We start from the raw sequence: 71784 nt of genomic DNA, 5'->3' as shown, positions 1-71784 counted from the left end.
ACCACACCATCCATCAATTTTCACCACATGCTACCCATAGTTCATTGTCACAATTATAGTTGAGGTCGTTCACATCTTTACTTGATCCAATCTGCATCTTATCTAGTTTGTCTTTGAAAGAGGGAGAGAAAAAAAAGACAGAGAGAAAAAAAAGAGAGGAAAAAAAGAGAGAAAAAAAGTCAGAGAAAAAAAGGAGAGAAAGAAAAAGAAAAGAAAAGGTCAAAAAAAAGAGAAAAAAAAAAGAAATTTCGGATCTATCTAGAATCAATCTCCTACTTGAATTCGGATTGAAATCTGTTTTACGCACTGTTCAGTAAAAAAGGCATAACTTCCTCATACGAAGTCCGTTTTGGCTCCACAAGTACTCAAATTAGAGCTAGCGACTAGACGCATCTGAATAGTTGCAAAAGCTAGTTCAATGTTTGGTGTCTCAAAATCAGCTTCTAAATAGGTCTTTTTGTCCTCCGTAGTTCGCGCATACAGTTTGTTCCAGTTTTTCAGGCCAGTTTTAGAATTCTTTGACTCCTTATATCAATTCGGAATTGAGTGATTCTTTTTGCATTGAAAGGCTTGAGTTAGTAGCAAACTTTTCAAGAGGAAAGTTGGAGAGAGAGTTGTTATATATCCTGCTTGGCAGTTGTTATTCATCATTATCTTTACTGTCGTTGTGATCTTCACTTATATCTTGCTGTCCAGAGCTACTTATCCTTCATTGATGCTAGTTGTGCTATGTCGTGACCTTATTAGTGTTCTAGGCTCGCGTCTCTAGTCCGGTCTAGCCTAGGACCAGCACAGTACCCTCGTTGAGCGTTTATTCAATATTGCATCTTTAAATTGATTATTGCTAATCTTTTGCTACCATATATAACCAACCCAGCTCCACATATTTCTATACCGTGTATACGTACGTTCCCCTGGCAATCGCTTTACACAATCTTCGGAGTTATTTGACACCGCTGGTTGCGTGTCACCACCTGTCGCATGGTAAGAACTTGTAAGATATTGATATTTTCTTTACTGTGAGCACGTTACAACCACATCCTAGTAGTTCATAGGAACATTATTCTCAAATTTTGTTTCTTGTTTCTACTAATCATGACAGGTTCCGGAGAAAGAAGTTCTTGGACGACGAACACATCTTCACCATCACGAGAGTTGGGACAACACACACAAGCACATGGTCAGATTATCTCTTTACCATCATTTGAGGGTAGATTTAATCCTGCTATTTATCTAGCTTGGGAGCTTGAAGTAGAACATGTTTTTAGTTACCATGACTTTTTTGAACTTGAGCGAGTACGAGCTGCCACTAGAGCATTTACTGGTTTTGCTTCTGTTTGGTGGAGTGTGCATTGTAAGAAAAGCATTGATAACCAACCCACAACTTGGAAAGATTTGAAACATGTAATAAGACAACAATTTTTCCCTCCTTACTATCATCGTGAATTGCTTCGCAAATTTGAACAATTTAAACAAGGCAATAACACTGTTCATGCTTACTACCAAGAGTTCAAATCTTATATGCATCATTGTGACATAGAAGAATCTGAGGATGATACAATGAATAGATTTTTTGGTGGTTTAAACCATGATATTCAGGCAAGATTTAGGTATATTCCTCATTGCATTACTGGTATGTATGTTCGTGCTTGTACCTTTGAGAGACAGTTACAGAAGGATGCATTGGGTGACTACAACAACTACTATTTCAATTCATGCTCACTACCATCGGTTGATTCCTCCACTGTTGCACCTACTAGAGCAGCCACACCTCAGATTATGAGTGCGACATCATCTCAAGTGTATGGTACATTGTTATTGTCCATACCGACATCAGCTACGTCTTTGCGACAAGGTAACAGTAAAGGTATTGATGATATAACTTCACATGAGAATGATGCATCTCTAATTAACTTAAATACATCATCTGTTGAGTTACCTATTGATTTGAGCACGCCACCTATTTTAGAGAATCATGTTACTATCATGAATGCATCATGTGATCAAACAACTGAAATACCAACAATTTTGAGTGCGCCCATTGAATTAACTATTGATGTCAAAGAACCATGTGAATTAGGAAATAAATCAGATTTGGATCAAATACATTTTAAAATAATTGTGCCAATGTTTAATCATTTTGATATGACCTCTAAACTTGGTGATCATTCTATCGACGACGTAGTTTCCTGGCGGCCGCTCATGCCTATGCCCTAGGCCGCCGCCACTCGCCAAAAAGGAGAACGAGTTAACAATACATGTGTGTGGATCGATCGATCGTAGCCATCCTCTGAAACTTATGGCTTCTCGTAGCGTGCTATGGGTTATCTTCTTCACTTCTTGGGCTTGGCTAATTAATCATCCCATTAGGTCGTTGGCCACTTAATCATCCCATGAGTTTTATTTGTGCTAACAGCCTATTATATGGTGGCAACTTAATCTACGTTGTTCCCCTAAAAAAACTTAATCTACGTTGTCCTGAAAGAAACGTAACGCGGTAAGAGTACTACTAGTCCCCGCTGGATCTCATTGGGGGTGGCCGATCGATCGGGGGGGTCTGGCCCCCGCTCCCCCTGGCTCCGGCCCTGGTTATTGGCCAGTAATTATTTCCTTTCTACCTCTTTTTGCAAATAGGGCTATCCATTTCACCTCGTTGTTATTGCGACCTTTTGCTGAACTACACAAATCACTTTTTTCTTAAGAGTGTTTTGTGCAGTTCCGCCAAAATGTCACACGGGCAACATTTTTACATTTTTGTGGGACTGCAGAAAGGGAGATTGGTTTTGCTATCCTCCTCATCCAACTCGGTGCCTAATCTTCTCCAACAAGTAGTTAGTCCTAAAGAGATATCACAGAGGTGATCGGCTTCTATTTGTGTGTGTTATGTTCCATCATCTAGTTCCACTATTATTGTAATCACACTGACTGAATATCTTTGCAAACAGGGATGATCAGCTCGATTTTAGTGGAACTGCACAAAATGATCGGATTTTGATGTCCTCCATACACCTCTTTCTTGGCTACAGACCCGCGTGAAACTAGCTGCCAACCAATGAACGTTATGCCTAGGAAATGGAGTCATGCCTACGAACAACATTGATCAATTATATATTTTCTTTATTTGTACATCTTCTCACAACTTTGTCTTCAGTTGTGATGTGAATATTGGCGTTGATCTGCGAACCATTGAGATGCATTAGCAGCCATGGTAGTTTCATTTGTATTTGATGGAATGTTGTAACAAGACAGTCTTGAGGCAAGAGGACACATGAATCCTATGTTGAAACCTTTTTTTCTATGGGAACCAAAGTTGAAACCTTCATAGCATCACAGTACAATTTCATTATGCTGGAAAATTATGCAAACATATAAACAAATCCTGAAAGATTGATAGCAATGCCAGAAACAATTCAACTTTGTTTCGCTGACATGTGGGACATCCTTCATCCGGCTCCACCTGCGACGCGGCAATATTGAGTGCAGAACTGCAGGGGAGATTCACGTCGGTCGTTACGCCACAGTAATAATGACTAGTGAGCAGTCAAATCACAGAGCCCCACCTTCGCCACAGTAAGTTACTCGGACAAAGAAACCATCATTTCTCTCTTCATTGAATCCGTTGGTATTCCAATATTCCCAGAGTAATAAGTTACTCAGGCAAACCATCACTTCACCTTTCCCACAGTAAGTACTACTCCCTCCGTCTAGGTGAATAATTCATCTTAGGTTGTGCACCATGACCAAGAAGGAGGGGAAAACGAGAGAACTTAATGTTTATTTGACTAAGAAGGAGGGGAAAATGAAGGAGTAATTAATATCACTTCATGCAATGAACTAACCACCGCATGGTGTTTGGTAGTCTCGAGTCATTGAAAACATGCACGCCCCACATCTCTTATTGGTTGATATGTCAAGAAACAAGAAACAAGGTGGGAGTTAATGCACCGCGCCTAAGTGTTTTGGGATCATTTGGTTTTCGTAAGGTGACTTATACACCCTCCTTTTTTATTCTAGAAACAATACACACGAATATTGGACGGTAGCAACACATCAACTGAATCAAAAATCGAAACCAACCAATGAACTACTACTAATGGTGAGTGTTTGCTAGTATCATGTACTCCGTCTGTCCATGTATATAGGGCTTAATGCACATGCAAGTTACTCAAAGCATACCGTCAAATTCGTACATGGAAGGATCTTCGAATGATATAATTTTCAAATTATATAAAATCTTATTAATAGTCAAAGGCGACCTCGAAGAATATATTAGGCCCTATATATACGTATGGATGAAGAGAGTAGTACTAATCGCAACACATGCATGCGTGTGGAGTACTACTACAGTACTAAAGAAGAATGTTTTACATGCATTGGTAAATTATATCTTAGTTATGGCACTTAACAATTTAATGCACAAAACAAGAACGGCTGACGGGATTAGCAGAAAGCAAAGCGCCTTTTTAGCAGGGATTTTCATCATTCTATGAAGGTGCAAAACCAAGTGTTACTACTGCACCAAACAAGTTCAAAACGAGAAACTAGACCCACTCACTGCATGGCACTCCTGTCTCGTTTGGTCCATCAGTCAAAGCGCTTCCTCTTCTTGGCATAACAAGAGAGTACAATAATGTTTTTAGAATGCTCTTGGCATGTCGCTAACATGTGGGAGCGAGTGATGAGTTAACCGACCTAATAGACGGCAAAATCGCCAGCCTGCCGCACTTTGAGAGAGACAAGGAGCGAGAAGCGATACCGGCTGGTGGATTACTAGAGCTAGGTGTCACACGGAGGCCAAGAAATATGGTGATAGTGTGGGTTGGCCATGTATATGATGTAACTACACTGGGTTGCCGTGTTTTGAACTCTTTCGGTCTACTGTGGAGAAGATTGGGTAGATTTTATATCGTTGAATAAAAATATTAAAGAGTCCAGACACTCCACTGCAAGGTTTCTTGCTCCTTCTCAGTCATTGGAAAGCGTTCTTCTAAGTTTGCCGACACGTGGGACATCCAGCATCCAGGTTCACGTGTCATGCAAGAAAATGGAGTTAAGTATAGTAGGAGAGACTCACCAACGGTCATGAACGTAGGTGGAGTACGTGCATGAATCGCCCGAAAAAAAGGAATATGAGCACGAAGAGAAGAGGTGTAGTCACTGACGCAGGTACTCTTTGCCTCTTTCCCTAATACTCACGCGCGGGTACACGGTGAGTTTATTTCTGTACGAAGAGGCAGCTGACCTGATAATTTGGCGAGTGTAGTAGTTGTTCATGGGAACCACGCATGGACAAATCAAAGTTCGATCATGATGCGGTGGCGCGTTTTTTATAAATTAAGTTATTCTATTCGATGGAACTTATGCAACATTAGTTTCTCAATGGAACATGAATCATGCACGCACTGAATGACGGAGCATGGGATGGTAGCCATGGACATGGCCAGCCCTTTTTGGAGACTACTACACTACTTTTGATGTGTCCCGTCAACTCACAAACAAGGAGAAGCTTTTCTTACTACTAGTACGAGCTCTCCCTTTCTCACGAGCACGCGCGGTGGCTCGTAGGACGAGGAGAAGTTTTTGCTTTACGATAGTGCGCATAATACAGGTGGTGGACGTGCATCAGTTCATTCGGTGTCAGATTGCCAGAAGTATCTATATTGTAGTACCATCATCATTGTTCGACTTCCAGAAGTGCCGAAGAGCCAAGCACATGGTCACCTACTCACAGTATAACCGGCCATGTTTGCACGAATTTTTTAACATAGTACAATCTGAGTGGATTGCTCCAATGGTCATCACACGTGAGCCAATCGATTCGCACCCTTCTGCGCTCCATTTTATCTTGCGTTCCTTCCTTGGTCCAGCACGCAGACAAGTTTACCCCATGCTCATGTACGCCAACATGGTAGTTAATTATTTTGCCAGAGTCAACTATCACACCCTTCCGATGCCACATCAATGTACCCACTAGAACAAGTTAGACTTGTTCGGTTCAACCGCCTTCCTAGGTGTTTGGAGAGGGTTTGGCCGGCGCGAGGCGGTTCTATAGGTGGGCAGGCGGCCAAAAATAGGGAAAACACGCGAACCAGCTAGACAAGAAAGGGAAGCTTCTACATTTGCGGGGGGGGGGGGGGGGCGTGGTATTAGACATTGGGCGGCAACATGCGGTCATCCGGTTACGCAATAAAGGATGCGAATAGGCTTCCTATATTATCAAGGACTAGCTTCCCTACCGATTGCTCATCCAATAGAACTCCCAAGTTAACTGTGCTGAGGCTGGAGTAGTCATCAGATGGGTGACCGAATGGGAAGTGTATTCGATGTTAAAACTAATGGGATGGGTTACTATAGAGATTTAATTGGCTTAAATGTCTATAGTGCTCCATCCTATTAGTTTAACCTCCAGGTCTTTGTTTTGTAATTTTTGACATTTTTTGTTTTTTGCACACATGTTAATCGAAGGTCTATTGCGTTACTTTTTGATATTTTTTGTTTTTTTGAACACATGTTAATTGGCTTGAAAGAAGGTCTATCGTGTTACTCCACGACATCCATCCTATTAGTTTAACCTCCAGGTCTTTGTTTTGTAATTTTTGACATTTTTTGTTTTTTGCACACATGTTAATCGAAGGTCTATTGCGTTACTTTTTGATAATTTTTGTTTTTTGAACACATGTTAATTGGCTTGAAAGAAGGTCTATCATGTTACTCCACGACATCTTTCCAACAAAAGTGATATGACTTTTGTCAACCTATAAGGTGTGTTTGTCAACTTAACCTCAAGGTACATGTTCTCAAATTAACCTCTGGATCTTGCAGGAGTACTTGTTTTTTGAACACATGTTAATCGAAGGTCTATCACGTTACTTTTTGATAATTTTTGTTTTTTGAACACATGTTAATTGTCTTGAAAGAAGGTCTATTGTGTTACATCACGACATCTTTCCAAACAAAGTGATATGTGATCAGTCGGCCCGACTTTGTGGCGTATAGGCCATGGCATCCTCCGCCCCAAAGAAGCCAGTGGCAAGGCCTACAACTACTGAAGACGCACCACCAGTTTAGATGCCGGCCGCTGAAGTAGTGGGGGAGACCCAACTGCAACACATGCTTAACAGACCAACCTGGTGGAATGACTGCTAGGCAGTCTAATGCTTCGGAACCGCCTGCTAAGCAGTCTGTAGGTCCAGAACTGACTGCTCATCAGTTCGTCGTTCCGCAGTCGCGTGATCAGCATACCAATGCGTCAGCACTTCCTGCTCGGCAAACCAATGCGTTGGCATGTCCTCCTCAGCACACCGACAAGTTGGCACCACCTGCGCAGAAACCCGACATAGCTTCAACGCATGGTCAGCAGTCTGATGCCTCTGCTCCTACAACCCAGCAGTCCGTCACAATAGCACCGCCAGCTCAGCGGTCCGGCATAGATAAATCGTCTGCTAAGCAGTCCATCGAAGCTTCACCGTCTGCTCGGCAGTCTACATTGCAGCCAACTAGATGTCCTGCCAGAAATGCTTCAAGTACCAAGAAGGAAGTGGCCAAAAAGGCTACAGCCGCGAGGAAGCGCGGCGAGAGAGTGAAGAGGAAAGAGAACGATTGTCTCTTGCTTAAAGCAATCATCGCCCATAACCAAATTAACAGCAGGTTGTTCGAATCGGGGAGTAATATTATTTCTGACGGCATGGATGATGAAGAAGTAGATTTGTTGCTTGCTAAAAGCAAAGCAAACATACTTGAAGCACGCAATTACGTCCATGGCCAGCCATTTCTTGTTGGCGAATACTTTGATGAGTGCAGCTCCAGTTGGCGCGAGTTACATGAATATTGCATGGATCTAATGCCAGCAGGTCATCATGAGTTGCTAGTCCACTACAACAGAGATCATTTCCGACACGATGCTGGTTCCATCAATGTGAGTTCTGAGGACTTACATCTCTTCTCCAACTTCAATGAGCTCGATGCCACTCTTGTTAGATGCCTGATTTTGTAAGTACTTAACAAACTCTGATCAACTTCTCCATACAAGGCTGTAAATGATAAACAGCTAACTGCATTTACATGATAAGGACATACGGGACTAGGCCGTTAACATGGCCATCCGTCTCTTCGAAAACACGTCCCATGCATCTCTGGCCATATCATGAACGGTAAGTCAAGTAAACAACCACGCATACACTGATTGTCTTTTAGATTTTGACATGACTCGTAAGTTCATGGCTTTCTTAATATGTAACCATCACTGGATGTTGGTATTCATTGTTGCAAACAAGAACACAGTTTACTACATCGATTCTCTCAGAGAGTCAACAAACGCTCAGGATCTGACGCGTCTTCAACAATTCATGGATAGGTATTGAATTGTATTATGTTGAAATTAATTTGCATTCATATCTAGTTCAATAAATGATGTTGTCAAAATTCATCTTCATTTGCAGTGTGCTCTCATTGTGGAAAACTAAACCAGGGAACCTGTTCAAGAGGGAACTACCTCTGCAGCACGAGATCGTTTCTCCGGTAACACACTGAAATTCGTTATTTTTAGAAAATTTATCCAACAGTCTGCAAATACCTTTTTTATGCTAGTCAAATGTTCAAGCTTCTAAATAAACCTCTTTCTATTTTGTCCAAAGAAAAAATAATACATCTAACACCGGTTAGGTTGTTCCTAACAGGACAAATACATGACTAATTATGTACAAAAAATTTCAGTGTCCTCAGCAAGAAGCAGGGACCAACCTTTGTGGATACTATGTTTGCAGACACATGATCTCCATTTGCAAATCTACTGATAGTTGTGACGATCCTCATGAATTAGTACCAGTAAGTCTATGTTAATTAATATCTTCTACTCCACTCATATGGCACATTTTGATCTTAAAAATACTGCAACTCATCTTAGAACCAAGGACCCCTGAACCGCTCCCGGCTGGTGAATTGCTGATGGCTCGGAGATTTATCTGCGACTTCTTCCTGAATCACTACATCAATCCCACTGGTGATAATGAAGATTTCAGCACACCTTCTCCTGAAACATTGAGTAAGAGTTAGCTGCTAAACATATACGCATGGATCCATTGTTTTCCGTCTGATGAGGTCTTCGTATTTCGTACACTATGATTAATTATGTAATGCATATATGTGTGGACAAATCATTGGGATTTAGCTACCATATGTTCAATAGCAATTGTTGCGAAATTTGATAAATGTTCTTCTTGTGGACACTATTTGTTCAATTGAATATTGTGGTGAATTTTCTTTTTGCGTGCCAATTCAAAATGGGATATTTTTGTTTATTTGTTCAATTGAATATTATGGTGAATTTGCTTTTTGCATGCCGATTCAAAATGGGATATTTTTGTTTATTTGTTCAATTGAATATTGTGGCAAATTTGCTTTTTGCATGCCGATTCAAAATGGGATATTTTTGTTTTAACCTGTCAATTGCTCCGCACACGGTTCAACTAAATGAGTGTGTGTGATCCACATCGGAAAGCATACGTCAATTGTAGCAGAACCGTCGGTGATACACAACAGATCGCAAATGATTTGCAGCGCTACTACGTGTGCGTCAAGTTATCACACACGAGAACTCGGAGTAAATCGTGCCCAATGTAAAATGCAATCTCGGTCATAATTTTTTCAGGAAACGTGTGGGATCCCAAACGAAAAGCACATGTCACTCTTGCCGCAACCGTCGATGATACACAATAAATCACAAACGGTCTACAACACTTGTTTGTGATAGAACATTATTGCAGATGGTAAAATGGGGAAACGTGTGCGATGGAGTCTTGCATGGCAGACAGGTACCGCAGAAAACTCGTGTGTGATGGGGCACATATCGCACAAAGTTCATATGTTAGCCCGTGTGCCTTACATACTGTTTCCCAAACGGTTCATTACGACACACCGTTTGGTTTCACTGCGTTATTAGAAACGTTTAATCACCGATGCCACACGTGCAAAAGAATTTAGTGTGTGCTGCATCGCACATGATTACATTTTGCAAGGCTTTTGGATCATTGCTCCATATCCCCGACGGTTTCTGGGTCATGTGGGAAGGACCCCTATCGCCCACACTCACTTGGCGACGATTCCAAATGTCGTCGCAGAAAGGGGTTAAAAACCATGTGTATAGCACCGATGCATACCAGTGTATCCTAGGGTCGATCTAACATCGACCCTGGTCCTTTTTACGTGGACCGTCTTGCCCGGCCGGTTGACATACTATATCATCGGATCCGAGCTTTACGCTTGGTCCGGTGAAGTGTGGTTTCCGTCCCGTGCCCGATATAGAATCGATTCTCGGGTGGAAGTCATCTACTATTCCTCGACTAGACCTAACGTCACGAGGGAGGGGATACAACATAGTTTGAGTCATCGAGCTTGATGTCTCTGCGGGGATTGGGGCTTGAATCTCCACCTATGGTTCGGTCGAGCCGAAATGAGGGAGTTCCGGCGCAGAACCTGTGTTGGTGCCGATCTAGCCGGTGATGCCATCAAAACACTTTGACTACATGGAGGGACCTGCATGGGCAACACCACTTTACAAGGTGGTCAATGACATCCCACTTTATAAGATGGTAAATATAAGGTGGTTATCAAGGATATTCATGCTTCTAGACCTTCTTTCACCTTATTGTCCATGAAAAAAGAGGCTCAAATTATGAAGCCCACAATCTAGCTAGGTTTGCATCTACTTTACATAAGGGGAGACACACATAGCTTGGTCTGCCCCATGACACTCCCGGTACTCCGATGACTATTAAGCAATAAACCTAGTAGATTGTGCTGGAAAAAAGTTTGTTTCGCTTTCTGGGTTTTTCTGTTGAGGTTTAATGTTTGGTTTTATTTATTGTTTTTTCTCTTTTCTTTTTAGTTCTTTTTATTTTGCCATTTTCTCGTTTTTAGGTTTTGGTTATTTTGTTCTGGTTTTCTTCCAGTTTACATTTTGCTTCTTTTTGTTATTTCCGCGTTTCTTTATTTTTTTTCTTTTTTACCTTCTTTTATTTTTCTCTCTCTTTTTACCATTTCAATCTAATTTTTAATCCTCCTTTCATATACACTTAACATTTTGTAATATATGGTAATGTTTCAATAACATGGTGAAATTTTTCAATATATGGTAATTTTTCAATAACATGGTGAAATTTTTCAATATATGCTAAACATTTTGTAATATACAGAGATCTTTTAAAATGTACAATGAACTTTTTTTATATACGGTCAACATTTTTAAAACACACACTGATTTAGTATACACTTAAAATTTTTTACATACTCTAACCATTTTTTAAAATACTCAATGAACATTTTTAAACACAAACTGAACATTTTAAAAATAGAAGATGAACATATTTAAGTACACATCAAACATTTAAAATACACAATGAACTTTTTCCTAAAAAACAGCATGGAAAGTCAAGCAAACCGAGAAATAAATCAGTAAAACCGAAGCCTCCGCGCAAACTGGCGATACAGGGGAGCTCCTATGTGACGCTTTTTGTGTCAAAGAGTCAAGGTGCCGCACAGGGGGGCCTCACCTGGGCCGGCCCATTTTCCATCCGTGAGGTGAAGGTAATGAGCGTGTTGTGAAAGCCACTGCGCTAGACCAGGTGTGGTGTTAGATTAGCAGCGCAACTAAAAAAAAGAAACTGTCGACAGCGGCAAAAGTGTAAAAGATTCGCAAAAGTTAAAGTCCCAATAAGGGATCGAACCGAAGATCCCCTGATAATGCTTTTTTCAAAGGAAATTTTTTTTTGAAAACCCGAACATTTTCTAAATAACTTGAACAAAATGGAGAATATTTAGAAAAGTGCAAACTGTTTACAAATTGTGAACAAAATTTGTAAACTGGAACATTTCTAAATTTCTGGACAATTTTTAAAAACTTCAACCCTGATTTTTTTGAAAATGGGAACTTTTTTAGTTTCTGAACAATTTTTGAAAATTCGAAAACAAACTTTTTTTCAAAAACAAAACGTGAAATGTTTTATCAAACGCGAACATTATTAGTTTTTTTTACAAATTTTGAGAAAACACAAACATTTTTCAACACACAAACGATTTTGGAGACACGGACATATTTTTTAGAACCGAAACATTTTCTAAACTACCCAAAAGCTGAACAGGAACAATTTTTCAAATTTCAAAACAAAATTTGGATACACAAACAACTTTTGCACGTGAACATTTTTGGAAACTCCAGAACAAAATTTGAAACAACGTACATGTTTTTAAATTTGCAAACAATTTTGGAAATGAAACACTTTTCAGAACTCCGAACAAAACTTGTAAATATGAACATTTTTTAAATTTGCGAACAAATTTTGGAAAGGGAACATTTTTTTCAAACTCCCAAACAAAATGTATGGAATTTACGACCATTTTTTCGATTTGTGAACAAAATTTGAAACATGAACATTTTATACATTTGTGAACAAATTTGGAAAGCTAGACACTTTTTGAAATTCCTAAACATTTTTCGAGTGCAAACAAAATTGAAAAGATGGAAATTTTTGAAATAGGAACGTTTATTTGAACTCACAAACAAAAATTGAAAAAACGAACATTTTTCTTAAATTTGCAAACAAATTTTGTAAAGTTGTGAAATTTAAAAAAACATAAAGAAAAAAACGAAATAAAAAATAATATAAAGCCAAAAAAACCAGAAAAATGATACAGGAAAAAACGTGATTCAGGGAACCTTCTAGAGGGTTCCCAAAACGGTTGGACGCACTATGTACAAGTGGGCCGGCCCATGTCTGTCGCTCGCTGCGCTGCTCTGTGCAATTGCTTGACAGTTCGCCGCAGCGAGCGGCGAATAGGATTTTCCGGGATACAGCGCGTTTCGCTCGCTCAGGAAACTGCGTGACTAACTAGGCCGTTCGGCACTTCGGCCCATATCTTTCCTTTGTGTAGACTCCAACTATACGACGCTAAAGGCGTCATATAGGAGGACTCCTCCAGAATGCACGTGGTGAGACACCAAAAATTGCCAAAAGCTCAAATTAGCCTCGTCAGAAATATCTTGGCCCATGTATATCTCCTTGTGGCTTAAGAGCCAATTATATCCATGGACCAATGTGCTTGAGATAAATATCAATAAACAAAGGGGATAAAGAGAGCCAAAGGGAAGCGTATTTTATGCTCTAAGAGGGCAATCGGAGCATCTTTTGTGCCATGAAAGTAGAGGGTAACTCAATGGAGCCTAAAATATTCTCATTACCTAAACCCTTTTTGTCCCAGGTATGTCTTTATTATATTCTAAGAAACTACAAAATATGTAGGTGTTGCTTTGTTTGTAATATAAAACTGATTTTGCAATGTTCATACTCTCTCCATCTTTTCCTGATTTGATAAGGAAGAATTAATAAATCAGTGTCCTAGAGTATTCACTGTCACAAAATTCACTTGCTATCGTGGTTACTATTGAATGTTGAAAGAAATCCAAAGGAGCCCTTTTATCAAAAGGAAACGTTTAGGTATAAATCAAGCAACACAGGCGTTGTTTGGCCAATTATGTTGCTTGCTTAAATTTTGTTGACATAAAGTGTCCGTACACATAACATGATTAAGTATATAATACTAAAAAAACATCTGTTCTTGTACAGAAAAAAAAATAAGAGCGGGAGATGCCAGCTGGGGTCTCTGAAATTATGCCTAAACGCCTGCGGAAAAAATTCTGCCTAAAAGCTACACAATTTGTTTTTTCCTACAACACAGAATATTAGCATTCACAACAGACATGCGACTTTTTCGAAAATGAATATAGCAGGCGTGTATATATTTTGCAGGATGCTATATAGTGTTATAAAAAAACAATGTATTCTATAACTTTTCTCTACCATGTACCATCTGATCTCTGTGTGACCCAATTTTCTTACAATCCCATTTCTATTCAATTACCAATTGTGCGTAAAAAGGAAGGGAATAGGAATTTGAAATCCCTCCCTTCCCACAGAATCATCGGGCTTGACATGCCTGATAAATACATGATGCTGGTCGCCCAACATCAAAATGAAAACCGCGTTGTTGCTTGCCTGTACCATGAGGATTTGATTAGAATTTTGGACCAAGATCCTAGCCATACCCTGCCTTTGCAAAAGGAAAATGTTATAGTTTCATATCCTCCCAATTCCCAAACAAAGTACACGTATAGTGGAGCTGGCCTAAAAGCTTTGTTCGTGAAAGTTTGAACTTGCCCTCCTGTCTTCTTTTAGGCACCTTGCCCTCCCATGTCCTAACTAGCTTACGTGAGAAGCTAACTAGAGCTTTAGGAACATGTTAATCTCCTCACGTTTGCCCCATAATTGGTCACACCGATACATATACTCCCTCCGTCCAAAAATACAAATACATCTAGATACATCACCTTTTATCCATTTTGATGACAAGTATTTCCGGACAGAGGGAGTACGTAACTAACTCCACCACGACAGAGATATGTAGAAGGAAAGGAAAACGCTAAAGTTGGTCAAAGTGATTAGGTTCTAGGAGGCAGTATCTGAAAACAGCCAACAAAGAGATGAAGACCTGCATGCCCACGCAAAAACCCTTACTGATAGGGGATATATCTCATCTCCTTTATGTATCTCATTACTCCCTCCGTCCGAAAATACTTGTCATCAAAATGAATAAAAAGAGATGTATCTAGAAGTATTTTCGGACAGAGGGAGTACCTGGAAATGCCATATATGCATGCAGCATGCGTGAGATGTTCTTCTCTGCGAGCAATCTCTTTTCCTAGCGACAGCTGGAGAGATCAACACAAAGACACAATTGGTTCAACTCTACTACTAGCTCAAAGATATCTAAAAGCAATCGAGCTAGACATAAATATATATATCAACTATATCAGGCGTAGCTCTCGCCGAACAAGCATAGACCTCTGATCAAGTGATCGTCAATCGTAGGATTCTTCCTAAAAGCTTCAAAGCTTCTTATTATAAGCTTTGTGGTTACAGCCTGCAAGCACATTACATGCACGGATGTGATGCCACTAAACGAGTAGAGAGAAAGAGAGGGCATTGCATGCTTGGTCCGTTTTTGCACCTCTAGAACGGGCCAAACGGTGCAATTCTTTCTGGAAAGGCAGTGAAAGTTGTAGGCATGCATGCATGCTACTTGCACTTTGCGATTACATTAGTGGGTGCTTTTGGGGGTCCTAAAGTGCAAAATTAACCCTCCTTTTTGACCGGTCCTCCATTGCTAGTTAGTAATCTTCTATTCTTATGTTTACTTTCATTGACTTAGATAGTTCCCTATGGATACATGTGCCGGAATGCAAGTAAAAAGTGGGATAGTACTTGTTAGGCACCGATGAATACGGGAATGAGAAAGACTGTTCTGTACTCACCACTTTACTTCTGGACACAACTAGCTAGTTCTTCTTCTTCTTCTTCTTTTTTTTTTTTTTGCCAGGAACACAACTAGCTAGTTCTATGATGTGTACACTTGACATGATAGAAAACTCAATAACAACGAGAGTCTCTTTTGGCTAGAACATATCCAGTGCACTAGAGCTTGTGGTGTATCTGGTGACCCAACCTCGTTGTCCTTTCTAGAAGTTGTCAAAATTAGGAGGGGGAATCGGCATGTAGATACAATATACTACTCCCTCCGTTCACAAATATAAGATGTTTCGGATATTTCAATATGGACTATATACGGGCTGAAATGAGTGAACAAACACAAAACATATCTATACATTTGATTCGGAAAAAAGTTAGAACATCGTATATTTGTGACCGGAGGAGTACATAACTAACATCGGCTGTGAATACAACTTGAGAAACAAAAATGTCAATTTTCTCGGTTAATATTTAATAGCTAAATTTAACTGGGCTATGAATTCGGCTCATTGCACTTTTGTCGGGTTTTTTTTTCAAGTTATATGTTTTGAATTTGGATCTGACTTTTTTATTAGTTGCATACTTGTTGTGTCTATGCACTCTTTTTTTTTTTTGTAGAAGTTCTGAAGTTTCTAAATATGTGAGCCGATGTCTGGTGCATCAGATAAGTTATCCTCTTTTACCCACCCTAAGTATTGCATAGTATTATCTTTTCAAGGATACACCAATATTGGCGTATCGAGATCACAGATAGAAAAACCAAGAAAGGCCTAGTGTTTGTTACAACTTAGCCACGGCTCTCAAAGTCGTTGATTCACATGTGGATTACTTGCCACTCTCCAACCTATCTACTGTACATGGTAACGATCCTTGCTCTCAAAGCAATCCAGTCGCCCTCCAATCTTGTCTCTCTAACTCGATCCTCCTAAGCATGACTTCCGCCGATGGTGAAGCTTCCTTGAAGATGATATTGTTTCTATTGTTTCTATGCTTTCACAACATCCAAACCGGATGGCGACGGCGTCTTGGCATTGTCTTTCTTCTTGAAGGCGCTATCTTGCTTGCTTGCGGTGTCACCGGTGATGGCCTTGATGATGTGTTCACCGCTCTTGGTTTTGGATTGGTTGGTTCCGGCTGTGTTGTCTCTTCTGTTCGGGCTGAGCATCCCTTGTCTCTCTGCTCCAGGCATCATGTTCACGCTTGTCTGCATTCATGACATCTGTTGTATTCTTCACTGTACTATTTCTACTTCTTCTATCAATGAAATGATACGCAAGTTTTACGTATCCGTGAAAAAAAAACATCCAGGCTACTAGTGTAATTACCGTCCACGTCTTCTTCCTAAGTTGCTTCTGCGGGTTCAGTGCTGTCCACCATTGCACTAGGTTGGCATCCACCGTCGGCATCCATGCTTAATATTTTGGAGAGTAAACAGTGTGATTGGAGCTTCCTCAACTTGTACACTGTTATTTCACTTGATTCCATGACTCCAAACCGAATTTATGGGCCCCTAATTTACACGGCAGAACGCATACATATGTCACTGACACATAGAGTAAAAAGCAACCAAGTCACTGAAGTCAACAGAATAAGACAATAACCAATTAACCATGCAACAACCAAGTGGTAGAACCGCACAAGACCCGCAAAGAAAGGTCATGGAGCTCCAATGCATCTTATTACTGGCATAATTACTACTTTGGGCAGCAAGTGACCGGCCGCGAGCGCATGCGGCACTGCTTGGAAATCAAGCAGCGGCTAGCTGTCCTGCAAGTTGCGCGTGCGCGCGCGCGATTGGTTACGTCTGACGCAGTGATCGATCAAGCACCGCATATATGGAGCTAGGCCAAATCCTGACGAACGCTAATTAACAACAATATAAAACTGGACCTGAAATGACCAAACGTATTAGTGACCCTAAGATGCCGGCTTATCGCCATAAACTTTAAAAGTTTCCCTTATCCGAACAGTGCCCTTCCTTATCTGAATTACATCATCATCCCAGAAAAACATTTTTTAATATTTTTAAAGGCTATTTTTCTACCTTAAAACGATGGGCTAGAAACCCAAAACAGCATTTCGCCACAATTATCGTCATAATATATTCACGACACTTCAAATCCAGCGACCCGGTCCATGCATTTGCTGATTGTTCGTTGCTCCATCACCTGCTCTGTTCAGACGTCAGGCCTTCAGGTTTCGGAAAACAACAAAGCTGGCTGGATAGCAATCTGGACGAGCCGCGCCTGACGAAAGAATCGATCCTCCTCAGTGTCTAGTTTCACCCTGCACCGTCAGTCTCAAGAATCCTTCAGGTAGCAGGCAACGTTGCGCGCGCGTCGGGTCTCTGCCGTCCGTCGGATCGCGGCGCGGTGCGGTGCGGTTCAGAGGAATCCTGTCCGTCCAGCGGGACTCTCCCTCCCCTATAAATGGGGAAGGGCTGGGCTGGCAGCCCTCTCAACTTAAGCAAGACACCAGCAGCAGCAGGTCGGTCCGGTGTGTTCCAACTTCCAAGAAGCAGCCTAGGTAGCTTAGTTTAGGAGGAAGCCAGCACAGCAGCAGGTGACCGGCTGCAAGAATGGGAGGGAGCATGTCGTGCTTCGGCGGCAGCGGCCGGGACTACGACGAGGCGTACGAGCAGCCGCGGCGGTCGTCGAGGAAGGTGCGGCCGAGCGACGAGGACGGGCTGTGGTACGTCGGGGAGCGGGACGTCGATAGGAAGGCCACGGAGTTCATCGCCAGGTTCCACGCCTCCGCAAGCTACGTCGAGGCTACCTAGGCTCGCTTGATCTTCTGCTGCTTCCGCCGGTGATCTCCGGGTCCGGCTACGTACCTCAGGCGCCCCGAGGTGGCTGGCCAGTCCGCTTGGTTAATCGGCCATTGAGTTGTTATCCTGCTGCTCTCTTTCTCTAGTTCTATTAGTCTTGGTTATTATCTACATTAATCTTTGTGATTAAGAGTGTGTAATTTAAATATGTATGTATTCCATAAATAAGAGCAAGGCTGGAGGGAGGCATGAGCTTATGTACGTGAAAATATGGAGAGATATTGGTCTTTGTTGTTCGAAAAAAGAAATTGGTCTTTCAGGTGCCATATACTTAATTTTCTGATTTGCCATATTTCAAGTCATCTAGAAAATAGTTATTTCAGAGTCGATCAAAGCATATGCCTACAGTTGCACTTGCACATCAGAGTTTGATGAACAACTCCCCAGTTGCGCGTCTCTAAGCTTAAAGTTGCTCATAATACATAAGATGTGCAACCACTTAATAATTGACGGTTAGATGAAGAAAAACAAACTTCCAGGATCATTGACAAAATAACTATTTCTCATTCAAGTAAAAACAGACACTCATACATTGCTATGTACTCTTTCCGTCCCATAATGTAAGAGCGTTTTTGACACCTCGTCGAGGGAGCTACATGTATAAAGTTACTGTGATGGTAGGATAGAGCCAATAGGGTTAGTGGAGAAGCCGTGAAAATACTTGAGCAGGAGCAAGCTACATGCCTAGTGAAAGTTTTACAACCCGCACTCAGATATTTGGATAAAAATCATGTGAATAAGCCCTGAAACTGAGATTAGCAACTTCCTGATTTCCACTTTATTTGTTTGTGTTGTTATGGCACCGCAATTTACTCAAATTTTAAATAATGCATCTAAAATTTAAACAAACCCTCTATTACTATATTGTCCAAGATTTTTTTAACACAATCTGCGACACTACATGTAGATTCTTGATCAAACTTTTGGCAAAAAAAGAAGGTAGAAATGACATAAAACCACAATGTAAACCTTCTCAAAATAGAACTATGCCTGCCATATAGTAGCAAAGCTCTAGAAACTATATAAATTGTGTGTCAATGTTGGTTTAGAAATGTGCAACTAGCTAGGTAGGTTTTGGATGTGTAGCAGCCGAGTTATATACTTCTCTATCTAAAGTTGGACACAACTTTCTCATAACTTTATACTTCATCATGCGTAACATGGTGAATTAGAAATAACAGTTTGGACGAAGAAAAATAACAGATCAAAAGTTCAAAATATTGCTTGGGAAAACTAAGATAAATTTTGAGAACCAACCATTGGTGGAGTGGCTTGTGGGCGGTGTCCACCGAGCCACCAGGTGGCTGGCTAATCCACTCGATTCTTCTTTCATATGTGAAAAAACATTTACTAGATACATCACCCTTGGTTCTATTTTTATTAATATAAGGAAATTGGCCCTCCACAATGGAGTGTCATTTTGTTTCATCGTGTATATGGTATTTTCAGTGCAATGAACATATTATACAGCTATATACCACTCATCATTTTAGATCCAAACACAAAATGAAACATTAAAATAAACATGAGAGGTACGACGATCTTCTCCGACAAAAGCTCCATCATAAACATATCTATCGTGTTAGCTTGTCCCCATTTCATGTATAGTGGTATCTCACTATCTCATAGGGCAGAACCATGTTCCACCCTATTCGTGTAATCATGTTCCGCCTAGCAATGTGCCACATTACATCATTAACCAAGTTGCCAATAGTCACTTCGATGTTTTCGCTCATGATATCTCCTACATGCCGGCGCAAATTGGCAAACCTGATTCCAAATTGTGACCACCCATTGTACGATGTTTGCCCATCAATTTCTTCACTTTTTCATTCGTTTGACTTCTTCTTTCAACTGAAATTCCAAACCACAAGAATTGGCCCGCCATTTTTCGCGCCCGTTCTTCTTTGCGGTGAGAGACATATTAGACAAGGATCATCGAATTTAGTCTCCCAAGAACCTGTGATGCAATCTTTCCCGGCAAAATGATCGATCCAACTTAGAGGGATCACAAGAAATTGTCTCTGAGCTCTCATCCTTCCTTTCCCTTAAACGCCCAAAAATTCCCCCTCTAGCCGTCATCAACTTGAGGGGTATCAAATCCTCCCATGGCAGACGTACCTTTCCCTAGATAAGAACGAGCCAATGATTTGTGACAATTCATTGGACCCTGTGTTGCAAAACAATCAGAAAAAGGTTGTTGCTTTACACCAGTGGTGCCAAATCACCGGCCCCGGGCCGGATCCCTTCGTACCGCTTACATTCCCCGGTGAGATGCAATTAACAGTTAACCTGTGACTTTGACTGTCAATCTACAATTCTACGTGACCGGTGAATCTGAATATTCTCAAGAAATGGTGGAGAGATCGCTCCGGAAAAGCGAGAAATTCCATGGGCATATACCTAGGAACTAGAAGTTTCTTCAACTCTGCCATAGTATGAGACATCTGCAAGATTTTCCTGTGCATGTATGCTGCTTGTCTGCAAAATAATAACCTGTGTATGTGCCTGCAACTATTGGCATGATTTGGTGGTCATGATCAGATCATCAGACAAAACTTTGTGCCAAAAAAAAATCATCATTTGGTGGCACACTACTTATAGAATTCTGAAAAGATGATCACAAGAAGGTGGCAAGGGACACTTCTTTTTCCCATTGTCCGGCTTCCTTCAAATAGCCTCTGCGACGTTCTTTCTGCTTTCTTTTGTTGGAGGAACAAAAAGAGTGGAGAATTATTGTCATGACTTTGGGCAAGCATTGGACGGAGGAGAGCCATCTTTGCACTGTGCTGCGCAGCTGTGGTGCGTGAAGGAGCCATCTGGGAAGGCCATTCTGTACCTTGCAAGTACCAGCTCCTTCCTCTAGGGAAAGCACACCAGGTTCCTGGAAAAATTAACCATTGTAAATGTTATCCTTGTTATTAGGACTAAAAGAGAGCCAGTTTTTAATTAGTTAGTAACCTGGTTGTTCTTCTGATAGTACAGGTACGATGGAATGGACTTTTCACCTAATAAAGGTTTTCCATTTTTCTGTTATGGAATGATTCTGCTGGCACCATGAAGCTAATAAATTATGTTTGTTGATTTCTGTCACAATAGGCACCACCTTGAAACTAATAAATTATGTTTCTTGATTTTTGTCAGCGTAGGCATTATGGAGAGTTCACTGAACCAGACATGAGAACCTAATTCTCGTCTAATTTGGATAGCTCCTAACTGGCACAATCTTTATTGAAACAGTCCCATAAATAGGCCTATCAGCAAATTGACAGGTGCTTGTCTACAGGCAAGATTTGCATTGATCTCTTTGCCCGAGCTGTAACCCGCGGAACTAAAGAAGGTAAGTAAGATTGGTAAGTGTGTCAGAGACTCAGAGTTGTATGTGATCATGCTAACCAGAAAAGGCCTATGATTCCACTCCCTAATGGCAAATTTAGAGGGCAGGGTTCCACTCTGAAGTCACACCTGAGCTTTTGCTTTTAACCAGCTGAAAAAGCTGCCCTGAGAATCGGTTCTGTGCCTACCCAACAAGCTCGTGTAGCATGTGCTTAGCTCTCTTATCTCTTCTGAAGCCTTAAACCTACGGTTCTCATTATCCGTTGGTGTTTTTTTAGAACTTATGAACATTTTTTTTATCACCCACACACGCTGATACATTTCGCAGTCTAATATTTGCATAAACAGACGGTTAGTGCTGCACAGGAAATAGTGATGTTGCATATACCATGTACCGACGATGCGGTCCATAATCTACCAGCATTCAACAAGCAGTGGTGTTTCAGTGACCAAAACATAGGCTAACTTATCCACTGGCGCACGTAATAAGCTAAATACATACACTAATCTACTAGCGTTCAACAAACACGGATGTCACAGTGACCTAAACATAGACTAACTTGTCTACTGAACTGGTACTACCCAATACCAAGCTTTCACACAGCAAATCACTAACCAAGAACTGTCATTGGCAAGTGACGCTGGCATTGGTAGGCAAAATACCGGGACTACGTTTTGCTCGCACTAGTTAGGCATGATCAGACATCAATTGATCACAACATGCCAGACCATTTTCTCAACGACCTTGAAGGTGCAACGATCGCCTTCTTCTACCTCGTTGTCTCGGCAAAACCTTTTCCAGCCTTTCCCAGTTAGTAAGCCGTAGGTGTTGGCGATGTTGAAAGCTACTGGCCAAGATCTTGCGCTCCCCTCCATGGATGTTTTAAGTTGGATTGTACATGCTTCTAGAAGACCAATTGATGAGCAAAAGGTCAATTTCACAGCCTGCATTGATGCCACAATTTGAAGCTCTTATGAGATAAAACGTTCACAACTATTCAACTACTATATAATAAAAGGGTTCTATAAAGGGAATACCGTTTCTGTGAAGTTAATAGTGCACTGTAAACTAAGATTTAATTTTTTAAAACAAGTGTGTAAAGTGGCAGTACCGCAGTAGGTAGATATTTTGCCTTCACACATGGTAGTACCTCGGACCCAAATGTAAGTCATTTTAGCATTATAGTGGTCAAATCATTTCTAAGTTTGAGCATCTATAAAGAGAGAACTACTAGCAACTAAATGATCAAATTAAAACTAGTAAATTATCATGAATTATATTTTTATAACATTAAATTATTTTTATGTAAGGTAACATATTGGCACAGAAATTGATGATCAAAGTGCCATCTTATATCCCGAAAGAGTTACATTCTGGATTAAAAGAAAGTAATTTGTAGACAGACTCAGGTATATAAACAAGTGCAAAACAACAGTAATTCGGTATAAAAACACACATATTTTTGACTTTCAGAGCAGAAGACATGTCTTGCAATGGTCCAAGTCGTTAATTTAAGACTTGACGCAAGATCAGTGTCACCATTTGGTGGAAGACATTATTATACAGGAATTTCATACAGTGCATATTTATTGAAGTTGACAGCACCGTTTATTGTTTGTAATCAAATAGGTCAGAAATTCAAGGTTTAGAAGTTTAATGTGATGAAATACTTAGTACAAACATCTGTATGAATAGTTTCAGATGAGTAAGGAACAATGGAACATCATAGAGCATTGAGATTAATTTTTCGAGATTTATGTCCATACCAGTAAACCGAAATATAAAGAGAGAGAGAAAATGCAGTTCTCACAAAGAAGCTTTTAAGTGAATAGCTGGTGATCTGCTTCGTGAATGAGTGCCTTCCCACAACACCGGCAGGTTTGCTCTGCGACTGGACCTTCTTAGCTTTCATTGCAGGAAACGTTGCAGGAATCGCAGAAACCACTTGTCTCTTGTTGTAGCTTCTCTTGCTGACAGTTGCAGCTACAAGCTGCTTGTCACCTGCACAATAAATTTCACATGACCCCACAAAAAAAAATACATTTCACATAAGACAAGATGCAGGTCACAAATACTAAAATTTATTCAAAGTCATTCGTAATAAGGTAATTCATACAACTGTTTGCAGGAGGTCCACATGAAAATACAGTTCAATTCCGGCAAGAGTTTTATCGAAAAATATCCAGCAAGAAGGTATGTATTTCGCCTTACTTTGTGGGAGCATAGTGCTTGGTCCATCTGCCTCATCAGCTAGGTAAGGGTACTCCTTCATACACCCATTCGGCATTAACACCTGAACCGAAAACGACATGTTAACTTCATACCGGAACAGCAGGATGTTCCCTTCGGAGAGATCATGCGCCGTCAGAAACTCTACCCAAACTTCTCCATACAGCACGTCCGATTGACGTTGATCTAACTCGACTGGCCATAACTTGCCGGTAGGGCCAATGATCAAGGCTTTTTGGCTGCTTGGGCAACTCTCAGCCCCAATCAAGTGCTGCTGCACAAACTCATCAGGGATTGTCTGGAAGAACATTGGGAGCAAAAATGAAGCACATCAGTTTTAAGTTCAGAGCATGTCAAGTTGATACTACATAGTACTACTAGCCTAGGAACTTGATGAACTAGCAGATTTCTGAAGAGAGAAGCAGATTAAACTAGCTAGCTATATTCTTGATATAAATATATTCACTGAATAAAAAAAGAGATAAAACTAGCCAGCTAGCTATCCTGCTCACCATCTTCTCCCAGTCATCTGGTCGAAGCAACTTGATGAACCGAGGCCTGGTCTTGGACGTCACACCTACGTACCAATCACAAATTGTTATAAGGAGATACAAGTTTTTTTTTCAAAAACATTGCTATGGCAGGAGAACTGGATGAGGGATCTAAGAAATATCATCTTGTTAGGTGGGAAAAAGTTTGCTAGCCAAAAGATTTGGGGGGGGGGGGGGGGGGGGGGGGGGGCGCTTGCATGTGACGAATGTTTTGAAAGAACTGATTATGAACAAATATATTAAAGGGGTATTTTATCTCAATGTTGCAAGAAGAATCATGGGCAATCTCATTTTTGGCAGGAATTAATGAAAGTAAAAATAATTAGGAAACACTAAAAATCTGAGGCGGATTTGCCGTGCTCACCAACTTAATTTGCGGGGAACAAAATTTACCATGAAAAAGTTCAATTTGCCATGGTCAAAAATCTGACGTCAGATTTGTAGTGGAGTCCAAGAATTATGAGCTTCCTAGTAGAGCCAGTGTTGTTTTTGTGGGTGTTGCGACGGTGATTTGGAGCGCAAGCTCCTTGATTCGCAAAAAAAAAAAAATGCACTGGAAAATGAGTACAAATGAAATTGCAGCGCTTGTAACGCATCACGTGATGAATGAACCTGCCTGCGGGAGGAGTGCAGAGGCGCGCGACGCAAAAGGCCGGGTCGTACGCGGTCAGGGTGGCCATCCCGCGCCGCTCGCGCCGCAGCACCACGGACCACCCTTCGCCGATGCCGTTCTTCCTGACGATCTCCGGCCAGCCGGCGCCCAGCCAGCACGCCACCTCGCCGTCCGGCCGCGGCCGCATGCACAGCTCCACGCGCCGGGGCTTGCCGAGCAGGTCCACCACGTGCACCTCCTGCACGTCCCCGGCGCCGGCCGCGAGCCGCGCCGCGAACTCCAACGGAACGCACTGCAGTCACAGGAAGAACACACGAAAGCAGCAGAGGGGAGCCGGTCAGGAATTGATTGATGTGACAGAGCGGAGGGGCAATCAATGGCGGTGCGGCGGGGTTTGGCATCAGTCACTAACCAGCTTCTGGAGGCAGCTCGGCGACAGCACCTGCGCGGCGAACTTGTACCGTGGTTGGCGGCGGACGGAGAGCGCCATGCTCTGGCGGTGACGTGCTGACGGTGATATCGCAATGAATGCGCTGCTTGGCTGGTCGCTGCGGTTCAGTTCAGTGCTTGTGCAGACAGTCACGTGGCGTTAGGAAGAGGAGACGGGCGGGTTGGTGCGACGGTTGCCGGTTAGAGTTCCCGAGGAAAGGAAAGGGAACGGTGGGCCACGACAGGCTCTCTTGTTTTTTTTTAAACACAATACAGATGCAAGAGATCACAAATACGCACATACACTTGTTCCTATAAACACACACGCACATCCTATAAGAGACTGAACCGGCATACCATCTTAGATTTATGAACTCACGGTAGGCGCCTCGTCGTCGACGGATGCGTCTCCTCCCACAGAAATCGCATCGCGCGAAAATCGTGAAATAAATCCAGAAATAATGCGAGCATCAAGACTTAAATCCTGGTAGGACGAGGATCCACTGTTCCTCTAACCATCCACCCACAGGTTGGTTCGCGACAGGCTCTCTTGTTTCCCTTGTCTCTCCGGTTACTCGAGTAGCGGGTACTAGGGCTGGACGAAGAGCTCATAGCTCACGAGCTTAATAGCGCTCGATAGTTCGGCTCGTTAAGCTTGTGGCTCGCTTTTTAATGAACAGAGCCGATCACTGATTTTAGTTTGTTAATCTTAATGAGCTTAACGAACGAGCTAACGAGTTTCACAAGTAATTCGTTGAGCTCGCTGGTAACAACACAACACACACACATTTTCAACTTACATGACAAAGTTTTCATAGCACCTCAGCCCATCTAGTCAATCAAATCTACATAGAAAGCAACGAACTAGTGCATTTTCTTTTGCAGTCACCATCTTACTTCTTAAAACCACATATACACACTCATCATGTAAGTCGTAACACATCAGAATCTATTAACGAGCGCTTGCTAGCGCTCACGAGCTTAACGAGCTTCAAATGAGAGGGTGCTTGATACGTTTTAGTCCCATGACTAAAAATAGTGGGACTAAAACTTGCTAGCCTCACTCATGCTTGGATACAAATACTAAATATACTAAAATCCAGTTAATGAGCATTTATTATCCTCCAAACCCTCCAATCCAGAACTCGCATGTGTTAAAGGAGGGGAGTTAAATTAGGAGAGAGAGGACTAATCCACATTTTAGTAAATTAGGAGAGAGAGGACTAATCCACATTTTAGTATGGTTCCCCTGGCTAAAAAATTTTAGTCTCAAGACTAGTTCTAGCCTCTCTTTAGTCAGGGGTGATTGGAACTTTAGCCTCTAAAAGAGACTAGTTTTAGTCAGACTAAAAATAGTCCCTTGGATCCAAGCATGCCCTGAACCAAGTCGAGCAGGTTTTCTGCTTGTTAATCTTAACGAGTTTATCGAGCCGAGCTTTAACGAGCACGAGTTTAACGAGCCTAGCAGCTCGTTAATCCACCCCTAGCGGGTACCAGTCCATTTTTGCCATCTCTGAGGCCTCTTTATAATTCAAAAAGGAATCTTTTTTATAGAAATAAATTTTGGAAGCAAAATGAATTTAAGAAAATTACATGCAAAGTTGATTTGTAAAATAGAAAAGCCCAGGAATAAAATAAATAGTGTGTGCAGGCAATTTGTTGCTCATGTTCAATCAAACAAGGGTTTTTAATTAAAAAATGAAATAAAAATCAAACAATGGTTCACCAACATTTGCAGATTTTGATGTTTTGCTGCAAACTCACGGACAACTCTTGGTGCCTACCAAAAATGTTACTCCCTCCGTCCCAAAAAACATGTCGCAGCGCCGTTTTTACAATTTAGCCCTCGTTGTTTTTCCGACAAAACCCGCGGTCCTCTCTTTCCTTCCTCACTCTTCTCCGACGCCGGCCGATTTGGTCGCGCCCGCCCCTGCCCACAGCCTCTCCGCCCGCCCCCGCCCACGGCTCCCCCTCCCACCGCCCCACGCCGCTCCCCCCTCCCCGGCACCCCACGCCTCCGCCTCGTTTCCCTCCCCTCCGCCCGCCGCATCGTTCCCCTCTGCTACCACCCTTCAAGGTTCAATTTTTGGAGACCACTGTCCGCATTTGTCCATCGGCGACCACGAAGCTCGCCCCCTCCATGGACGCAGCACTAGAAAGCATGGGTGCCCCTTCTCCACTCCACGGACGACTACGCGCTCAAGGTGGAGGAGCTCACCGTGTTCAAAAAGGTGGAGGAGCTCACTGTCAAACTCGCCGGAGTGGCGCTCGCCGTCGGCCCCGCGCATCCGGGCCCGGCGCCGCCGCCGCCAAAGACCACCTCTTCAAGGTATCAGACGCACCCACCATTCTTGCCATTTCAATTTCAGAGAGACCATATGCAGGGCATCAGATGCATATCTAATTTCGAATTTCTGCTCTATTTGTCAAACCACTTTCAGCTGTGTTTACTTTCAGCTCTGTTTGTCTCTCGCAGGGGTCGCAGGACCACCCGGGCCTGGTCACCATCGCCATGGAGGATATCTTGCAGTTCGCGGCGTCCATTGGTGGTGGAGGACACCCACGTCTTCGATCTGTTGGAGCCCAAGGAGCAGGAGGTCCTGGTGCTGGAGGATGCACATGGCAAGACCAATCTCAAGGGCCTCTCCAAGGTTTACTCTGCTCTAACAAATCAGCCTCCTTTCAAATTACACAGAGGATTGCAGAAAAGTTATGTTTGTTGTGTGTATCACAAATTCAGTTTTAGTTCCAGTGAAGTTTCTTGTCCTTTATGATTATTCTTATCAAAAACAAATTCAACTAGCCAGATTGCAACTAACCAGCCTCTAGAGCATGTAGTTTCCCAATAATCTTATTTGGCATTTCTGTGGATCTGTTAATAAGCAGGCACCGAAATTTTGTAAGTTTAACAATACTGGATGGTAATGTGACTGGTGCCTAGAACCATATACCTCTAGAGCATGTACTCCTATTTATTCTGATAGGCATTTTGTACTCCAAAGGTGAGGCCATGATCTGTGGTGTCTACTGGAGGCGTTTCAGTCAAAAACTTGCTTAAGCAAGAGCAGATTTACGAGCAAAAAACTCACTCCATATGTCTACTGTCTAGCACTTTGTGCATGAAATCTGCAACTTATTTATTCTCATGAACTTACTAAAATGGTTTTCCAAACAAATTTGCAGTGAAAGCCTTGGTGAGTAAAAGCCTTGGTGAGTAGTGGATCCTGCCAAATCAGAAGGATTTACCAACAAATTTCAGTACCATCACCAATCCATGATGAAATTGTAGTTTCACTTCATTGTACATAACCTTTATGCATTTTTGAAATACTCCATGGCAGTATCTAGTAACACTGTCAGTTACTGAATCTATATCTATAGTACTCCATGGCAAAGATTAGTGCATTTCTAAAATGGCAAAGATTATGGCACAAAGATTAGTTACATCACATCAAAATCTCAAATTCTTGCTCAAAATCTCAAATCTAAATTTGACGGAGTATTCGACAGCAGTCTCTGATTGCTGAAAGCATCTGTTGCAGATATTGTTTGGCAGGTGATATTGCTTACTGCAGCTAGAGTAGAAGAAGGAATAGGAGTAGCTGTAAATCAAAAAAAATGTGTGTCCATATTTAGGAGCAGTAACTTTGTTAGGAAGAAAGCTAGCTCTAAACAGAGTTACTCCATTTGATATGTGATATTTTTATCCTAGAGTAGATTGTTAGGAGATGTTGTTTTTATCTCTGAACTTGTATGATATTGTGAACCCCAAAAAATGCATCATCAGACAGGTGCAGGTTGATGCCCCTCCATTTGTCACATCACAGACTAGACTAGGTGATCATTTTCTTTTTAAATGCTAGGAAAAGGGGAGGTGTTCACCATATTATAGAGAGCAGAAAGATTGATGGCTAGGGAAACCCAAGAAGTAAAGGGAACAGCACTGAAAGCAAATAGACCATGCAAATAACCAAAATTAATTCTAGTTAATTCAAATACATCCAAATAATACAAATTAATTTAAATAATCCAAATTAATTCAAATAAATCCAAATAATTCAATTAATCCAAATAACCCAAATTAATTCAAATAATTAAGCCAAATAACCCAGATAATTCCAATAAATTCCAACAAGGAGTTGATATACAAGGATTAGACAAGGCATACACAAGGACATGACATAAGGGCATCTTTGTCCCCTCTTGACACAAGATTACACAAGACATACACAAGGAGCACCTAACTACATGACATAAGGGCCTCTTTGCCCCCTCTTGACTACATTCTTTCTCTGGCCACTTCTTCCCTTCCCTTCCCTTTACTTTTCTTTTTTTTCCCTTCTTTAGACAATTCTTTCCTTTCATTTTCTTTTCCTATTGCAATTTCCATTTCTTCTATAATGGCCCTAGTATCAACAACTACCCGACTATCGCAATATACACTGATGATTTCCCTGCCAGCATTCTGAATGCGATCCTTGTGCAAGTGGGGCAACTTATATTGATTTCCTCCTTTGTCTTTCATAACTTCAAACATAATTGCTTCTAATGTGATAAAGCTTCTGTGCAACTTGTCGGGATCGTAGTTCTCGAATTCCTCTTCCACACCCTGTACCAGTTCCTGGATGTTTGTAGGTGACCTGCAGTCGGTTAGAGACTGGAGAGAGGTATGGAAGCAGAGGTCCAAACAATTTAACTCAGGGCTATTTGGGGGCTGTTGTAGCAATCGGATGTCATGATCAGTTTGTTCCACAGCTTCTCGAAAAGCTACATCATTGGGAAGGACATGGTGCTTTGCATTATCCTGTTGGATGAATATTGTTGCTCCCTCGTCATCGTCAGGCCACTTATCCTGAATTGCCGGGATAACCTTATTGATTAGATAATCTCTGCACACAGGCCTAGTTACTTTCACTGATGTCAACACTTTTGTTCCCTTTGTTCTGTTATGACTTGTCCGCTTCGCCTTAGTCTCTTCAACGAATGCCCAAATGCCAATCTTCCCGTCGAATGTTAGCTCCCCATCATTGTTATATTGAGGCCTGGCAAAAGCTGTTAGGAACATCACCTTCCCAATGATGTGAGTGTTTGACACGGTGCGCTTCGGCTTAGGTTCTCCTGGAAGTACATAGTAACTATTCTTCACTCTCGTCATGTCAAACCACTTCTCATCGATGTGAGCCATATTCGTCATTGGTTTAAACATAGCCCGAGAAGTTGAGATTGAATTGTCATCGACCATGGACATACAAAATTTCAATCTCGCAAGCTTGTTCTCTAGCTTGAGGTGAGGCTTCACGGTGCTTGTGATGCGGTTGAGCTCATTCAACTGGAACCTCTTATGTAGGGTCGATCGGGCCACACCTAGAGACCGTGCCAGAGATCGAATTGTCCTTCTTTTATTTAGTGGGATTGTTGAGGTCCTCTCTAGATCCAGCTCCTTTCTCTTTCGGCCAGACCTTCCTGGCTTCTTGCTTGAGACATCTACTTCTTTGCCATCGGCAATTTGCTTTTTGGCTTCTTCCCAGATTCTTTCAACAGATCGTACACTTATGTCCAACAGGTTTGAGACTAGCAGCTTGTCATCTGGTTGAACAGACCCATCTCTGAGCTCGATTACCAGCAAGGCAAAGTAAACACCATGCCTCTCCTTATCTGACAATTCTCTTCTTTTCTCTTGAAGTATCCAATTCATAACTTCATCCTCTTCCTCTTGAGCTTCATTCTCTTGAGCTTCATCTTCTTGAGGCATCCAATTCATAGCTTCATCGTCTTCCTCTTGAGGCATCAAGTTCAAATCCATATCTCCATTCTCTGCCACTTGAGGTTCCTCCTCTCCAGGGACCCAATTCAAATTAATGCCTTCATCGTCTTCCTCTTGAGGCATCAAGTTCAAATCCATATCTCCATTCTCTGCCACTTGAGGTTCCTCCTCTCCAGGGACCCAATTCAAATTAATGTCTTCATCGTCTTCCTCTTGAAGCATCAAGTTCAAATCCATATTTATGTGTTCCTACCATCAATGACAAAAGATGAGCACACCATGGTACCATAACAAGAATACACACACACAAAGTGGTAGGAGGAGTACTAATGTCAACACTTCTGCACTAGTTCTGCTAGATATGGTCATGAGTAGATAGCTACAGTTTTCACACTGCATTTTAACTGAATTTTCAATAATGACAAGATGCCAGTTTTAACTCAATCAACAACATTTTAACTGAATTAACAGAATTATTGGACTTTAAATGACAGGACTGACAGAGTTCCTAGGACCTCTATATATGAGCATGGGAGCTTAGATAAGAAATTGATTGAGTGCAAAACAGAGTGTTGCAAATCACTCCTGATTTGATGTGGTGTGATGTAGCATAGCATAGCAGTAGAGTAGAGAAGAGAAGCATCTAAGGCAATAGTCCTGCTAATTGCTGTCAAGATAGCATGACTAGTTGCTCTTGGTGCATTTACTAATATCTTCTGAACATTTGGTACCCCTGAACATATGAGCATTATGCATTTTTAGTACCCCTGAAAATATGTAGTGTCAAAGTATGTAGTGCTATTTTGATCAAGTTACAGAACAAATAATTTTGTTCTCATTATGAACTGAAACTTGTGCATTCTGTCTATTTCTTCAGAAATTAATTCACTCCCTTTCTCTGTGTGATGAAAATTTGATCAAAGACCCACTTACGAGTAGTTTGTCATTTTAAACACAAGTTTAAATTTGATCAAAGACCCACTTACTGTAGTAAGCTTCACTGAATTTACAGGACTACTTCATTTGAACTATAGCTTCACTTAAAAGTTCACTGTAATTCAAATGAAACTGTTGACTGTTAACTGAATCAGTGTTAACTGAATTGCTGCTGCCATACTCCTCTGTTTAGTGTTACTAAATCAGTGTTAACACTAAATAAGTGACACTATTTAGTGAATTACTCCCATTGTTCATTTAGTGATTCAGTACTAATGACAGATAAACGAGGAAGAAGCAAGCATGTTCTGCTCTTCTACTGTTGGAGTAACTAGTAGACCAACAAAACTGAAACTAAGTTGTGGTCCATGTTCATTTTCAGTCAGATTTGTATCCACTGGGCACCATAAGCAGAAGTATTTTTCTGCTCCATCACACACAGTTTTACATCACCAGCATAAGCAGAATTATTTTTCTCCAATTGAAGTTTTACATCACCATCACACAGTTTTACTGTACCTTCTTCAGGGTGCAGAGTAGAGCAACAGCAGCACGGGCAGGGTCAAGGAGCAGTAGCACGGGCAACTCAGTGGAGCAGCAGCAGCACGGGCAGGGTCAGTGGAGCAGCAGCAGTACGGGCAGGGTCAGCGGAGCAGCAGCAGCACGGGCAGAAACCACCGGCGACAGGGGAGAAGCAGCCGCACGGGTGCGTGGGCAGGGGAGAAGGAGCAGCACGGGTGCGCGGGCGTGGGAGATCGACGAGGTCGCGCTAGAGATTGAGGATCACGTGCGCGAGCTCCTGGTCCACCGGATCGTGGAGGCAGGCTCCGGCGACGCCGGTAGGGGATCACGGCGGCGCACGCGCCGGAGCTCGAGGAGGACGCGCGGGAGCACGAGGAGGACGTGCGCGGGCTTGAGGAGGATGCGGGGGAGCTCGAGGAGGAACCCGCACGACCTCTAGGAAGACGTAGTGGGAGATTCCGGCGACGCCTGCAGGTAATCGCAGCGGGAGGGTACCGCGGCGGCGCAGGTCTAGGCTGCAGCGGTGGAGGAGGTTACTGTCGATGGCGGCGAGAGCATGTACTTGGCGACGGCGGAGGAGCTCAGCTGGGCTCGCCAGCCCCTGGCAAATCACGCAGCTGGGCGGCCCCGGCCCCTGGCGACGCGCAGGCGACGGACGGAGGAAGAAGACGGGGCGAAGGGACTTGTTTGAAACGCTTTTGAAACCACGAGGTTTTTTTTTGCAAAATTACCAGTGAACTACGCCCACGGCATGTTTTTCGGGACGGGGAGTACATTCATGTTGCGGGATTTTTCGTAATGCCCGCAAGAATTGGCCTCTATGATGCCAGCAAGTGATGTTTTTTTTTTACAATTTTATTGCATACAAAGTTACAAGTAGAGTGGATTTAAATACATCACACGATACAACTACACAAGAGAGAAGTACTGCTCCCCTTTGACTGTGATGCCCCGAATCCAGGTTATAGCGCTTTTTGTGCACACAAAAACCCAACAGGCAAACTTATGGTGAGGTGTTTTGCGAAAACCCATGCAGCATGAGATGAGCTAAGTCTACAGAATTATCAAAAGGGCCAACATCATTGCAGCAACATCATGACAAACGATGACCAAAATCTCTGACAGAAGGATCGCCGTCAGTTCAGAGGCTGCAATGAAGGCTCTTCTGCTTACAAGCAGTGAAGCATTATCCCCAGAGTTTCAGTCCAAGTACATCTCATCCAGCAGCTAAATTACATAAAGATAGCAAACAGACTAGCCATGTCTCGTGGTAAATATGGCCCATGTGCACAAGAAACAAGAAATATGCTTCAGGCATAATGACAAGTAAAATGCGCGAGCATTATGAACTGCAATTCAAATGCTCTGAAAACACAACCTGAGGTTATGAATTACGGCGCATTTCTTGCCTTGTTTGAAATGGTAAGACAGACGCACCGCGGGAGCAAGGTAAATACAACAACAATAGACTGGGAATCGGAGCATGGCAGAATTTCCCCTGTTTCTCTAATGGTGCACATTACAATGTTTAATTTACCAAACAAATGTCGCTAGCCTAAGCACAAGAAACAAGAAATATGCTTCAGGCATAATGACAAGTAAAATGCGCGAGCATTATGAACTGCAATTCAAATGCTCTGAAAACACAACCTGAGGTTATGAATTACGGCGCATTTCTTGCCTTGTTTGAAATGGTAAGACAGACGCACCGCGGGAGCAAGGTAAATACAACAACAATAGACTGGGAATCGGAGCATGGCAGAATTTCCCCTGTTTCTCTAATGGTGCACATTACAATGTTTAATTTACCAAACAAATGTCGCTAGCCTAAGCAAAACAGTGAATAATACAGAGCAACTTGGAGCTAGAATCAACTACTATGCCGCAGGTTCCCAAAGAAAGAAATAGCAGCATTTGCTTACAGGGAACATCAAGAGCAACTCTCCACCCTACTGTGTACATCGGAGAGCTCAGCTGGTGGCAAGGCGGGCAAGGCTTCGCCACTGATAGGAATTTTGCAAGTTGCTTTGTTGTGACCATAACCTTTACATCTGCTGCAGCGCACTGCCCTTTTAATTGTGATGCGCGGATCAGCTGGTTTCTCTTTCGGCCTGCCAACCCGTCGACGAGTTTGAATTGGGAATGGTAATGTCGCTGGACTCTGAGAATTGTCCGTTAAGGTAACATCAGGTATCGGATTTATGGACATTGAATAGGTCGAGCGGTACCGTTTCGTCGTGAAATACTCCACACAGAAGTCATATGCATACCTCCCAGTGCGCTCAAATACTGCAATTGCATGCATGCATGGCAACCCAGAAATATTCCACTTTCGACAGGTGCAGTCACACGTCTCAATGTTGACAACATTAACTGAGTCATCGCATACCTTGAATAAATTACCATCCCCATCACTTTCTGTGGGCATAACATTGAGTGAGTGAGCTTTGCTAACTTCTTCCTGCAATTTCTGGTTAGCTGCAGGCGTTAATCCGTCAGGCCATTCATTACAAGACTCTCGGCGTGTGTACATCATCTCCATGAGCTTGCATCTTATTGTGTCAACCAACTGCACAACTGGAAGCTCATATCTTGTGGGGATCCAGTCAACAACAGTGTCTGAAATATTACATGAATACTGACCATACCGCCACCCCATGAAAAGGGCGTCTGACCACCGCTCAGGTTTGATCTCCAAAAGCCATTCAGCAAGCTTATCAGATTCACTTTTAATTTGCTCCATATACTGATTGAACTCATCAACTGTGCATGAAAATATGGCCCTCTTAAGAAGCTCAACCATAGCATCTCTTACTTCTTCAGTCCATGCATCATCCAATTGCCTCTTAAATGCTTCAATAAGAAAGTCCATGCAATATCCATGATGACTGTCAGGGAACACCAATGGTACTTCATCCCATAATCCATTTTCTCCATTAGATATGAATGTTATGTCATGAGATGCCGACAGTGAATATTTTAGTTGCTCAAGAAACCAATGCCAATTTTCACGGCTCTCCTTGTCCACTACAGTGAATGCAACTGGGAACACATCGCCTTCCCCATCAACTGAAGTAGCAGTCAGTAACTTCCATTGCTTATTCGGTTTTGCAGATACTGCATCAAGGAAAAGGAGTGGTCTGCACCCATGCTCAAAACCATAAAGCGATGCATGGAAGGCAACAAAGAAACAGAATTTTGAATCTTCCATAGTCACTACTGTTGCCACACTTCCAGGGTTTGTTTCCTTAATCCTTTCACAAAACAATGGTAGCTGGATGCATGCCTCATCATGTGCGCTATAAAGTTCTCTCTGAGCAATTGATCTTCCACGCCAAGCCTGCGAGTAATTTAGGCACAGTCCATACTCCTGTTGGAGATCATTTGCAATGTCTCTTGGCCTGTAGTGTGGGCTATCACGTAACTTTTCCTTTATAACACTAGCAACCCATCGCTGTGACGCCAAACGATGACTTTTCACAGTTTCAGATTCACAGGTGTGTGTTTCAGACATTTTCTTGATCATGAAATCTATGTTGGCAGAAGACTTGGAAGCATGTATCCGCCATGGGCAATCTTCACCAGTACATTCCGCAGTAACACGAGTTGAGTCATTCTTGATAAATCTGTAATGGAACTTATGTGCAATGGCATACTTATGCAAGGCATCCCGGAAATCCTTAGGGCTTTCAAATACTTGGCCGACTCCAGTGATCACATCCTTCCACTCTGCGCACACCTTCTGTCTCTTAGACCCATCCGGAGTTGTTGGGACAACAGCAATTGCATTTGTAGGAGTGGCCGAGTCAGCAACAACGCTCTTTGCACTGTAAATATTTCATTTGTCATTTTGGCAATGCAAGTGGGAAAAACAATTGATGCTCAGAAAGGTACCTGTTGTCGACCTTCTGTATGACATAAACGTATGTCGTCTCTGACTCTGCATGAAATTCAACCATGCGACGTAGGTCCTTGTCATTGGAAATAGAAATCAAGGTTCTATTATTCTTTGGGAGGAAATACTTGAACAAGAACTGGTCGACTTTGAGATTATTAAGCGTTGAAGATATCTCATGCTTAAATGCACTGAAAGTCCAGTCACTTTTGATAAGCATTGCATGTGCCTCTCCACCAGAATAGGACATAAGCCCATCAGCATCTGTGGTGAATTCACCACCTATCTGAAGAACAGCCACAATTTGTCCCGTCCCCATGAGCGGCTGTTTCCTAACAAGATGAGATGAACACAAAAATCAGGCTACTGTAAGAAGTAGAACAGAGCTTTAGCCAGCAAGGGAACTTTGAGTAGTTGCCCAGTTGGTTGTTTGAGCATTTCCTATAATAAGGAAATTTTCCAACAAAACAACTTACCTTGAAGCTTTCAAAACTTAGGCCATTGCATTTTCTACACGAAATTTCATGCAAGGAATATCACGAGGGTGTAAATGGTAACTCAATCAATTAGAATTAGGTAAGGGTGATTCTCTGTTCTTTTCCCTTTTGCGAAAGACAGAAAAGGCGGCTTAACTGATCTGACGTGTTAAAGTATGACCAAATTGATGGGTGGTCTGGGAGCAAGGGCTGTACACATAAGGTTTAAGCACACTAGTTCAGTTTTTCACTCCTGGCTCCATAAAGCATGAGCATGTGCAAGTACAGGGGCAGGGCATGATATATTTGAATTGAGAGCAGAGCAAATCGCAGAGTTCTCGGCAGATCACTAAGTCATGGCTGAACTAGGGATGCTAACAAGTGGTAAAAACGACAGTGTTTTATGCTTTTTGCTTTCAGTGCTCGCTTGATTTCACCTGATTTTTGCATTAGTCGTGGCAATTGCAAGCATATACAGTACCAATAAAAGAAACTGGTAACCAATCCAGGCGTAATTACCGGGAAACGGCTTGCGGTGGTGGGGCTCCGGCAGGCGTGGGAGCGAGGGTGGCGGTCCGGCGGGTTTTCGGTAGCGGAGGCCGCGGCGGCCGGCGGACCCCAACCTCAGGAAAGTACGGCGGAGTCCCGGCGAGGGCCGACTTGCGAGGTGGGTGGCGGGCGGTGGCCACGGGCACAACTCCCCGAGAGTCGAGAGATGAGGCGGTGTGTGTCTTGTCCGCGGCACTGGATCTAGGGTTTCCGCGCTTGGCCCTACGTGTCAGGCACACGGCGCGGGTACATACGGTTAACGCAATGTACCACGTGCCACGTGATGCGGTTTGGCCGGGCTTTTGGATACCGGAACGGGAAGCAATTTGCTGCCCGGCCACCCTGCTCACCATATTGGCCCAAGAACAACTGCGCCGTTGTCGTGCGATGAGGACTCGGCCCACTGGGCGACCACGCGTGACCCAGCAGGAAAGTATTACGGCCCTCGGACGGACTGCTGATCCATTGATTCCTTGAATCCTATCATTCCTACGTGGCTTACTGCACGCGGCGACTATATCTCACATTAAATGAGATGGTAGAAAGGGAATTTCCTATTGGACTCTTGTTGCGTCAAACAGTCGACCAAACGCACAGAGCCAACGATCGAGCGCTACCCTTGGGCCGGCCCATTTAACGTGTTTCAGTGTTTTCGGTTTTGGGAACCTTCTAGAGTTTCCCAGCAGTTTTCTAGATGGTTCCCTAAACCGGTTTTTTTTCTTTTCTGTTTATTTTTCTAATTTCTTCTTTCTTTTTTTTTGTTTTAGTTTTCTTGTTATTTTTTCAACGTTATTTTATCTTTTTAAACTAAGTACATATTCAGATTTGTTCTTAATTTTCGAAAAATGTTCTTGCTTTTAAAAAATGTTCTTTTTGAATTTTCGAATTTTCGAATGTTTTTTTGAATATTTTCATATTCAGAACATTTTCTTTTCTTTTCTTTTCTTTTTTGTTTTCTTTCTGTTTTCCTTTTCAAGTTAATTTCTCTTTTCAACACATTTTCTTTCTTTAGTTTTTATTTTCATATGTGTTCTTATCTTCTTTTAAAAAAAATATGTTCACAAATTCAAAATATGTTCCCATTTTATAAAATTTGTTCACAAATTCAAAAAATGTTTCTGCTTTCAAATTTTTGTTTCGTATTTTTAGAAAATGTTCCTGTTTTTTCAAAATTTGATTGAATTATTTTTGTTCATTATTTGTTAAATTTGAAAGTAATGGCATGGATTTCAAAAAATGCCTATTGTTAAAAATTGTTCACAAATTTTAAAAAATGTTCTTCTTTTTCAAATTTTTGTTCATGTATTAAAAAATGTTCACATTTCAAATTTGTTTGGGATTTTCAAAATTGTTCTCCATTTTACAATTTGTTTGTTATTTTAAAAATTGTTCTCCGTTTCAAAATTTGTTTGGATTTTTAGAAAAGCACGAATGATTTGTTTGGATTTTTCAAAATTAATCTCTATTTTAAATTTTGTTCTCAAGATTCAAAAAATGTTCGTGCTTTTGCAAAACTGTTCTTGCTTCCAAATTTGATCGGGAATTTTGAAAATTGTTCTTTGTTTCAAAATTTGTTCTCAAGATTCAAAAAATGTTCGTTTCAAATTTTTTCTGTTTGCTTTTTCTTTGTTCTTTTTCCTGTTTTTTTCTTTTTCTTTCTTCGTTTTTCTGTTTCTTTATTTCATTTTTCAATTCCTTTTTCTTCTCTTTTTGTCTTCTTTTTGTTCACATATCAAATTATGTTTGGGAGTTTCAAAAAATCTTCCCATTTCAAATTCGTGCTTCCAAATTTGTTCTCCATTTCAAAATTTGTTTTCAACATTCAAAAATTGTTCGCACTTAAAAAAATTGTTCTCCATTTCAAAATTTGTTCTCAACATTCAAAAATTGTTCGTGCTTTCAAAAATTGTTCGAGCTTCCAAATTTGTTCTCCATATCAAAATTTGTTCTCAACATTCAAAAATTGTTCGTGCTTTAAAAAATTGTTCGTTCTTCCAAATTTGTTCTCCATATCAAAATTTGTTCTCAAGATTCAAAAATTGTTCGTGCTTTCAAAAATTGTTCGAGCTTCCAAATTTGTTCTCCATATCAAAATTTGTTCTCAACATTCAAAAATTGTTCGTGCTTTAAAAAATTGTTCGTGCTTCTAAATTTGTTCTCTGTTTCAAAATTTGTTCTTAAGATTTAGAAAATGTTTGTGCTTTAAAGAAATGTCACAAATTCCAAGAATATTTGGGAAACTCAAAAGTTGTTTGTGTTTCCAAATTTTGTTTTGAAATTTGAAAAATTGTTCCTGTTCAGTTTTTTGGGTAGTTTAGAAAATGTTTCCGTTCCAAAAAAATATGTTCGCGTCGCCAAAATTCGTTTGTGTGTTGAAAAAATGTTTGAGTTTTCTCAAAATGTTCAGAACTTTCGAAAAATTGTTCGCATTTTAGAAAAAAGTTCCAGATTTCAAAATTTGTTCATCGTTTCTTCCTGTTTATGAAATATGTTTGGAATTACGAAAATTTTTCACGTTTTTTTAATTTGTTTGTGTTTTCAGAAAGAATGACAATCTCAAAACTGTTCATTATTTCAAAGAAATATAAGAAAAATCATAAATGTTTCAAATCTGCCGCTGCTTTCTGTTCATTAGAGTTCGCGCTATACAAATTTTATAGCATTTCTTTTTCTTGGAATGTTTCTGTTCAAATTTATCAGAACTTTTCAAATAATGACCGGCATTTCAAAAAATGTTCTCGTTTCCAAATTTTTGGTCACGTATTCAAAATTTGTTCATGTTTCAATTTTGTTGGGATTTTTGAATTGTTCTCCATTTCAAAATTTGTTCTAACAATTCCAAATAAATTCGTGATTTAAAAAATTGTTCCTCTTTTAAAATTTCGCTCATAAATTCAAAAGATGTTCATGTTTACGAAAAAGCTCAGAATATTAAAAACTGTCCCAGTTTTCAAATGATGTTCGTGTTTCCAAAAAATGTTCGGGAATTGCAAAATATGTTTGAGAATTACGAGAAATGTTCAGCAATTCAAAACAGTTCCCATTATCAAATTTTGTTCTCAAATTCAATATATATTCTAGTTTTTGAAAATATTCTGGAATTAAAAAAATGCGTGCACTGTTCAAAAATTGTTCCCAGTATTAAATTTTTGTTTCTCAAATTTCAATAAATGTTTGGGTTTTCATCAAATATCCTGGAATTTCAAAATGTTTTCTGTTGAAACATGTTCACGTTTCTATTTTATTTTTTCAAAATTTGAAAAAAATTCGAGTTGTTCAAGAAATTATTAGATTTTCAAACATTGTTTGTTTTTACAAAGAATCAGAATTTCCAGATAAAGTTCCAAAAAATTCAAAACAGCTGTACGAGTAGTTCTTATGCATGTACGCTCCCATTTGTACACTAACTTTTGTTGGTTCCACTGATTAGCTGCTCAGGTACACGAGATGGAGGTCGTATGTTTGAATCCTACTCGACACCCTTTTCACGCTTTGTTCTTTTTCCATCATAGCTGCTCTGCTACAGCGCCCACTATTGGGCCGGCCCAGTCACGGGGTCTGTGTGTGCGTCGGCTGGCTGTTCGACGCAAAATGCGTCGAATAGGAGCTCCCGGTAGAAAGTCTCGCTGAAGGTTCTACAGAAATTGGGACCAGGGGCATCGCTGATTGCTAGCCACTTAGCCCGCGTCGCATTCGTGGTTAGTAGAAGGGGTGCATCCTACTTCAGGCCATTCGAGCCGGTTTTTTCTGAGGTTTTTTTTTTCGTTTTTTGTTTCTTCTCCGTTTTTTTTGCAATTGTTTGTTCGGTTTTTTTATTTTACTTTTTCTTTTTTTCTTTCTTCTATTTTTTCTACTCTGTGTTTTTTTAAATTTGTTTGTTCGGTTTCATCATTAAGTTATTTTTTCTTTTGTTTAATTTATTCCTTTTTTGGTTTTCTGTTTCGGGTTTTCATTATATATTTTTTGTATAAAACATTTTTTAATACATGTCTATATAGTTCAAATACATATTTAATATATATTTTTAATACATGGTCGACATTTGGCACGGCCCATTTGCAGGGCCTTACGTGTTTTTTTTGTTTCCTCTCCGTTCTTATTAATTTTTGCATTTTTTTGTTCGGGTTTATTTTTTATTTTATGTTTTCATATTTTCTTTCTTCTATTTCTTCTTTTCCATTATTATTTCTTTTAATTAATTTGTTTGGTTTAATAAAAAAATTCGTTTGTTCATTTAATTTATTTTTCGGTCTTATTATAAAACTATTTTTTATTTCGTTAATTTTTGGTTTTATGTTTTTCGACTTTCATTATTTTTTTGGATACAACATTTTTCTAATACATGTCTATATTTTTTCAATACAAATTTAATATACATTTTTAATACATGGCCAATATTTCTTCAGTAGTTTTTTAATATTTTTAAATGTTTGATTAAAAATTTTGATACACTCTTAAACATTTTTTTATGATACATGAACAGCATTTTTTTCAATGCAACGTAACATTTTCAATTTCTTAACTTCATAATTTTTAAATACAATGTAACACATGGTCAAAAAAAATTTAAATACATTTAACATTATTAAAATGCTTGATTACCATTTCTTAAATACTTGTTCAACAACTTTTTTAGATGCTTGATTAACATTTTTATATACATGATAAAAAAATATCATCATATTTATCATAAATGGTTAACATTTTTTCCATACACATTAAGAAAAATCTAAACTTTTACTAACATTTTCTAAATGCCTATTCAAAAACTTCGGGTGCTTCACTAAAATTATATATATATGATAAAAATATTCATCATTTTTTAGTACATAGACAACATTTTTTTTCTATACATATTTATTCTTTTTCTAAACATTTGGTTAACACTTCTATATACTCCATGATAAAAATATTCATCATTTTTTAATACATGGTAAACATTGTTTCTATACACATTTAATCTGTTTCCAAATGCTTGATTATTGTTTTTAAAAAAAATAACATTTTTCAAATGCGTAATTTAAAAAAAAAATACGTGATCAAACTGTTTCATACACATTTTTTCTTGCATACATGATAAATATTTTCTATATACACGTTTAACAATTTTTCAAATGCTACATCAACATTTTTTAAAAATTTGATATAGAGTGATTTTTGTAATATATTTATTTTGAATGATTTAAAATATAAACAAAAGTGAAAAAAGAAAGCAAAAAACCAAAAAACAGTAATAAAAAACAAAACAATAAAATAGGTTGTTGTTCCAGCTCCCCAGGGTGGGCCCAACTGGTGTCACCCTTCAGCGAGGGTACTCTCCCTCTCGCTTAAACCGAACGATGCGGATTTGCTCCTCGTCGGGAGTTCTTATTTAGCGTCGTGCGCACTGGCAAACGAGCCGGTGCGGACCCACCCTTCAACAGGCGTGCCAATTTGGCACGGGGTATTTGAAGGGCCTTACGCGCCTTTTACTTTTTTTTGTGTTTGTTTTTATTTTCTTTTTTTCCTTTAAAATAATTCAGGATAACAAGAAGGTTCCAAAATTCTGAAAATGTCAATTTTGAAGATAAAATGTTCTTATTTGAAAGTGGTTCGCCAGTTTTCAACAATGATCACGAGTTTCAAAAAAATATTCACTAATTCGAAAATAATTCACAATTTTGTAAAAAATGCTCCTGCATTCAATTTTTTTTTAAAGAACGATATACAAATTTGTTCCCGAAAACAAAAAATGTTGGTGAATCATAAAATGTTCATTAATTCGAAAATTGTTCATAATTTTGTAAAACATGTTCGTTATAGATAAAAAATGTCCACAAATTTCAAAAATTATGGACCAATTTATAAAAAAAATTATCAATTTTAAACTACTCTTTGATTCAGAATGTTTTCATAAGTTTCAAAAACTATTCATGAGTGTCAAAAAAAATCAAAATTAAAAAAAAAGTTCATGAATTGTAAAAACTTGTTTACAAAATCGCAAAATATTCATGATTTAAACAAATGTTCACAATTTTGAAACATGTTCATGATTTTCAAAACATTTCACTGTTTAGAAGACAAACACAAATTCGAAAAATAATTACCAGCAACCCGCGCACGAAATAGGATCCCCGTTCCTTGCCGGCGCCTTTAGCGCTACTTAGCATTCCTGGCACTCCCGCGCAAATCATCCGGGCCTGGCCCAAAAAGCATACTTGATCCCTAGCCTAAAAAAAGAAAAAGATTGCTCGGGTCGCTCGGTGATGGGGAACGCTATTCCGCGCGTAAGAAGGGGAGCTCCTATAGGCCACTCGCTGCGGCATGTGCCAGCGCTTCGCACAGGAGCGGCTAGCGTGGGCCGGCCCATTTATAGTGGCACGCGGCAGTAGGTTCCTGAGGTGAAAATTCGCAAAAAAGAAAATAGCACTATCACTGTTACTCTAACACGCGACTACGGACTAATTGGCATGCCGTGCAAACCACTGCGACCTAGACGTCCTCATGTTCAATTAGCAGCAAAAGTTAAAGACGTATACGACAAAGACAAAACTTAAACATTAATTCGCAGAAAATCCCAAAAACTACATTCGTTTTATTGGGTCGTACCGACGACCTCCTACAACTGAATTTTTCGAAATTATAAATATTTTCTTCAAAGTAAAAAACATTTTCTGAATTTTCAGACAAATTTTGTAAACCAGGACCATTTTGATGATGTGAACAAATTTGAAAAGGGGGAACATTTCTTGAATTTGTGAACAAAAATAAAAAATGTTAACATTTTTAAAACTTCCAGAACTTTCTTTCAATTTGTGAACAAATTGAAAAACATGAACTGTTATTGAATTTGTGAACAAATTTGGACAATTGGAACATTATTTTCAGTTTCCAAACATTTTTTGAATCTTGAGAACAAATTTTGAGATGGAGAACAATTTTGAAAAATACTGAACTAATTTGGAAGCGCGGACAATTTTTTGCAAGAACATTTTTTGAATCTTGAGAACATATTTTGAAATGGAGAACAATTTTGAAAAATCACAAACAAATTTGGAAGCGCAAACATTTTTTGAATATGTGAACAACTTTCAAACACATCGCCACATATGAACACCTTTTCAAAAAAAAATTGAACAATTTTCTTGCAAACTGTAATAATAAATAAAAGGCAAGTAGTGTTTGAAAGTCTGAACATTTTGTGAAAGATGTGAAAACATTCCGCAATTCTACAGTTTTCAGAAATGCGATTTTTGGAAAATATGAACGTATTACTTAACAACGCGAACACATAGTGAAATTTCGAACTTCATCCAGAAAGGACGAAGAACTTTTCAAGGAAGTGATCATTTTTTGATAAGTTTGAACAAATTTGGAATGCTCTGACCATTTATTGATATACTCAAACATTTTTGAGTTTGTGAACAAAATTTGAAAAATAGGAACAATTTTCAAATTCCAAAAAATTCAAAATCGATCATTTGTTCAATTCTCAAACATTTGTTTCACTTGTGAACAAAATCGGCAAAAAAGGAACAATTTTTATACTTCTGAGTAATTTTTGAAAACTTGAAGAACTTTTTAAAATCATGAACATTCTTTGAAGTTGTGAATAAATTTGAAAAAGAAGGAATATTTTTATTAATTGTGAACATATTATTGAACAATGCGAACAAATAGTAAAATTTCGAACTTCATCGAGAAAGGGTGTACATTTTTTGTAGAAAGTCTTTATTTTTTGAAACTGTGATTTTTTTGGAAATTCTGAACATTTTTTCGAACAATGAATAACTTCAAAAATTCCGAACAAATTTGGAAACCTCTGAACATTTTTTGAAATACTGGGACATTTTATGAGTTCGTGTTTTTTTTTTGAAAAACAGGAATAATTTCAATGTTCCGGAAAATTCAAAAAAGATCACTTTTTCAATTCTCGCACATTTTTTCCATTTGTGAACAAAACTGGAAAACAGGAACAATTTTAACCTGAAGAATTTTGAATTTGTGAACAAATTTCGAAAAGCAGGAACATTTTAAACTTCGGAATAAATATTATAAAACATGAACTTTTTAAAAATTTGATCACTTTTTGAAACATGGAACCTTTTTCTCAGTTTATGAACAAAATTTGAGAAAAAGGAACTTTTAAAAATGTCGAGTTCAAACTTTTTCTTAAAAGAAAATAGATTTGAAAAAGGAAAATGGGAAAACATGGAAAAGGAATAGAAACAGAAACCAAAAAAAAGAAAAACGAAGAAATTGATAAAGAAAAAGAAAGAAAGAAAGAACAGGAACAACAAAAAAACAACTAGAAATCCGGTTCAGGAACTTTCTAGTAGGTTCCCAAAACCAGAATCCTGTAGCACGTTAACGCGACTGAAAATGGGCCAGCCCATATTGTTCGCTCGGACTTGTCCCTGTGTGTTTCAGCGAGAGTTTGCCGCAGCGAGCGTCATATAGGTGGGACAAGCCATTCAGTGTGCTTCCCGATACCGGTTTGGGAAGGTTCTAAGATTCAGACACTGCTTTTACTTTTTCCATTGTATTTTGCTACGTTTTTTTTCTTTCTTTTTCTATTTTACTTATTTTATTTTTACTGTTAGTTTTTCTTTTATTTTCATGTTACCAACATCCTTCAAATTTGTGAACATTTTTTCAAATTCACGAATATATTCTTGAAATCATGAACCTTTTCAAATTCACGAACATGTATTTGAAACTATGATTTTTTTTCAAATTGACAAACATTTTTTAAAATTGCTGATATTTTTTCTTGAAATTTTGAACATTTGTTCCGTCGATGGGTTTTTTGGAATAAGCAAACGTTTTTAAAAATATGCAAACATTTTTAGAATCAAAGAACATATTTTGAATCGACTACCAATATTTGAATCGATTACCATTTTTAAAGTTCCTGATTTTTTTTCGTTTTACAAACATTTTCTTGAAGTGCATGAACATTTTTATTGAAATGCTTGAATATTTGGAATCATCACATAGTTTTTGGGTCGATGAACTATTTGTTGTAATTCATGATCTATTCTTATTTTTCTGAATATTTTTTAAAGACATTCAGGAATATTTTTGAATTTTCAGTATTTTTTATCAAATTCAGTAAAAAAAATCAATAGCGAACACTTGTTTTAATCCATGAACATTTTATGATATCAGAAACATTTTTCCAAAATTCAGTTAGAATACGCGGAAACTTGTTTTAATCCACGAACAGTTTTTCCAAACTTTGTGGCAATTCTGAATTATTTTAAAGAAGGAAAAATAAAGACAGAAAAAAAATCCAAAAGCGAAAAAATGGGAAAGGGGGGGGGGGGGGTTGCATCCCGGCCCGCTCAATGACCGCCCCAATAGGGCACGTGGGAAGGGAGGACTTGTGTGCTCGCTCGTTCACTAGCATGTCATGCGCGGTATAGGAGGTCCTCTTGGTGATGACTAGTCGACGTTGACTAGTCGGTGTTGACCGACAAATGTTGAGTATTTGACTTTTGTAACAAAAAGTCATCAAAAAATGAAAGAAAACTTGGATTTGGAATTTTTTTTACAGATTTAACAAAAAATGTTCGTGTATACATGACATTCGAAAGAAAGTTTATGGATTTTGTAAAAAAAAATCATCATTTTTGTAAAAAATCATATATTTTGGGAAAAATATGAATTTGAAAATTTTCATCGATTTTGAAAAAAATCACTACTTTTTAGAAAAGTTCATCGATTTTGTGAAAAAAACTTAACCAACCTGAAAAATAATTGAATGTTCAAAAGATCACGAATTTAAGAAAAAGTTCATGAATTTAAAAATAAAAAGGAAAGAGGAAAAAAGAAAATGTAAAAAATCCAGGTGGAAAATGCAAGAAAAAGTCAAAAATAGAAAGGTCGGGTGCCCGTTGTGTTAGCGTTCCATTTCAAGAAGAAGAAAGAAACAATCTAGGTACTAGATGTTGGGTGTTTCACTTGGTTGTGCATTTGGTATGAAACTGCGAGGTGCAGAGTTTGAATCATGTCAAGCTCTTGTTTTTTGTTTTTTTTTTAAGAAAAAGGTAAATGGGTCGGCCCCGAGTGGGAGGGGGATTGGGACCATATGAAACTCAATCAGAAAATGTTGTACTAAAACGTACAGTCCTACTGAGGAAGTTATTCAGAAGATCTATGAAGAACTTATCATTCTGGCATTTCACTGAACCACGCGTCTCACATGGACATCCATTTACTACTTTCATCATTTTGACCAAAATAAGCATATATCATTGAACTAAATGACCAACACAGAACACATGCATAGATATCATGCAAATAAAACACATACCCTGCTAATTAAGCAGTTAGTACGAACTAGTGCTACCCGGTGAACTAAATATTTACACCAACTTATAATTAAGCAGTTCTACAAACAATGCATAGTTTAAACATAAAACATGCATAAAGTTAAACAGTTCATACAAAATGGCTAGCGCTACCCATCTAGCAAGCTAGTGCCCGGATGAACCGGCCTCACGGTCATCCCTGGTGTACCTGCGAAGCCCTTGCTCGTTGGGAATTGTAGTAGAAAACAAAAAGTTTTCACAGGAACAATATGAACATGCATATACGGTTTGGATCAACGATCGTTACTAACTCTAGGAGTGCAGCGGAAGAAGACGAGTCGGTGTATAGATCGTACTTGGAGTCCCACAAACTGTTGATGACGATCCTATGACCCTCCCTCGAACAATCCCTCGAACAGAAGACCGAAAGCATGGCCTCTCTACTTGGTTGCAAGCGTATGGTCTTCACGATCCGGTAGCGCTTCGTCGTCCAGAGCTAAATGACGCCGGAGAATTAGAGGGAGGATGTTAGAACAACACCGGGTTCTAATTATGAGGATTAGAGGAACTAGGTCTCGATCTAATTAGTCAACTAGGATTAACAAGAACTTGAACTAGATGAACTAGATGAGGCTTCAAAACTTGTATCTCAATTGTGGCCAATTCCTCATGTATATGTAGGTTAGAGGGGAGAGGAGGGCCCAGAAATATTTTGAATCGGCATACATTTTTTGGGTCGATGAACTTTTTGTTGTAATTCACGATCTATTCTTAGTTTTTGAATATTTTTCAAAGACATTCAGGAATATTTTTGGAATTTTCAGTATTTTTTTATCAAATTCAATAAAAAAAATCAATAGCGAACACTTGTTTTAATCCATGAACATTTTATGATATCAGAAACATTTTTCCAAAATTCAGTTTCAATACGCGAAAACTTGTTTTAATCCACGAAAAGTTTTTCCAAACTTTGTGGCAATCCTGAATTATTTTAAAGAAGAAAAAATCAAAAAAGAAAAAAAATCCAAAAGCAAAAAAAAGGGAAATAGCGTGGGGCGGGGGGGGGGGGGGGGGGTTGTGTCCCGGCCCGCTCAATGACCGGCCCAATAGGGCGCGTGGGAGGGGAGAACTTGTGTGCTCGCTTGTTCACCAGCGTGTCACGCGCGGTATAGGAGGTCCTCTTGGTGATGACTAGTCGGTGAAAGATCGGCCTTTGACCAGTTGGTGTGACCGACAAACATTGACTATTTGACTTTTGTAACAAAAGGTCATCAAAACATGAAAGAAAACTTGGATTTGAAAAAAGGTTTATAGATTTAACAAAAAATGTTCGTGGATACATGACATTTGAAAGAAAGTTTATGGATTTTGTAAAAAAAAATCATCAATTTTGTAAAAAATCACTATTTTTTAGAAAAGTTCATCGATTTTGTGAAAAAAACTTAACCAACTTGAAAAATAATTGAATGTTCAACAGATCACGAATTTAAGAAAAAGTTCATGAATTTAAAAAGAAAAAGGAAAGAGGAAAAAAAGAAAATGTAAAAAACCCAGTTGGAAAACGCAAGAAAATATCAAAAATAGAAAGGTCGGGTGCCCGTTGTGTTAGCGTTGCATTTCAAGAAGAAGAAAGAAATAATCTAGGCACTAGATGTTGGGTGTCTCACTTGGTTGTGCATTTGGTACGAAACTGCGACGTGCAGAGTTTGAATCACGTCGAGCTCTTGTTTTTTTGTTTTTTTTAAGAAAAAGGTAAATGGGTCGGCCCGGAGTGGGAGCGGGATTGGGACCATATGGAACTCAATCAGAATATGTTGAACTAAAATGTACGGTCCTACTGAGGAAGTCATTCAGAAGATCTATGAAGAACTTATCATTCTGGCATTTCATTGAACCACGGGTCTCATATGAACATCCATTTACTACTTTCATCATTTTGACCAAAATCATCATATATCATTGAACTAAATGACCAAAACAGAATACATGCATAGATATATAAAACACATACCTTGCTAATTAAGCAGTTAGTACGAACTAGTGCTACTCAGTCAACTAGATATTTACACCTACTTATAATTAAGTAATTCTACAAACCATGCATTGTTTAAACATAAAACATGCATAAAGTTAAACAGTTCATACAAAATGGCTAGCCCTACCCATCTAGCAAGCTAGTGCCCGGAGGGACCAGCCTCATGGTCGTCCCTGGTGTACCTACGAAGACCTTGCTTGTTGGGAATTGTAATAGAAAACAAAAAGTTTTCGCCCTACAAACACCCAGGAATAATATGAAGATGCATATACGGTTTGGATCAACGATCATTACTGTAAGGGCAGATTTATTCCCAATATGTTTTGGTGATTGATGACAATGCTTGTGCGGACTAATCGTGTGCGTTAGTTCTTTCAGAGATTCATCCATTGGCACGAGACGATTTCCTCCCCTCGGTGTTGTAATTCAAGACGGTGTAGCTCCTTCGTTTTGTTGTTGGTGGACTAGTTTCGTAGGAGTCACCGTACTATCAAGAGGGGATCCGTTTTGGTAAGACTTGGGTGGAATCACACGTACACATCTTTATCACACCCGTCGTCTTTCCTTCCGCATCTCTGGAGCTGCTGTTTTCCCCTTACTATGCTCTGCTTTGACCTAGCGGTAGTACCGCGTCCACAGCGGTAGTACCGCCGAAAACTCCACAGCGGTAGTACCGCTCTCAGGGCGGTAGTACCGCTCCGAGCGGTAGTACCGCTCTCAGAGCGGTAGTACCGCTTGGGTGTTTCGGCCGTAGTACCGCTGTGCGTCTGGGCTACTTCCGCCTCGATTCTCGAACGAATTTTTCATGTCGGGTTTTGCGGCACTAAGGGAGGTAGTAGGGGCGGTAGTACCGCTCTAAGCGGTAGTACCGCCCTTCCCTAGCGGTAGTACCGCCCTGGCGACAGGGCCCTGGGCGGCGCGGCAGTACCGCTGGGTCTAAGCGGTAGTACCGCCCTGAGCGGTAGTACCGCTCTTCCCTGGCGGTAGTACCGCCCTGGAGTCAGGGCCCCAGGCAGCGCGGTAGTACCGCTGGGTGGAACAGTAGTACCGCCCGGAGTGGTAGTACCGCCCTTCCCCAGCGGTAGTACCACTCTGTGCGGGACTGGTAAGTGGGATAACGGTTGGATTGTTCTTCCCACTATATAAAGGGGTCTTCTTCCCCAAAGTTGACTTACCTCTTTCCCCCAAAGCTCCATTGTTGCTCCAAGCTCCATTTTCGCCCGATCTCTCTCCCTAGCCAATCAAACTTGTTGATTTGCTCGGGATTGGTTGAGAAGGCCCAGATCTACACTTCCACCAAGAGAAATTTGATTCCCCCCACTTATCCCTAGCGGATCTTGTTACTCTTGGGTGTTGAGCACCCTAGACGGTTGAGGTCACCTCGAAGCCATACTCCATTGTGGTGAAGCTTCGTGGTGTTGTTGGGAGCCTCCAATTGTTGTGGAGATTGCCCCAATCTTGTCTGTAAAGGTTCGGTTGCCGCCTTCAAGGGCTCCAATAGTGGAATCACGACATCTCGCATTGTGTGAGGGCGTGAGGAGATTACGGTGGCCCTAGTGGCTTCTTGGGGAGCATTGTGCCTCCACACCGCTCTAACGGAGATGCACTTCCCCTTAAAAGGAAGGAACTTTGGTAACACATCCTCGTCTCCACCGGCTCCACTCTTGGTTATCTTGTCCCTTCACTTTTGCAAGCTTACTCGTGTTATATCCATTGCTTGCTTGCATGCTCATTGTCTTTGCATCATATAGGTTGTCCACGTAGTTGCACATCTAGACAACCTATTTCATTGCAAGTTCTAATTTGTTAAAGAAAAGTATAAAAATTGTTAGTTGCCTATTCACCCCCCCTCTAGTCAACCATATCGATCCTTTCAATTGGTATCAGAGCCTCATCTCTTTATTAAGGACTTTGCCGTTCAAAGAGTATGGTTGACACCGACGACGGTGCGGAGGAGCACTCCGGTGTGAATCCCGTCTCGTCTTCGGCCGAAGGGGGAACCTCGGTCTCTCGTGAGGAATTCAATGTGGCGTTAGACACATTGAAAACCTCCATGACGGCCGAGGTTAAAAGCATGTTTACCAAATTCCTAGAGGGTCTCAAACTATCTACCTCGCCGATGAAAGTGGGTGATCCCACTAACAAGGTGACGGATGCTAACCCCGACAAGGGGGAAGCTAATAGTGAAAAGAGTCTGTCTACTAGTGGTAGAAATGGCACTGGCATCTATGCCCATGTGGACCCCCGGGTGTATAGAGGACCGATCCCCTCTACGCATTTGAATCATGCCGGTCCTCCTCCTAAATATGTGAAAAATGAAGATTATGATTCTTGGGTTTATCGCTTCAAGCGTCATTTAAAACATGTGAATACTAACCTTTGGAGAATTATTGAAGAAGATTTCTATCCTCATGATCCAAGCAACTTCACCCCTCGAGAGGAAGTGGACAATCAATTCAATGAGAGTGCTCTCTTCATCATCCAAGATGCTATCCTTCCCGAAGATCTCCCTCATCTTCGACCTCATGTCATGGCTAAAGAAGCATGGAAGTGTGTCGAGCGTATGTATCGAGGAAGTGCTAGCATTCAACGCTCCAACTATGAAGTGGTGCAAGATGAAGCCGATGAGTTTGCAATGAAAGAGGATGAAGAACCTCGTGAGCTCTTTCGAAGAGTGACCAAACTTGCGGTCGCACTCCGAGATCATGGGAGCAAGGACACGGATGACAACTGGATCAAGCGCAAGTTCCTCAAGGCCATGATGCCCTACAACAAGGCCATGTCCTCCGTCATCCGCCAAAGACCGGACTTCCACTCCATGACCTCTAGTGAAGTGTTGGATGAGTTTGTTGCAATGAACATCTTGGATAAGACCGCCGACAATGCGGTGCTCCGTTCCCAAAGGGCAAAGAAGCCCAATCTTGCCTTGAAGGCCAAGGTTAGTGTGGAAGAAGAAGAAGAAGAGGAGGAAGATGAGGAGAGCAACCCCGAGGACACGAAGTATGATTATCATGAGCACATGGCTCTTGCCTCAAGACAGTTTTGGAGTAAGAAGACTACAAGACCCAACTTCAACAAGAACAACTCAAGTGGCCTCAAAGGGAAGCAACGAGTTAGAACTTGTTTCAACTGTGGCAATGTCAGTCATTTCGTTGCGGATTGTCCATACGAGAAGCGGGAAGACAATGGTGGCAAGTTCATTCGAAAAGACAAAGCCAAGTCCTTCCCCAACAAGAACAACTTCACCAAGAAGACTCCTTCTCGCGGGTTGGTGGTTCAAGAAGAATACCTTGAGGATGACGATGATGATGAAGATGGTGAAACAATGTCCATGGCATCCGTTGCCATTGTCTCAACTCCTCGGGTGTCTCTCTTCGATGCACCTAACGAGAACATCACCGCCAAGTGCCTCATGGCTAAGGCCACCAACAAGGTAACCCCCAACATCAAAACCACCATTATTCCTAACCCTCCTTCAACGGATGACTCTGATAATGGTAAGGGGTCTAATGAGGAGATCAATGAATTTGAGTCCTTCATGAGTAAGCTCAAGGGCAAATCCAAGAAGCATTTCGTTGCTCTCTTGGAACAACTTGGTGAAGCCAATGACATGATCGAGGCTCATGAAGAAACCATCACTAAGATGGAAAGTCATAGTCGTGACTATACTGATGAGATATCGGATCTCTCTAATGCTCTTGAGGAAGAGCGTGAGCATCATTTGGCTCTTGAGGAGTCACACAACGATAGTCATGCTAAACTAAAGAAAGATCTTGATCATGCTCTTGTTGTGTCTCGTGTTCTAGCTTCCGAGAAGGCTAAACTTGGGGTTGATCATGTTAGACTCATGGAGGAGTTTGATGTACTTGACAAGGCCCACAAGGTCTTGAAAAGTGCTCATGCCACCCTCAAGGAGTCTCATGCTCAACTCCAAGTTAAGCTAACTAAGGAAAAGGCCACATTTCCTCACATGGTCTTAATTGATAATGCAAATGCTACTAACCTATGTTGTGAGCATGTGCATCTTGTGGAGGAAAATGCCAAGTTGAAGGAACAACTCGAGAAAGGTCTTGTGTCATGCATACAAGGTGAGAAGAACCTAAATGACCTTTTGAGCAATCAAAAGGAAGTTGTGGGAAAGGAGGGAGTTGGGTTCGCACCCAAGTCCAAGAACAAGAAGAAGAACAAGGAGAAGAAGAGCAAGACCAATCGACCTCCTCCGCTCACGCAAACCTTTGTGAAGGAGGGAGAAGGTGCTCCAAAGGAGAAGAAGAACAATGGGAAGAGCGGTGAAGCCAAAGAGCGCAACGCCATCTCTCCCAACAAAGCTGGCGACTTTAACCCCTCTTATGTGTTGTGCCGTGCTAGTGATGGACATGTTTATGCTAAATTTGTTGGTTCTCCTTATGAGTACATTGAATGGTCTATTTGGGTTCCTAAGACCCTTGTTACTAACATCAAAGGACCCATTACTCAATGGGTACCTAAAACCAAGCATTGATCTCTTGTAGGTGTTTGCTTCCGGTGGGGGATCATGGTTGCTCGATAGTGGAGCAACAAATCATATGACCGGGAGCAAGGACTTGGTGGTGGACGTGCACAATATCCCATCTATGCCCACCAATGTCGAACGGGGTGATGCCTCACATTCTAAGGTATTGGGTCTTGGCAAGGTTGTCATTTCTCATGATCTAACGATCGAGAAAGTCATGCTTGTTGAGTCCCTTGCGTTCAATTTACTTTCCGTTCGTCAACTCGCTCTCATGGGTTTTGCCACCTTCTTTGATATTGATACCGTGGCCCTCTTGTGGAGCAAGACTCTTAAAGTAGCCTTTGTTGGGCATGTCGAGAATGGTCTCTATGTGGTTAACTTCTCGGAGCAACCCACTAAGACCGCGACATGCCTAATGGCTAAAGTTGATGTGGGATGGCTTTGGCATCGCCATTTAGCCCACGTCAATATGAGATCTTTGCAAAGTCTTCTCAAGGGGGACCATGTCCATGGACTAACGAATGTTAGTTTTGCCAAAGATCGTGTTTGCAGTGCTTGTATCGAAGGAAAGCTTCATGAGACGGCTCACCCTCCCACGACTATTATCTACTCGAAGAGACCCTTGGAGCTCCTCCACATGGACCTCTTTGGGCCCCCATCCTTTGATAGTCTTGGGGTAGAAAGTACTGCTTGGTGATAGTGGATGATTATTCAAGATACACTTGGGTATACTTCTTCAAGAGGAAGAGTGAGACCCAACAAACAGTCATCGACTTTGCAAATGAAGCTCAACGTCAACATGATGCAAAGATCTTGACAATAAGAAGTGACAACGGCACTGAGTTCAAGAACTACACCTTGGATGAGTTTCTTAGTGATGAAGGGATCAAGCATCAATATTCTGCACCATATACCCCTCAACAAAATGGTGTTGCGGAGAGAAAGAACCGGACGTTGATGGATGCGGCAAGGACCATGATGGCGGAGTTCAAATCTCCATATAACTTCTGGGCCGAAGCCATCAACACAGCTTGTCATGCATCCAATCGGCTCTATCTCCGCAAAGGCTTGAACAAGACTCCGCATGTGATACTCACCGGGAACAAGCCCAATCTCAAGTACTTTCGGGTGTTCGGGTGTAAGTGTTTCATTCTCAAGAAAGGTGTTCGTTTGTCTAAATTTGAAGCTAGAGCTCATGAGGGCATATTTGTTGGTTATGCTACAAACTCTCATGCTTACCGTGTTCTCAACAAGTCCAACGGACTCATTGAGGAGACGTGTAACGTAGAGTTTGATGAAAATAACGGCTCCCAAGTGGAGCAAAGTGGTACTTGTGATGTAGGTGATGAAATTCCTCCCCAAGCCATAAGAAGAATGGGTATTGGTCATATCCTACCCATTGAGGAACCCCTTGTGGCCGAAGGAGAAGGACAATGCTCCACTCAAGTGGAGCCATCACCTCCCCAAGACCCACACGCTTCCGAAGAACAAAGTGAAGGCCCTCACCTTCATGAACAAGACCAAGGGCAAGATCAACCTCAAGATGGAGTTGAATCTCCAAATGATGCCCAAGGTCAAGTTCTCCCCCTCGAGCAAGTTCAAGATCATGAGCAAGCTCAAGATGGCACTCAAGATGATCAAGTTAACCTTCCTCCTTCCACACCTGAGGAAGAATTAGAGCGTCGTGCCGCGAAGATTGCTTCCAAACTAACCACACAAGGCCATCTCATGGAAAACGTGGTTGGAAGTCTAAGAAAGGGGGTAAGCACTCGTAGACAATTAGCTAACTATTGTGAACATCATGCGTTTGTCTCTTGTGTTGAACCCCAAAAGGTCTATGAGGCGCTCGAAGACTCGGATTGGCTCAATGCCATGCATGAAGAACTCAACAACTTCGAATACAACAAGGTGTGGAGATTGGTGCCAAGACCTTCGGGGAACCACAACGTCATTGGAACAAAGTGGATCTTCAAGAACAAGCAAGATGCTCATGGGAACATCATTCGCAACAAGGCAAGATTGGTAGCACAAGGCTACTCCCAAGTCGAGGGTATCGACTACGGTGAAACCTTTGCTCCCGTTGCTCGTCTTGAATCCATTCGTTTGTTGATTGCATATGCTTCCCATCACAACTTTAAGTTGCAACAAATGGATGTGAAAAGTGCTTTTCTTAATGGTCCCATTAATGAGTTGGTCTATGTCAAGCAACCCCCCGGGTTCGAGGACCCCTACTTCCCGGATCATGTGTATCAACTCGATAAGGCACTCTATGGCCTTAAACAAGCCCCACGTGCGTGGTATGACCACCTTACCGAGTTGCTACAAGATCGTGGATTTGAAGTAGGACAAATCGATCCCACTCTTTTTACTAAGAAGGTCAAAGGGGAGTTGTTTGTATGCCAACTATATGTTGATGACATTATCTTTGGTTCTCCTAACAAAGCTTTCAATGAGGAATTTGCCGCTCTCATGACCTCCAAGTTCAAGATGTCTTCGATGGGAGAGTTGAAGTTCTTCCTTGGTTTTGACATCAAACAAAGAAGAGAAGGAACCTTCATCAACCAAGCCAAATACACTCAAGACATGCTTAAACGGTTCAAGCTAAGCGATGTCAAGCCGGCTTCTACACCAATGCCTACCAAGTGCCAACTCGACATCGATCCCAATGGTAAAGCGGTGGATCAAAAGGTATATCGCTCCATGATTGGCTCCTTGCTTTACCTTTGTGCATCTAGACCAGATATCATGTTGAGTGTGCGGATGTGTGCACGATTTCAAGCCGCACCAAAGGAAAGTCACTATGTGGCGGTCAAGAGAATCTTTCGATATTTGGCTCATACCCCAAACTTTGGCTTATGGTACCCAAGAGGAGCAAATTTCAAGCTTGAAGGGTTTACGGATTCCGATTGGGCGGGAGACAAAGTGGATAGGAAGTCCACTTCTGGAGGGTGCCAGTTTCTTGGGTGCTCTTTGGTAAGTTGGTCTTCCAAAAAGCAAAGTTGTGTGTCTCTCTCGTCCACAGAAGCAGAATATGTGGCGGCCGGTAGTTGTTGTGCACAACTCTTATGGATGAGGCAAACTTTAAAAGAATATGGTGTCATTTGTGACAAAGTGCCTCTTTGGTGTGACAACGAAAGTGCCATCAAGATTTCTCTCAACCCGGTGCAACACTTCAAGAAGAAGCACATTGAGATTCGGTATCACTTCATCCGGTATCACATTAGGCGAGGAGAGATCAAGCTCAAGTATGTCAACACTCATGATAACCTTGCAGATATTTTCACGAAACCCTTGGATGAAGCAAGATTTCACGAGTTAAGGCATGAGCTAAATATCATTGATTCGAGCAATGTGACTTGAACCCTTGCACACCCCACCCCACTCAACTTGGTATCTTGCTTAGATGTAGGCATGGACATAGGGGGAGTGTTGTTCTCTCAATGAACTTTCCCTCCCCCCAGTATGCATAAAATGATCAACTCTTTCACAATAGCCATTTTTGATGGTACTTGTGCTTCAAAGACGAGTTTTGGTCATGGGCCCAAGGATAATTCTTTGCGGTGCCATACCAATTGACTCAAACATAGGTGGCTCCGGCTACCGCCCTCTCCTGAGAGAGGCCAGAGCTTGCTCTGTTTCATGTGGTTGTTTGTGTTTGAGTTGTTTCTGGACTGTTGTGTGTGTGTGTGTTGTCGCGTCGGTCCTCTCGTTCTGTTGGCTTTGCTTTCTGTTTCTTTTTGAGCGTTAGCCGTTGGTCTAGAAGCAGCGTGGTTGCTGAAGCGGTACTACCGCCCTCCAGAGCGGTACTACCGCTCCCAGCGGTACTACCGCCCTCCAGAGCGGTACTACCGCTGTGAGGCGCGGGCTGGGGGTTATACCGGGGGCAGGGGGAGTTTCTTCTCCCCCATACCCATTCGCTCACCCCTTCGCCCCTTTTCTTCTCTCTCTTCAGCAACTGGCGCCGTGGGAGGGCTCCGGCGGATCTCCCTCTCCGGGGCGCTCCTCTCCGTTTCCTTCGGTGGAATCGATCCCCACCTTGTCCTCTTGCCATGGATGCCGGTATTGCCCCCGTTCCCTGTTTTCTTTAGTCTAGATTTCCAATCTAGCGTTCTTGGGGCAATAGCAGTTGCATCTCTAGATTTTTGTCCAGATCTAGGCTTGAGTAGGATGGAGAATGCTTCTAGACGGTTTGGATTAGTGTTTGGTTGGAGTATTTTTGAATTTGGTAGGACGGTAGTACCGGATCTGACCATGGTAGTTGGAAACTGATGTTTCCCCGCCTCGAGCGGTACTACCGCTCTCCCAGAGCAGTACTACCGCTGAGAGCGGTACTACCGCTCTACCAGAGCGGTACTACCGCTTGGGGTGGTACTACCGCTCAAGAGTCACGGTACTACCGCCCTCTACCCAGTTCCATCATCCTTCAACCTTTCAGTGATCTTTTCATTCGTGTTTGTGGCTTACGCTCGTTCTTTCTGGTTGTTTTACGTGTTTGTGTGTGTGGTTCCAGGTGATGAGGTTCCTGAGCATCAGACTCGTCGTGTCAACCCCGGTCGTGCTTCGTCCAAGCGCTACCGCACCACTGAGCCTACTGAGCCTGCCGGAGGATCTTCCAGTGCTCATCCTCCTCCCCAACTGCCGAAGAAGCCGGGGGTCAAGCCAAAGCAAAGCAAAACCGTGCCAGAAATGCCGCCCAAGGAGTTCTGGGCAAGGCGCCGCCGCAACCCGTATGAGGTTGACCAAGATCCCACTTTGGTCAACCGTCCGTTCTGGAACATGTTTCAGTTTGCCATCTATTTTGATGTCCCCAAAGCCAAGAAGAATCTCTATGTCAACGTGCACTCCATCGACATCGAGCATATGGAGAATGATCCTGACTACTTTGGTGAAGCTCTTCAGATGTGCACTCAGCTGAACATTCTCGGGATCATGCAATTCAACAAGGACTATGATGCTGATATTGTGGCCCAATTCTATGCCACGGTTCACCTTGGGACCGATGAGGACAGGACTCTGACTTGGATGACAAATGGCAAGTTGCTGTCAGTCAACTGGAAAGCTTTCATGCAGTTGATTGGGGTGGAAGACCTTGGACTTGAGTCTGCTGTCGGCTTTCGCCCCCACCGTCGTGCCAATGCCACTCACAAGCAAGCTCTGTGGCCTTACTGCACTCTGAGGATCAACCATGAGACGAAGAAGGAGACCTATGAGCTGCCTGCCTATCTGGACCCTCTTCACCATATCTTCAGAGAAACTCTTTTCCCTCGCATCGGGAATTTGGACCAGGTTCACTCTTATCTCGTGGACATGCTTCTCTTCTGTCAGCGGGAGAAGGGGCAGAGCACCGGAGAGTCCTTGGATATCTCTCATGTTATGTGGTCTGAGCTAGTTTCTGCTATCTCCGAGCGCAAGTGCCCGATTTATGGTCCGTTCATTATGCTGCTCATTGAGAAGGCCTGGGATCGTATCTATCCCAAGGTGGTGCTGGAGCTTGGAGACTTGGTTTCTCACGATGTCAAGCGTCTGAGGAAGAAGGATAACTGGGGCACTCAGGCCCCTAGGACTGGAGTTCCTTCATCTTCTGCTGCCATGGAGACTGAGGAGGAGTTTGGGGCTGAGGCTGAGGATGAAGATGATGACTACGTGCCTTCTGAGGCAGAGCCCTCTTGGGCCAAGAAGCTCAAGATCAAGGTGAAGAAGCTGTTCTGCATGGAATCTCACGGTAAGTACATGACTCATGTGGCTGAGAAGAAGGCTCGAGGTCGCCACAAGGAGCTCATGCGTCAGATGGGTGCTATTGTGATTAGTGGTTCTGAGGATCAGCTTACTAAGGAGGAGTGGATTCAGCAGCACTGCCCCTGGACTGACTCTGATGCTGAGCACTTCCCGGCCGACGATGGCACCGCAGATGATCCCTCTGAGATCTGATGGGTGTCCCTCGTTTACCTTCACCTGGAGCCGTAGCATCACTCCCTCTCCTTTTTGGTGTCTCGCTGCCAAAGGGGGAGAGAGTTTAGGGATTTGCGTCTTGTGTCGTTCGTCGTTTGTGTCTGTGCTTTCGCTTGTCGTCTTATTTGGTTTGTGTCTGTGAGACCTAAGTTATGGTTCTGTCAGTAAGACCTAAGCTTGAGTCATATGGTGTGAGACATATGCTACCTTATCTCTTCGTATCTTTATCTATGTCTATCTAGCTTATGAGTTCCATGCTTATCTTGTTATATATATGTTGCTCTCATATCATGCTTAGGTAGTTGGTCTCTAAAATGTAGGGGGAGCATTGTTTCTGGCTTCTGTGCCGTGTAGTCCAAAGCACCTTTCCAAGTAGCACACATCCAGGGGGAGCCCTTCTACATTTTAGGACAGTTGTACTTTTGTGCTTATCCTATATCTTTCATATTGTGCAAATCCCGTATTGTCATCAATCCACCAAAAAGGGGGAGATTGTAAGGGCAGATTTATTCCCAATATGTTTTGGTGATTGATGACAATGCTTGTGCGGACTAATCGTGTGCGTTAGTTCTTTCAGAGATTCATCCATTGGCACGAGACGATTTCCTCCCCTCGGTGTTGTAATTCAAGACGGTGTAGCTCCTTCGTTTCGTTGTTGGTGGACTAGTTTCGTAGGAGTCACCGTACTATCAAGAGGGGATCCGTTTTGGTAAGACTTGGGTGGAATCACACGTACACATCTTTATCACACCCGTCGTCTTTCCTTCCGCATCTCTGGAGCTGCTGTTTTCCCCTTACTATGCTCTACTTTGACCTAGCGGTAGTACCGCGTCCACAGCGGTAGTACCGCCGAAAACTCCACAGCGGTAGTACCGCTCTTAGGGCGGTAGTACCGCTCCGAGCGGTAGTACCGCTCTCAGAGAGATAGTACCGCTTGGGTGTTTCGGTCGTAGTACCGCTGTGCGTCTGGGCTACTTCCGCCTCGATTCTCGAACGAATTTTTCGTGTCGGGTTTTGCGGCACTAAGGGAGGTAGTAGGGGCGGTAGTACCGCTCTAAGCGGTAGTACCGCCCTTCCCTAGCGGTAGTACCGCCCTGGCGACAGGGCCCTGGGCAGCGCGGCAGTACCGCTGGGTCTAAGCGGTAGTACCGCCCTGAGCGGTAGTACCACTCTTCCCTGGCGGTAGTACCGCCCTGGAGTCAGGGCCCCAGGCAGCGCGGCAGTACCGCTGGGTGGAGCGGTAGTACCGCCCTTCCCCAGCGGTAGTACCGCTCTGTGCGGGGCTGGTAAGTGGGATAACGGTTGGATTGTTCTTCCCACTATATAAAGGGGTCTTCTTCCCCAAAGTTGACTTACCTCTTTCCCCCAAAGCTCCATTGTTGCTCCAAGCTCCATTTTCGCCCGATCTCTCTCCCTAGCCAATCAAACTTGTTGATTTGCTCGGGATTGGTTGAGAAGGCCCAGATCTACACTTCCACCAAGAGAAATTTGATTCCCCCCACTTATCCCTAGCGGATCTTGTTACTCTTGGGTGTTGAGCACCCTAGACGGTTGAGGTCACCTCGAAGCCATACTCCATTGTGTTGAAGCTTCGTTGTGTTGTTGGGAGCCTCCAATTGTTGTGGAGATTGCCCCAATCTTGTCTGTAAAGGTCCGGTTGCCGCCTTCAAGGGCTCCAATAGTGGAATCACGGCAGCTCGCATTGTGTGAGGGCGTGAGGAGATTACGGTGGCCCTAGTGGCTTCTTGGGGAGCATTGTGCCTCCACACCGCTCTAACGGAGACGTACTTCCCCTTAAAAGGAAGGAACTTCGGTAACACATCCTCGTCTCCACTGGCTCCACTCTTGGTTATCTTGTCCCTTTACTTTTGCAAGCTTACTCGTGTTATATCCATTGCTTGCTTGCGTGCTCATTGTCTTTGCATCATATAGGTTGTCCACGTAGTTTCACATCTAGACAACCTATTTCATTGCAAGTTCTAATTTGTTAAAGAAAAGTATAAAAATTGTTAGTTGCCTATTCACCCCCCCTCTAGTCAACCATATCGATCCTTTCAATTACTAACTCCGGGAGTGCAGCGGAAGAAGACAAGTCGGTGTATAGATCGTACTTGGAGTCCCACAAACTATTGATGACGATCCTGTGACCCTCCCTCGAACAATCCCTCGAACAAAACACCTAAAGCATGGCCTCTCTACTTGGTTGCAAGCGTACGGTCTTCACGATCCGGTAGGGCTTCATCGTCTAGAGCTAAATGACGTCGGAGAATTAGAGGGGGGATGTTAGAACCACACTGGGTTCTAATGATGAGGTTTAGAGGAACTAGGTATCGAGTCAACTAGGACTAACAAGAACTAGAATTAGATGAACTAGATGAGGCTTCAAAACTTGTATCTCAATTGTGGCCAATACCTCATGTATATATAGGTTAGAGGGGAGAGGGGGGCTGCCGCCAAGGAGGGAAAGCCCCTCCTTGGTGTGTCGGCCAAGGGGGAGGAGTCTCCTCCCCCACTCCAATTCGGCCTCCCCTTTTTGGAAGGGGGCGGGAAACTCCACTTGGGCCTTTGGGGCCCAAGTTTTCTTCTACCTCTTGGCTTTTTAAGTCCGTTGATATTTAATTGTTTATAAAGCCATCTAACATTGAATAGATCCTTTTATATAATCTTTAACATCACCGGAAACATTTTTCACATGTATATTAGTTATCGGGAACACCCGATATTGCCCGATAAACTCCCAAACCCTTCTGGTGACCCCGGAACGCTTGCAATTCCTCTCGATACTATTTCAAATATTAACGAAACGATTCCACACAAAAACCCTTGATAGTCTTGTCGTACTAACACTCAAAAAGTCATGATTACCTTAAGCTTGTGATCGCGTAGGTTCAGTAAACAAGAGACATGAACGAAACCCCTTCGTTCAATGACCGATAGCGGAACCATGGACGTTCATATCGATCCCTATGATTACACGAATGACATTCGGGGTGAACCTTTGCTTAATATGTGATGTTCCTATTGGAAATATGCCCTAGAGGCAATAATAAATTGGTTATTATCATATTTCCTTGTTCATGATAAATGTTTATTATTCATGCTAGAATTGTATTGGTCGGGAACTTATATACATGTGTGAATACATAAACAACATCGTGTCTCTAGTTGGCCTCTACCGGATTAGCTCGTTGATTAAAGATAGTTAATGTTTCCTAACCATAGACATGAGTTGTCATTTGCTAATGGGATCACATCAGCAGGAGAATGAAGTGATGGACAGATCCAACAGTAAGCTTAGCAACAGATTGTATCGCGAGCGCTTAGTTATTTGCACCCTATTTCTTCATGTCAAGTATTAGTTCCTTAGACCATGTGATCATTCCACTCCCGGATACCTGAGGAATACTTTGTGTGCTATCAAATATCACTTCGTAATTGGGTTACCATAAAGGTGCTCTACAGGTATCTCCGACGGTGTCTGTTGGGTTGCATGGATCGACGATTTGTAGCTCCGTGCGACAGAGTGATATCTCCGGGCCCTCTCGGGGATACAACTTCACAAGAAGCTTCATGTGACTAATGAGTTTAGTCACTTGATCTTGTATTACAGAACAAGTAAAGAGAATTGCGAGTAATGAGATTGAACTAGGTATGGAGATACCAATGATCGAATCTCGGGCAAGTAACATATCGCCGGACAAAGGAATTTGCATACGAGATTATGTCAATCCTTGACATAGTAGTTCAACCGATGAAGATCTTTGTGGAATATGTAGGAACCACATCCAGGTTCCTCTATTGGTTATTGATCGGAGAAGTGTCTCGGTCATGTCTACATGATTCTTGAAGCTCCACCAAGAAGCCGTGCACACAATCGAAGAACCATCGTCGGGTCTACAAGGTGATGCCTCCAAGAAGAAGGTGACGTCGAGGACACCATCTTCACCCGATTTGGCATATCCAAATCTTAGATTTTCATCCGAAGACCACAAGCCATGGGGTACGAAGAGCAAACGAGTTCCACGGCGGAATCTCGAAGGAGGAAAACGACATCCATAGGCGCCGTTACCGTCGGCACTGACTAGGTTAAATGTAGGATTTTCATCCGGAGCCGAGTCTTCAACCAACCGTCCCAGATCCGAGGCCTTCTAGCGCCACCAGATTGAAGGAGACCATGCACACCACTACCAAAAACGGGCCTGTCACGCCGCACGCGGGAACTCGGTGAACACGCGCGAACATTTTTTGAAACGGAGAACAATTTGGAAGCGCGGACATTTTTTGAATATGTGAACAACTTTCAAACACAACGCCAGATATGAGCACCTTTTCAAAAAAAATTGAACAATTTTCTGGCAAACTATAAATAAAAATTTAAAAGGCAAGTAGTGTTTGAAAGTCTGAACATTTTGTGAAAGATGTGAACAAATTCCGGAATTCTAAAGTTTTCCGAAATGTGATTTTCTGAAAATATGAACATATTACTTCACAATGCGAACAAATAGTGAAATTTCAAACTTCATCCAGAAAGGACGAACAACTTTTCTAGGAAGTGATCATTTTTTGAAAATTCTGAACAAATTTGGAAACCTCTGACCATTTATTGATATACTCAAAGTTTTTTTGAGTTTGTGAACAAATATAGGAACAATTTTCAAATTCCAAAAAATTCAAAAATGATAATTTTCCAATTCTCAAACATTTGTTTCACTTGTGAACAAAATCAAAAAAACAGGAACAATTTTTATACTTCTGAATAATTTTTGAAGACTTGAAGAACTTTTTAAAGTCATGAACATTCTTTGAAGTTATGAACAAATTTGGAAAAGCAGGAACATTTTTAAAAATTGTGAACATATTATTGAACAATGCGAACAAATAGTGAAATTTTGAACTTCATCGAAAAAGGGCTAACATTTTTTGTAGAAAGTCATAATGTTTTTGAAACCGTGATTTTTTAGAAATTCTGAACATTTTTTGGAACAATGGTCAATTAAAAAAATTCCGAACAAATTTGGAAACCTCTGAACATTTTTTGAAATACTCGAACATTTTATGAATTCTTGAATTTTTTGAAAAACAGGAATAGTTTTTAATATTCCGAAAAATTCAGAAAAGATCGCTTTTTTCCATTCTCGGACATTTTTTCCCATTTGTGAACAAAATTGGAAAACAGCAACGATTTTAAAATCCTGAACTTTTTTGAATTTGTGAACAAAATTCGAAAAGCAGGAACATTTTAAACTTTTGAATAAATATTTAAAACTGGAACATTTTTAAAATTTGATCTTTTTTGAAACATGGAACTTTTTTTCTCAGTTTATGAACAAATTTTTAGAAAAGGAACTTTTTAAAATTTCGAGTTCAAAATTTTTCTTAGAAGAAAATTAAATTTGAAAAAGAAAAAATGAAAAACAAGGAAAAGGAAAAGAAACAGAAACCGAAAAAAAGGAAGCAAAAACTTGATAAAGAAAAAGCAAGAAAGAAAGAAACAGGAAAAACGAAAAAACCACTAGAAATCCGGTTCCAGAACCCAAATTCGTGTGGTCCTCTTCTCGGACAGCCCATTCCGTGTTCTTCCCCATACCAGTTTGGAAAGGTTCTAAGTTTCAGAAACTGTTTTTACTTTTTCCATTGTATTTTATTACGTTTTTTCCATTCCTTTTCTATTTTTTTACTGTTTATTTTTTCTTTTATTTTCATGTTACAAACATCCTTCCAAATTTGTGAACATTTTTTTGAATTCACGAATATATTCTTGAAATCATGAACATTTTTCAAATTCACGAACATGTATTTGAAACTATTTTTTTTTTCAAATTGACAATTTTTTTTTGAAATTGCAGATATATTTTCTTGAAATTTTGAACATTTGTTCCATCAATGGTTTTTTTTGAATTAGCAAACTTTTCTAAAAATATGCGAACATTTTTAGAATCGCTGAACATATTTTGAATCGAATACTAATATTTGAATTGATTACCATTTTTCAAAATTCCTGATTTTTTTTGTTTTACGAACATTTTCTTGAAGTGCATGAACATTTTTATTGAAATGCTTGAATATTTTGAATCACCATACATTTTCGGGTCGATGAAAGTTTTGTTGTAATTCATGATCTATTCTTATTTTCTGAATGTTTTTCAAAGATATTCAGGAATATTTTTGAATTTTCAGTAGTTTTTTTATCAAATTCAATAAAAATAATCAATATCGAACACTTGTTTTAATCCATGAACATTTTATGATATCAGAAACATTTTTCTAAAATTCAGTTTCAATACGCGAAAACTTGTTTTAATCCACAAACAGTTTTTTCAAACTTTGTTGCAATCCTGAGTTATTTTAAAGAAGGAAAAATAAAAACAGAAAAAATCCAAAAGCAAAAAAAAATGGAAAATAGGGGGGGGGGGATTGCGTCCCGGCCTGCTCAATGACCGGCCCAATAGGGCGCGTGGGAGGGGAGGACTTGTGTGCTCGCTCATTCACCAGCGTGTCACGCACGGTATAGGAGGTCGTCTTGGTGATGACTAGTCGACGTTGACTAGTCGGTGAAAGATCGGCCTTTGACCAGTCGGTGTTGACCGACAAAGGTTGACTATTTGACCTTTGTAACAAAAAGTCATCAAAAAAAGAAAGAAAACTAGGATTTGAAAAAAGCCTATAGGTTTAACAAAAAAGGATACATGAAATTCGAAAGAAAGTTTATGGATTTTGTAAAAAAATCATATATTTTGGAAAAATATGAATTTGAAAATTTTCATCGATTTTGAAAAAATCACTATTTTTTTAGAAAAGTTCATTGATTTTGTGAAAAAAAACTTAACCAACTTGAAAAATAATTGAATGTTCAAAAGATACGAATTTAAGAAAAAAAACATGAATTTAAAAAGAAAAAGGAAAGAGGAAAAAAAGAAAATGTAAAAAACCCAGGTGGAAAACGCAAGAAAAAGTAAAAAAATAGCAAGGTCGGGTGCCCGCTGTGTTAGCGTTGCATTTCAAGAAGAAGAAAGAACCAATCTAGGCACTAGATGTTGGGTGTCTCACTTGGTTGTGCATTTGGTATGAAACTGCGAGGTGCAGAGTTTGAATCACGTCGAGCTCTTGTTTTTTGTTATTTTAAGAAAAAGGTAAATGGGTCGGCCCGGAGTGGGAGGGGGATTGGGACCATATGGAACTCAATTAGAATATGTTGAACTAAAACGTACAGTCCTACTGAGGAAGTCATTCAGAAGATCTATGAAGAATTTATCATTCTGGCATTTCACTTAACCACGGGTCTCACATGGACATCCATTTACTACTTTCATCATTTTGACCAAAACAAGCATATATCATTGAACTAAATGACCAACATAGAACACATGCATAGATATAATGCAAGTAAAACACATACCCTGCAAATTAAGCAGTTAGTACGAACTAGTGCTGCCCGGTCAACTAGATATTTACACCTACTTATAATTAAGCAGTTCTACAAACCATGCATAGTTTAAACATAAAACATGCATAAAGTTAAACAGTTCATACAAAATGGCTAGCGCTACCCATCTAGCAAGCTAGTGCCTGGAGGGACCGGCCTCATGGTCATCCCTGGTGTACCTACGGAGCCCTTGCTTGTTGGAAATTGTAGTAGAAAACAAGAAGTTTTCGCCCTACGAACACCCAGGAACAATATGAAGATGCATATACGGTTTGGATGAACGATCGTTACTGACTCCGGAGTGTAGCGGAAGAAGACGAGTTGGTGTATAGATCGTACTTGGAGTCTCACAAACTATTGATGACGATCATGTGACCCTCCCTTGAACAATCCCTCGAATAGAAGACCGAAAGCATGGCCTCTCTACTTGGTTGCAAGCGTACGGTCTTCACGATTCGGTAGCGCTTCATCGTCTAGAGCTAAATGACGCCGGAGACTTAGAGGGAGGATGTTAGAACCACATTGGGTTCCAATTATGAGGATTAGAGGAACTAGGTCTTGATCTAATTAGTCAACTAGGACTAACAAGAACTAGAACTAGATGAATTAGATGAGGCTTCAAAACTTGTATCTCAATTGTGGCCAATACCTCATGTATATATAGGTTAGAGGGGAGAGGAGGGCTGCCGCCAAGGAGGGAAAGCCTCTCCTTGGTGTGCCGGCCAAGGGGGAGGAGTCTCCTCCCCCACTCCAATTCGGCCTCCCCTTATTGGAAGGAGGGGGGGGGGGGCAACTCCACTTGAGCCTTTGTGGCCCAAGTTGTCTTTCACCTCTTGGCCTTTTAAGTCCCGTTGATATTTAATTATTTATAAAGCCTTCTATCAACTAAAAGAGCCTTTTATATAATCTTTAACATCATGAAAAACATTTTTCACCTGTATATTAGTTATCGGGAACACCCAATATTGCCCGATAAACTCCCAAACCCTTCTGGTGACCCCGAGACGCTTCCGGTTCCTCTCGATATTATTTCAAATATTAATGAAACAATTCCACACAAAACCCTTGATAGTCTTGTCGTACTAACACTCAAAAAATCACGATTACCTTAAGCTTGTGACCACATAGGTTCAGTAAATCAGAGACAGGAACGAAACCCCTTCGTTCAATGACCGATAGTGAAACCATGGACGTTCATATCGATCCCTATGATTACACGAATGACATTCAGGTGAACCTTTGCTTATTATGTGATGTTCCTATTGGAAATATGCCCTAGAGGCAATAATAAATTGGTTATTATCATATTTACTTGTTCATGACAAATGTTTATTATTCATGCTAGAATAGTATTGGCCGGAACTTATATACATGTGTGAATACGTAAACAACACCGTGTCTCTAGTTAGCCTTTACTGGACTAGCTCGTTGATTAAAGATAGTTAATGTTTCCTAACCATAGACATGAGTTGTCATTTGCTAATGGATCACATCATTAGGAGAATGAAGTGATGGACAAATCCAACAGTAAGCTTAGCAACAGATTGTATCGCAAGCGCTTAGTTATTTGCTATAGCTCTCTTCATGTCAAGTATTAGTTCCTCAGACCATGAGATCATGCCACTCTCGGATACCTGAGGAATACTTTGTGTGCTATCAAATATCACTTCGTAATTGGGTTACCATAAAGATGCTCTACAGGTATCTCCGACGGTGTCTGTTAGGTTGCATGGATCGATGATTTGTAGCTCCATGTGACAGAGTTATATCTCTGGGCCCTCTTGGGAATACAACTTCACAAGTAGCTTCATGTGACTAATGAGTTTAGTCACATGATCTTGTATTACAGAACAAGTAAAGAGACTTGCCAGTAACGAGATTGAACTAGATATGGAGATACCAACGATCGAATCTTGGGCAAGTAATATATCGCCGGACAAAGGAAATTGCATACAAGATTATGTTAATCCTCGACATAGTGGTTCAACCGATGAAGATCTTCGTCGAATATGTAGGAACCACATCAAGGTTCCTCTATTGGTTATTGATCGGAGAAGTGTCTCGGTCATGTCTGCATGGTTCTTGAAGCTCCACCAAGAAGCCGTGCACACAATCAAAGAACCATCATCGGGTCTACAAGGTGATGCCTCCAAGAAGGAGGTGATGTCGAGGACACCATCATCACCCGATCTGGCATAGCCAAATCTTAGATTTTCATCCGAAGACCACAAGCCATGGGGTACAAAGAGCAAACGAGTTCCACGGCGGTACCTCGAAGGAGGAAAATGACATCCATAGGCGCCGTTATCGTCGGCACTGACTAGGTTAAATGTAGGATTTTCATCTAGAGCCGAGTCTTCAACCAACCGTCCCAGATCCATGGCCTTCTAGCGCCACCAGGTAGAAGGAGACCATGCACACCACTACCAAAAACGGGCCTGTCACCGCGGCACGTGGGAACTCGGCGAACACACACAACCCTGGCTAGACCGCACCGCCACACACAGGCCCTTGGTGAGCCAAGCCAGATCTAGCCATCTTGTGCCTCCGTGTGCAGAATTGGGCGAGGATCTGCACCGCAGGGCACAAGAAGAGCTGAGTCAGAACCGGTATAGGCCAGCCTGCACCGCCGCATGCTGGAAATGGGTGAACATCAATCCAAAATCGACCACCTCGCACAGTTGCACACAAGGATAAGACTAGCCGAGCTGAAACTGTCCTGCCTGAAACCTCCTCTACACCGAGGACGTTGTACGGCACAGCTGCTCCAATGAGGCGGACGAGTACACGCTTGAAGGAGGGCCCACCATCATCTGCCGACACCCCCGTATAGCCTCCACCAGCATGTCCCGCACTGCTTAGACCTCGCCAAAGGGACAAAAGTAAGATGCCTCGCCGCCATCGCAGCTACGCGAGCTTTGCCCAGCGGGGCTTCCCGGTGACGGCGAGGGGAGGGGGAGTTGCCCTGGTGGCTAGGGTTTTGCCCAGGTCGCCCATGGAGAGACTGAAAGATCGCGTATATCGCCTAGGGGGGGGGGTGAATAGGCGCTTTAAAATAATTACGGTTTAGGCTTAAAGAAATGCAGAATAAAACTAGCATTTAATTTGTCAAGCACACAACCTAAAACGACTAGGCTCACCTATGTGCACCAACAACTTATGCTAAGCAAGATAGACAACTAAGTGATAGCAAGATATATGACATGAAACAATATGGCTATCACAAAGTAAAGTGCATAAGTAAAGGGCTCGGGTAAGAGATAACCGAGGAACATGGAGAAGATGATGTATCCCGAAGTTCACACCCTTGCGGATGCTAATCTCCATTTGGAGCGGTGTGGAGGAACAATGCTCCCTAAGAAGCCACTAGGGCCACCGTAATCTCCTCACGTCCTCGCACAATGCAAGATGTCGTGATTCCCCAAGGGACCCTTAAGGGCGGTCACCGAACCCGTACAAATGGCATCCCTTGGGGGAGGTCACCGAACCCTTACACTTTGGCAACACTTGGGGGCGGTCACCAGTACCCGTCAAATTGCTCAGGGCGATCTCCACAACCTAATTGGAGATCCCGACGCTTGCCCAGAGCTTTACACCATAATGATTGAGCTCCGAACACCACCAATCATCTAGGGCGCCCAAGCACCCAAGAGGAACAAGCTTTAGGGTACCAAGCACCCAAGAGTAATAAGCTTCTCAACTTGTAACTTACATGTATCACCGTGGATAACTCAAACCTATGCACCAAATGCAATGAAAAGGGCACATAGAGTGCCCGAGTCCCTCACTCCCAAATCCCACCAAAGCAACAAAAGCTATGGAGGAAAATGAGAGGAAAAACAAGAAGGAGAACACCAAGAACTCCAAGATCTAGATCCAAGGGGTTCCCCTCACATAGAGGAGAGAGTGATTGGTGGAAATATGGATATAGATCTCCTCTCTCTTTCCCCACAAAACTAGCAAGAATCCATGGAGGGATTGAGAGATAGCAAGCTCGAAGAAGGTCAACAATGGGGGGCAAACACGAGCTAGAAGGATAAGGTTCATTGGGGAAGAAGACCCCTTTTTATAAGCACCCCTGAATCTAACTGTTATGCACTCAGGTC

General features: G+C 41.5%; 4 protein-coding genes across 5 annotated transcripts; 2 read left to right on the top strand and 2 right to left on the bottom strand.

Annotated features, from left to right (window-relative positions):
- The first annotated feature begins 17834 nt into the window (after positions 1-17834).
- On the top strand, positions 17835-18402 carry LOC123162562 (uncharacterized). The gene has a single exon (XM_044580337.1). The coding sequence runs from the start codon at positions 17935-17937 to the stop codon at positions 18133-18135; it is 201 nt and encodes a 66-aa protein (XP_044436272.1). The 5' UTR covers positions 17835-17934; the 3' UTR covers positions 18136-18402.
- Positions 18403-21888: 3486 nt separating this feature from the next.
- On the bottom strand, positions 21889-25461 carry LOC123160909 (putative B3 domain-containing protein Os06g0632500). 2 transcript variants are annotated; one of them, XM_044578757.1, is made up of 7 exons: positions 25326-25461; positions 24917-25205; positions 24262-24326; positions 23898-24047; positions 23732-23813; positions 23331-23521; positions 21889-22464 (listed from the first exon to the last, which is right to left on the bottom strand). In XM_044578757.1, the coding sequence occupies exons 1-7, from the start codon at positions 25401-25403 to the stop codon at positions 22225-22227; spliced, it is 1095 nt and encodes a 364-aa protein (XP_044434692.1). In that variant the 5' UTR covers positions 25404-25461; the 3' UTR covers positions 21889-22224. The 2 variants fall into 2 exon arrangements, with proteins under 2 accessions (XP_044434692.1, XP_044434691.1); XM_044578756.1 differs by having other exon boundaries at positions 23732-24047.
- Positions 25462-27299: 1838 nt separating this feature from the next.
- LOC123155608 (uncharacterized) lies at positions 27300-33764 on the top strand. The gene is made up of 3 exons (XM_044573761.1): positions 27300-27671; positions 27819-27993; positions 32571-33764. Exons 1-3 carry the CDS (start codon positions 27483-27485, stop codon positions 32813-32815), a joined length of 609 nt encoding a protein of 202 aa, XP_044429696.1. The 5' UTR covers positions 27300-27482; the 3' UTR covers positions 32816-33764.
- Positions 33765-34290: 526 nt separating this feature from the next.
- Positions 34291-37782, bottom strand: LOC123157060 (uncharacterized). The gene is made up of 3 exons (XM_044575299.1): positions 37455-37782; positions 36459-36791; positions 34291-36391 (listed from the first exon to the last, which is right to left on the bottom strand). Exons 2-3 carry the CDS (start codon positions 36776-36778, stop codon positions 34495-34497), a joined length of 2217 nt encoding a protein of 738 aa, XP_044431234.1. The 5' UTR covers positions 36779-36791; positions 37455-37782; the 3' UTR covers positions 34291-34494.
- Positions 37783-71784: the final 34002 nt, after the last annotated feature.

The sequence above is a fragment of the Triticum aestivum genome, chromosome 7B (assembly GCF_018294505.1).
Source record: "Triticum aestivum cultivar Chinese Spring chromosome 7B, IWGSC CS RefSeq v2.1, whole genome shotgun sequence".
Lineage (NCBI taxonomy): Eukaryota > Viridiplantae > Streptophyta > Magnoliopsida > Poales > Poaceae > Triticum > Triticum aestivum.
Note: the sequence above shows the minus strand (reverse complement) of the source record. Positions and strands in the feature narration are given on the sequence as shown.

Excerpts from the sequence above, each read along its gene's own strand:
- LOC123162562 (XM_044580337.1), top strand. The coding sequence starts at position 17,935 with ATGGGAGGGAGCATGTCGTGCTTCGGCGGCAGCGGCCGGGACTACGAC.
- LOC123160909 (XM_044578756.1), bottom strand. The coding sequence starts at position 25,403 with ATGGCGCTCTCCGTCCGCCGCCAACCACGGTACAAGTTCGCCGCGCAG. Across the intron at positions 24,327-24,916 it reads CCTCTGCACTCCTCCCGCAG|GTGTGACGTCCAAGACCAGG; the intron begins GCAGGTTCATTC and ends ATTGGTACGTAG. Across the intron at positions 22,465-23,330 it reads ATTCACTTAAAAGCTTCTTT|GCTGTGAAATTGACCTTTTG; the intron begins GTGAGAACTGCA and ends GCATCAATGCAG.
- LOC123155608 (XM_044573761.1), top strand. The coding sequence starts at position 27,483 with ATGGACGCAGCACTAGAAAGCATGGGTGCCCCTTCTCCACTCCACGGA. Across the intron at positions 27,672-27,818 it reads CCAAAGACCACCTCTTCAAG|GGGTCGCAGGACCACCCGGG; the intron begins GTATCAGACGCA and ends TGTCTCTCGCAG. Across the intron at positions 27,994-32,570 it reads ATCTCAAGGGCCTCTCCAAG|GGTGCAGAGTAGAGCAACAG; the intron begins GTTTACTCTGCT and ends TACCTTCTTCAG.
- LOC123157060 (XM_044575299.1), bottom strand. The coding sequence starts at position 36,778 with ATGGGGACGGGACAAATTGTGGCTGTTCTTCAGATAGGTGGTGAATTC. Across the intron at positions 36,392-36,458 it reads ATACAGAAGGTCGACAACAG|TGCAAAGAGCGTTGTTGCTG; the intron begins GTACCTTTCTGA and ends AAATATTTACAG.